Below are 71,271 nucleotides of genomic sequence, written 5' to 3'. Positions count from 1 at the left end.
CATTCCAATGATTTTTTTTTTATTTACAATAAAACAGAATTGTGGATCCACGAGGAAGAACAAAAACCATCCGGGACGTTCTGAGCAGACGTCTGTGGGCCGGCGGCAGAGTCCCTGTCAGAGCTGGTTTAGTGGTTGTTTCTCTCCGCCGGCTCTGGGAGTGCGTGTGTGGCGTTCGGGGCGTTAGATCTTCTCCTGGATGAAGGGGTGCTGCAGAGCCTGGTTGATGCTGATGCGTTTGGCCGGGTCCAGCATCAGGGTGGAGTCCAGCAGGTCCTTCAGCTGCATCACCTTCTTCCTCTGGTCCTCGGGCAGACGCTGGCCTCCGATCATGTCCGCCAGCAGGTCTTTGGTGGGGTTGATGGTGCTCATCACCGTCACCTTTTCCTGGTGGTGCCGAGAAATAAAACGAGATGATATAAATAAATAAATACTGAACATCTTAGATACGTAATTGTCAGATTTAAAGTTTTGTTTTGTAGAAGTGAGTGTGAACACTTACCCTTTCTGTTACTTTGTCGACTTCAATGTACAGGAAGTTCAAGTTCTGGTCGAAGTGCTGGTCTTTGAAAACACCTTTACGGATCATCTGAGGAGACAAAACCACATCATTGCATCAGTCATCACTTCTTAGACCAACATCTAAAAAGGAACTGAAATGATGAAATATCCACCTTGTTGGGCATCTTGCCCTTCAGGTCCATCGCCAGTTTGATCATGTGATTGTTGGAAGATCCAGGAAACAGGATTTTGCCGCTGTAGAGCTCGGTCAATGTGCAGCCGACAGACCACATGTCAATGGCGTAGTCGTAGGGCTTCCCGATGACTGTAACAGAAACAAACTGTGAGGCAGGTTCAGGCTTTAAAATCGTGAGATCAGTGATTCATAGAAATAATGAAACCTACTGATCTCTGGCGCTCGGTAGAACCTGCTGACCAGGTACGGTGTGATGTCGTTGTCTGCGACGTGGGACGCAGAACCGAAGTCACAGAGCTTCAGGATGGTCTTTGACTCATTCACCTTGTAAAAACAGACAAACATCAGTAAAGATTAGGAAAATGAACAATTAGTTCAATTAGCTGGGATCCTGGTTAAATTCTGCAAAGTTCAGACCGGTTGAAGCGTCTAAATTTTAAGTTCCATTTAATCAAAAAGGAGATAAGTCGATAGGAAAATCCCCCGTTCATCATTTGAGAATCTATCTTGATAATTTAAAATCCTACCAGGATGTTGTCCGGCTTGATGTCAGCGTGGAGGATGTTGCATCGTTTGAGCAGCTTGAGCGCCAAGAAGAGCTGCTGGCTGTAGGAGCGCACAGCCTTGATATGGAGCCCCACATCTTTGCCATATTTCTTCAGCACCTCTCGTAAATTCATACTGTGGAACACAGAATTCAGAAGGTCGTTATCCAGCAGGGGCATTGTGTGAATGTTCCACATGATGCACAGACTGAGAGGAGGGAGGTTGTGTTTCCTCTTTCAGTACCTGAGAGGCTCGAACACCAGACACAGATGCTGCTTGTGGTAGAAGTGTCTGAAGAGACGGAGGCAGTGGAACTTGTCGTCTGGATCTGCGTCGTTCAGCCTCTTGAGGAATTCTAACTCCTTCAAACCCGTCTTCTGCCTGTTCACGAAAAAACATCACACATGTTGTTCATCAATGCAAATCCAGTCAAAGAAAAGAGCTGCATTTCTAAGCACCTCCACCGGGTTTAGTTTGACATTCGTGTGCTTGGTTCACTCACATGAGCTCGTTGTTTCGTATGATCTTGACTGCCACCTCCTGGCCGCCCCTTGCCGTGTCCCTGGCCCTGATCACGTTGCTGAACACGCCCTGGCCCGTGTACCCGTACACGTCATAGCGCTTGTCCAGTGTCTCCCCGATGTTCACCCCTGAATAACAGAGGAAAAGTCAACTCAGAATAATCATTATATTGAAAAGTCTAGACAGAAGACACGACTAGGTTGTATTTGTACTTTGCCACAACATCAAACAAGCATTCAAGGATGTTCCCCCTGATTCAGTCGTAGAATTCAAGAGGCCTAACTTACGGTAGTAACCCTCAGCATCTGTCCAGTTGTCCCTGAGGTTGGGGTTCTCCTTGAAGTCCTTCCCTACGCCGGCTGCTCTCATCCTGGCATTCTGCAGAAACAAACATCAAGTCAGCATGTCCTTTTATTTGTGTTTCTTCTAAACCTCGAGACCAGGCCAGTAAATTAGATGATAAAATGCAGAGGAACAAGTTATAATACTCACATCAAAGTCCGCAGCAAACATGTCGTCTGACTCTGTGAACATGTCGGGGGCTGAGGGCTTCTTTGGATTGGCTCCTGGAACAAAGGAAACCAGTAAAACACCACATGATGGGTTTGCTCGTTGCTCACGCTGTTGTAAAACTGAATATCTGGAACATGTGTTTGATTCACATACTCTGCAGAGATCAAAACATGCTGCAGGTGCTGCAGAGACACCCAGGCTTTGGATTACAAGCCAGCAACTGAATGAACACATGACAGAAAGAAAGAAAATTAAAAACCCCTGCATCACACAACTCTGTGGTTCCTACACAAATCACACCACTTCATTTTTGTTGTTGTTTGTTTTCTACACTGGTATCTTTGGACCAGTTTGTATCACAATCACAAAAGTGCCAGATTTTACTCAACTGCAGGGAGGAACCAGTATTGCTGCACGTTTATGGGTCAAGAGAATACTACCAGTGGATGTTCACGTTTGTAAACTTCTTCGGCCGTTTCTGCTGAACTCGTTGTGATGGAACTGGAGAAAACTTGATGTAAGAGCATTGAGAAATTGCGATTCCAAATATCAAAGAGGGATCATTTTGGTCACATAAGGCCTCAAGCCTTCACAAATATCACCATTACAAGTGTCAGCTGCGGTTTAACTACAGAGCACAGGTGTAATGGTGCGGTTCATTCAGTTGGCCTTGTACGCCAACACACGTGCCAATTCTGAGCAGGACATTTACCGTCTTTCTCCTGGGCGATGAGGTTGTGCTTGGCTTTGATGTTGTCCTCGAAGGTGTCAAGATTCTCCAGTTCATACTCCTTCACGTCTGCAGCGACCCGCTCCAGGATGTCGTCGGGCGAGGGCGAGCGGCTGCGTGTGCTGCTCTGGGGGCTGCTGGGCTCCGACACCATGTTGCTGTCATCGTTCCCCACTTTGTATTTCTGTAAAATGTCACGGACAAAGAGACGATAAGATTTCACTACTTTACTGGATGGCATTTACCAAACCGTTGGATCTAGTTCAGAAGAACAGTGCACAGACCTGGACGATGGCCAGGCGCTGCTGGCGACGCTGCTCGATCAGAGCTTCTTCATCGACTTCTTCCCCGTCAAAGTCTTCCAGGCTGAAAACACAAAGTTTGTACTGAAACATGAATCCATCAAAGAATCTGAACATTTAGCATGAACAAACTCAATCCACTTTGAGTGTGGTGGGAAGCAGCAGGTCAATAAATGGACAAATATAAAGATTCTTAGTTTCCTTCACATGTAAACTCAGATATCTTCTTCTACTCACACTTCTTCCCCGGAGGACTCCTTGTCGACCTTCATCCCCTCGGACAGACTCCCCTTGAACTTGTCTTCATCTCTGCTGCGCCGCCTCCTTCGATCCCGATCGCGAGACATCGAGCGTCGGTACTGTCTGGGCCGACCGTACCGGTCTCTGTCTCCAGCCCTGTGGGGACGAGACGTCAGGGAGAGAAAGTTCATTATCTCATAGAAGTCACATTACAACTGGAAAACTGAAAGTTAGGTTAAAGATGTTAAACACTAATTTGAAGTAAAACAAAAACATGAGTAGCCTGACAGCCTTATATAACAAACATAAGATAAACTACATTGTGAAACGGGCCGTCACCTGTATGCCAGTGGAGACCTGCTCCGTCGGCGAGGGGAAGAGCGGTCTCGTCTTCGTGGTGACAGGGATCTTCGTCTCAGAGGCGAGCGACTCATCCTGCGGCGAGCGGGCGCTCGAGGGCTGTTCTCTCGTGACCGGTCCCGACCCGGCCCGACATCTGGCCGCACGCGTTTCCTGCACAAACATAAGAGATGTGGATCGATGGGTTGAATTGGACATTCTTCACTTAAACCAAACATTTGTGATGCAGATGAATTACAACAGATTTACAATGAGACATCTTTTGTTTTTAGTACTTAATCGATGTCTTTATTAAATTTGATATTTCATAAAACCCTGTATAACAACGACTTAAGTCAGCCCTGGTCACCAACCTTAATGGTGACTCCTGCCTGTCGATGTCCCTCCTCCTCAGATCTGGTGAACGACTGCGGCCTCTCCTGGGGGGGGACCTTACTCTGGATGGAGAGCTGCTCTGTTTGGACGTCCTGTCCACGGCACTCGCAGAGGGCTGGCGGGCGTCTCTCTGGCGAGGGGAAGGACTGCGTTTCCTCGCGGGGCTCTGAGGTCCTCGTCTGTAAGGTGAGCGGTTCTCTTTCCCCGATGAAGCGTCCTTGGATGGAGACTTGGCCGGCCGCTTGTCCCGGTCGGCATCGGGGCGACCCGGCCGCTCTCGTCCAGGTGACCTGGACCGTCGGGTTGGTCTTTCCGGGTTCAATCTGTCTTCCCGCTGAGGAGAGGAACGTTTATCAGTGCGGCCGCCTCTCTCCTCTCCTCTCCACGTCGAGGGGGAGTTGGACTTCTTTCTCTCCTTGGACCTATCGGCGCTGTCTGAACGCTTTCTGTCTTTAGACCTGCTTCTGCCACGGCCTCTGTCCTTTCCCCCTGTGTCCTTGGTGCTTTTGGTCACCTTGTCCTGCTTGGACTCCTTAGCAGGCCTGTCCACTGACCTACTGCGACGCTTGGTGCTGGACTTACTGCCCTCGATTGAGTCCCGTCTCGATTTCCCCCCTTTTCCTCCTCTGGGAGATATGGGTTTGCCTGTACTGCCCCTTTGACGCTGCTCTCCATTTCTTACCCTGGCTTCTCCGTCCTCCTCTGATCCAGAGTTATACCCCTGAAGGATCAAGCCCATACCGGACTGAACCTTGCCCTCCATCAACTGGCTGTCAAGCTCAGCTTTGATCATCGCTCTCTGCTTCTCCAAATCCTCCAGCAAGGCTCTGTCGTCTAGACTCGGATTTCCAGAGGAGGGAGAGGATTCAACTATTTTATGGCTGGAGGAGGCAGATAAGAGAACAGCAGCCGAGGGAGAGGCGCCCTCTTTGCGCTTGTGTTTCCTGTGTTTATGACGATGTCTGCGTTTGCGGTCCTTGTCCTCGTCAAAGGTGTGTTTGTGCTTTTTGTGCTTGCTACGATGCTTGTGTTTCTTCTTCTTGTGTTTACCGCTGCTGCTGCTGTGATGTTTGGGCCCCTCCACTGTCTTCTCGCCGTTAGTTTCTGCTTCTCCCTACGATGAGATAATATATCAGCTTGTCAGTTGATTCAGGGGTCAGATCATCACAATATTCAACATTTTAGATATGTTTTCTTCAGGTTTATGAGGTTGTACTCATCCAGATTGTATGTAGAAAATAGTAGATCACGGTATAAGTGAAGATGATGAAACAAGAACATTTTGAATTATGGAGTTTAACTTTTTCACATTCCATCTTTATATTCCCAGAGAAAAACTTGGAAAATCAAATTAACAAAATGTTTTGTTGACTTGAATTTAAAATTAAAGTCTTCAAGTCACAATCATGACGTCTGCTGTTATTCATCCTTACCTCTTCCCCCTCTTCTTCTTCTTCTCCTTCTTCTTCCTCAGACATCTCTCCACTGTCCTCATTTCCACTTTTTTCCTGGCTTTCCAGATCCGGCTTCCTGTTTGACGGTGAACAGTCCTCAATGTTGGTGCTGAAACAACAAGACACTCAAGTTAATTATAACCAATCGACCGTAATATAAAAAAAGATCAAACACGTTGAATTGAGAAAACTTCAGAAGTATTAATCTGTGTGAATTGAACGTGAAAGTTTTGGGTGAGAGAACATCTAAACTTCTCAGCGCAGACTGTGGGAAACAGGGATGATCAGTAATCACTGGTGATTTACACGGATGTCTTTAGCTTGTCAACATACTGAGGACATGACGCCTGGAGGCTGCTTCATCCTTGTTGTGCCTCCTCATCACCAGTAACAAACAGCAACCAGGGCACCGGGGAGATTTGGTTGTAGGGGAAACCGCCATTTATCAAACAGAGTAGGGGACAGAACACATATCTGTGGATTCTTATGTTTAAGCATGACATCTCCTATGCAACAGTGATTCTCCTCGTGCTAATGCTAATATAGAGTGAAACCAATCTGTAGTAACCTGTAGTTCATCACGAAGCACAACTACCTAACGCTGAGTAAATAGTTGCTACGTAATTTGCTCGAAGTACCTAGAAAACTGCAGAATCGTGCATTCTAAGAACAATGGCCAGTGACGTGGTGGTGTTTATTAAAGTGTTAAAGTTGACCATGTGACCGCAGGTGCACTTCCCTCGTCCCCGTTCCCCTCTGAGATACACCGCCAACACGATCTCCACTCATTATCTCGGGTGCTAACCGCTCCTAGCCAACTGGGAGCTAACAGGCTACCCCCTCTTGCTAGCCATGCTAACCCGAGTCCCAGGGTCGCAGCTGCGGCGCCACAAAGTTCGACCACGTGTGGCCCGACAGGTGGAACGCGAAGGTAAACACACGACCCCCCACAGTTCACGTGTTCGTGCCCGCTGCGTGTTTAGCGACACCTGACGCGGTGTGAGCCACAGAGCGTTAGCAGGTTAGCTAGCAGCATTAGCCGCTGGTTGGTGTGTGATTCGGTTAGCTCCGGTAACAACGTGAAGCTGCGGCTCAGCCGCCGCGTTCCCGACCAACAAAACACTTCCTCCACACGCGAGGAGCGGACATGAGCTCGGGTCCCAATCTAACGGATGTTTCTTCTTGAATAAAGTCACTTACACGTGCTCGTTGCCATTATTCATTCTGCTGGACGCGATGTCCATTTCTACGTCGGCCATTTTCCTCAGCTGAGGGGAGCTCTTCTTTTCCCACTATTTTGAAAACAGACATGCAGCGATATGAAAACACAGATGCTCCCCCTGCCGGGCTGGAGGTGTACGGCAAGCTTTCAAAACTTGGTTTGTGTTTCTTCCTCCAGGGGGCGCGCTTGTGTTCATAATTCAAAGTGTTCACACCAGCACGTGAGGTGATCACGGTGTCAATGCCTTACTGCAGCGGGAGAAAGATAAGTCTTGTATATATGATAATAATTTGCACTTGAAGAAAAGACCACTGGGTAAACAGGTTATGTGCAACAGCAGAAGAATGGTTTCACTGGGGCTTGAACCCAGGATCTTCTGCGTGTAAAGCAGACGTGATAACCACTACACTATGAAACCATTGTGTTTTTCAGCTGTAGACAATGGCATTTTGGAGTTATAACAATATCTTATTCAACATATGGAATCTTCAACAAACAGTTGAAGTTTTGTCTGGAACAAATTGTCATGGCTCAAATTTATAGTATAATCTACTTTGTTGGGGACATATTATGGTTTCTGCTGAGCACAGGCGACCACGTGCAATACTGTATTTTGAACACTGGGTGGAGCATTAGCCGAGGTGATAAAGGTGTGTTTGCCTGAGTGTGTGTTTGTCAGTGTTATGTTGTGTTAAACTGAATTTGATTAGAACTATGGTCTGTTCTCTACCTGTGATAAGGTTAGTACACTCTTTAAAGGAATGTGTCACCGCACTCAAAGATATGCAGCACACTTGACATTGGTTTACATTGTTTACCCAGAACATAGGTCCAGACCAGTTCTCCCCATTAACCCCTCAGAGGCTCAGATGTATTTGGTTCACATATTTTTTAGTTGGATAACACATCATGTTGATATGTTGAAATCTGATATTCTAAAGATAGAATTCACTGTTTCCCTTTTCAGAAATAACCATGACAAGAAAAGCAAAACAGAGTATCTTGAGTTTTCCTCTGCTCTGCACAATAAGATGTGTGAGTAACTTTTCTGATGTGATAGCTTCTTATTCCATTGATACTCATCAGAGCTGCTATGGTGCCATCATGCAATAAACAAGTCGATTATCATTATCCTTCTTAGAAAGGAAAACAACAAAATGTGATCGTTTATTTGAAAGAGTGAAAACACCAAACACCACATCTGATTTACTTTATTGCTTCAAAACACTGAAAACCGATTTTCATGGTGAAAAGGATGCAAGAAAGAGTCAAACATAACAAGTGAGCAGCGGCTTCTTAACACAGCTCATCACTTCACATTCAGGGATGCCAGAGCAGTCAGGGGGAGGTCATTATCTGCACTTGACAGTTTTATACGAAGCAGTAAATCCTGGTGTTGTGAAGCACCTGTGATGGCGCCCTCACAGCAGTGTGAAAGTAATGGAGGCGTGTGTATATATATATATATAGCATCAGTAATTGTGACATCCTGGCAGATGGGACGGCAGATCTGGCAGATGACAGTTCTGCAGGTGTTAACATCATCAGTCTGTGTTTTATTAGATTTAAAACTAACTAAAAACTTAATTTGATTCAATTTCAGATTGTGGAACAAGTTTTGTGAATCTAAAAGTCTGATGGGACCCTGTGGTATAAATACACTGAGTACACAGATGATCCAGGGGCTGTAACTTATGTTGTGGGTCCCGCTGCTGTATACAGTGCATCTCAGATTTATACAATAGAGTCACAAGCCAGAGGTCCCACCAGATTAAAGTGTCACTTGTGGAGATATTAGATGTTGCATTAGTTGAGACCCGAGTCGCAGAGTGCAGAGTAAATCACAGAGCTGAGCAGAGCGAATGTGTGAAGTCTGCAGAAGAGTCTCTCTGTGTGTCGTACAGTTTATGATTAATAATGTTGTGTGACCCTTTTGCAAAAGATTTATCTAGGGCCCCAACTCATGTCTGACGTTTGGATTTCCATTATTCAACCTTTTTTTAACTGTATGAACTCAGCTGCCACAAGTTAATACATCAGCTTCATGGATTCGAACATAGTTTGAATAAGTCTGTTCTGCAACTTTTTCCTGCTAAGAACGGCAGACGTTTCACTTTTCCTATATTATATCTGTTAGTTAATATTCTGCATGATTTAGTATTGATATTTGAATCTCATGCTTTTATTTATTGTGTTTTCATGATTGTGTTGTCAATATCACCTGCTTTTAGTGTGAAAAGGACCGTTTTTATGGATTTATAACTTACTTTGATGCTGAAAAAAAAGATGTTTGTGTTTGGATCCAGGATATTATTGTTTCATTTCTGGATAGTGGAAGGAAATGGAGACACTTCATCCATCTATGATTTTTACACATAGCTACGTTTCATCGTTGGGTGACCTCTAGTGGCTGTAGAAATTATGACATGAGCAAAGAAGGAAGACGACGTAAGGTGAAGATCCGATGTGAAGGTCACATGCTGCCATAGTCAAGCCAGTTCAGAATATTGTCCTATTGGTCCTAGAGACAATATGATCTACGGTTGTCCAGGTTCAAGGACATGTTGGTTGTTGGTTCTTTGCAGTAAATACTGTGATAACGTTACTTCTGGATCAATGTTAACAGAAACCATCTGCACAGATTTCTAAATGCTTCGAGTCCTGACTGCTGCAGCTGTAACTTCCCCAGCGAGGGAGTAAAGTGATCTAACATTAAGCAAGGCCTCGTCTCTCAGAGCCTCCACTCTCCGAGCTTCACTGCAGACACAATAAGGACGGGGCCATAAACCATCCCGTCCACCAGATGCTCGGAGAAGACAACCACAGTCCATTACAGAGCCCGTTAAAACCTCTCACCAACCCACCGTCAGCCCGGCCCCTGCACTGCTCGATGGCTTTTGTCTTCTGCTTCGTACGAGGACAGAGTTATGGCTCCGGAGGACGTCCACCGAGTGAAGCTGTGCCACGGCTCACAATGCTGCTCAATAAAAAAAGAGAGACCGGCTGCCTCCATCAGCGCAGATGGTCTTTGTTCCCTGACAGTTGTGTTCATTTTTATGTTTTTTACTCAACAGCTTTGCTTTATGAGCCTCCGACGTTTGGTTTTGCCTCAAACATATGGAGTTGTCAGAGGGGGAAACTGAGTAAGTGGGATGTGGGTAAAGTGAGTTTGAATCTGAAGATGATTTCACTGAATTCATCACAGGGGATTTGAATCCACAGCACGTCCATCGCTGCAGGTTCAGGGTGTGTCCGTGTCAGGGAGGGGGAGACAGATTAGAAGACAGGAGCTGTGCAAGGCCTCATCTTCCTCCTCGTAGCTGTAAATGTTCACGTGGGTGATAATCAAGCCTCCAAATGTTAGAGTGGAAAGCTTTGCTGTAGGTCCACCTCCGTGTTTACAAGATAAACAACGTAAATAAGATAGAACCCTGAGTACTGAAGCTTGTTTTTAAATGTCATTTTATAGGATATCTTAACTTCCCCTGTTAGTAAACCATGGTGTTATCAAAACAGGCTGCAGTACTCAATCATCCTCCCTGAAGAAATAATGACTTTCTTCATCTTTTCATCTTAATCACGCCCCATATTCATGAATTATAAGTTAACCACTAGCAGCGGTTATGGTAATTATGATGTAAGCAAATGAGGAAGTCAGGTGATGTTGTACAAAGAGCAAACAACTTTAAAGTTCAGTGACATATCTCTCAAAATGTCAAACTTGGGGTCTGAGATGTTCTCAATTAGAATCCCTCACCCTATAACTCTCAAATTAGTTGTGTGCAGTTCTTTATCCGGAGCTAAACTTGAATTAATCCCATCCTCACCTATTTCAAATCCAAACTCTTATCTGAAGCCTAACCTGAGTTGCTGCTTCTCCTAGAAGAGACCAGATCCTTCCACACGTTTTCATCTGGAGGCACAAACTCTCCCTCCATCTGATTCCAGTCTTTTCTTTTACAAACCAACCATTACCATTTGCTCCTGCTCACTCATTTCCCCCCACAGAGTTCTGGCCTCTGCTGCTGTGAGAATGGGTTTTAAGGGTGAGTGGGCAAACGTCTATTTTTCCATTGAAAGTCGATTCTTTCGGAGGAGTTTCGCTGGAATGAGGCAGAATGTGCTGACTCTGTGAATGTGGTCAGGCCGCAGATTGAAGCCCTGCTCCAAACTTACAGATCCAATGACTACACAAGGGGAAGAAGGGATTCTCAATAACACTCTGCTGGTTTCTCCACAAGCGACAAACACTCTTCACCAGTTGTTGCTTTTAGAAATGTGCATTCAGCATCAAGTAAATGATCAGATCCATGGATCCATGTAGGTCAGCCCCCCCCCATAGATACGTGCCTGACCATGAAGCAGGTGGGACCTCGATGGGTTTTCAGGCTAAGCACTGTGTACAAATATTGTGTATTAATATCACTATGAGCTCTGTTGATGTGGAAATCGTATTGAGACGTGTAGAGAACGGATGAGACACAGGTTTGAAGAGCTGAGTCATTGGAGAGCTCAAACCACAGCAGCTGAACCAGCTCGCTCTTTCTTTGGTATTTGTGTAGTATGTTGTTTTGTGTTTATTGTGACTGTTTGACCACTAAATGTGTTATGTTCCTGCGCAGACAGTACACAGAAGAAATGATTCAACACAACGCAGGGTTGCTTTCCTGTCACCAACTCAAAGCCATATTTATATGTGTCTGCTTTTGTCTGAGTAGCTACGTCGCTTATTATTGGGATACGCTTCTTCGATTCCCCAGAGGTCGGTGGTGTGGTCCCAGTTTGGAGTTATACATTAACTCCAAACTGGTACCACACTCTCTGTCCAGTATTGTCTGGTTATTTTTGGCGAGTAAAGACAAGCTGATCATTCTTTTCCAGGGCAACTCCGCTCTGCGGCGGTAGAAGCTTCAGGTGACTCAGCATCTCACACCTGGACCACAGCATGACAGGACACAACATTCAGGGTTGACCCGAGCAGCTCGACACGACTGCTGTGTCATTTCTGCTTCTGTAATGACAGGCTGCGTATATAACGCTCGCTATCTGAAGGAGCTCATTTGTAACTTGATTCCATTGCTGCTGTAAACAACCACAGGGATGAGTGATCCTGTAATGCTCCAGAGCAGTTGTTATATTAATAGGATGTTTAATAGCACTGTCATTAAGTACAAGGGGAGGAATTAATGAATTTAGCTACAACAAAACTACAGTAAAAGTCTTTTTGAAACGTATATTTTGTTTCCTGCTATTAAAGTAACATTTAGTTTTTCTATTACACCCTAAGAAGAGGAGCATTCAGCCCGTAGACTGTAGTGCAGCTTCATCTGTGGTCGACAACGTGGAGCTTTGGAACCAAACAGCAGCATCTTCTCTGCAGCTCTTGGCAGCAAGGGAGCCACGACACAGCCGAATATAAAACTGTCAAACATCAGAGGACATCTCCTTGGACTGGTTCATGTGGTAAATTGGAACTTTATGTTTTCCTGACTGGCTGCATCCCCTCGGTCGGAGCTCTAACTTTTGCCAGAGCGAGACCGAAACACTCGCTGAGGCACAATTGCAAAAATGAAAAAGAGGCACGAAGGCCTAGTTTTAAAAGGACCATCTGCTGCGTCTCATAAAATGCAACATGGCCTTCAGAGCTCGATCCCTGCATAGCACATATAGGCTACATGCATGTGTGTGTGTGTTCAGTAACATGATATCTCCTTCCCTGTATTGATATGAATTGCTTTTACCAGAACAGATTGCAGACAGGCCCTTTCCCACAGAGCAGTAGTTAATCATCCCACAGCTGAATCGTCATTACTTGACTTGGCCACGACTTCCTGTAGAGCTCTGGTACGCTGCTCTCTCCACTCAGGGAAACATTAGTGAGCAGCTGAACGGAGCCACGATGGCAAATCGGCTCCTTGTTCCAGCCACAGTGGTTCACGTCTGACTGAAACAGTGAAAACGAGATATACACGAGGAGAGAAACCACAAATCCTGCACAGGGCAAATTGATTTTGATGGATTTCAGTCGTTGGGACGTTCAGCGGCCTCTTCTAAGAATTTTGTCCTGTGGTTATTTCCAAACATCTCATTTCAAGATTAAATGTGGCTCACTGGTTTGGAGATGTGGCCTAGAAATGCAAAGGAAAGGAAAATTCCAAATAAGATAACTTCTTTGTGCTGCCCCCTTTTCCTCCCAATCATAACTGAGCTCAATTTAAGTCTTCTCATCAATCAAGGTCTTGAAATGCTCCTATTTCCGTATCTTTTAAAATCAACTTCTGAGATTATTGGGATAAAATTAAGATCCAGAAGAAAAGCTCGACTCAATATCTGAAATGTGACTTAATGGTCAAATTAAAGTCTGTAAGAAAACTCAGAAGATCCAATGAGCAAAATAACTTCTGAGCAGGATCATGAGGATTCATGAAGCCTCTTCCATTTTATTTCTATTCCAGTCTATCTATCTATCTATCTATCTATCTATCTATCTATCTATCTATCTATCTATCTATATTTTTTCCTGAGAGGGAAGTTTAGGAGAGTCAAATTCAAATGTAGTAATCTTCATACAAAAACATGATTTATTATCCATGTGGCAAATAAAACCCAATTGTCAGCATCATTTTCTTAAGACTGGTTAACAGCTGGAAGTAAAACCGGGTGAAATCACCTTTTCTCCTCCTGATGATAAATCAAACGGTTTTGTTTTTGCAGCCTTTATGCAGAATAACAGCCTGTTGTCAAAGAGGGAGGAAGGAAGGAGGGAGGGAGGAGGACACTAAGGCTGGAAGGAACAGCAACATCCAGACAGTGAGGAGTGAAACGCAGTGAGGATCTGAGGAGCAGCACTTTCTCACACGGACCTTTTGTCCTCTAGATGCAGACAGAAAGTGTCCCACAGATCGATACACTGTTGCAGGGGCGTTATTATCTGTGAAGTGGGTTTGTTCCACATGATGCCACGTTGAGATGACGCCTGTGATGACCTGACGCACTGATCCTCTGCAGGGAGCGGACTCTGACTAACTTCTATCGTCTTTCACTCCACTTCTCCGGGTCCTCTCTTCCACTTCCCCGGGTGTTCTCTTCCACTTCTCCGGGTCCTCTCTCCACTTCTCCTCCCCTCCTCCCCGCCGTCCCCATGCCGCCGGCCCGCCGCAGCGCGCTGGACTGACGGCCGCCCCCGGAGGAATGGCATCGGCCGTGTTCGAAGGCACGTCGCTGGTCAACATGTTCGTGCGGGACTGCTGGGTCAACGGGATCCGGAGACTCATCATCAGCCAGCGGGGCGAGGAAGAGGAGTTCTTCGAGATCCGGACCGAGTGGTCGGACCGGAACATTCTATACTTGCACCGCAGCTACTCGGACCTGGGCCGGCTCTTCAGGAGACTGCTGGAGTCCTTCCCCGAGGACACACGGGACCTGTCCGAGAGTCCACTCATAGAAGGTATGAAGACAGAACGCACTCACTAAATAGCCATTTTAAATCATCACCAGGGGCAGAGCTACAACTTAGGGGGGCCAGGAGGTACTGGGGCCCCCCCTGCCAGCCCCCCCTGCCGGCCCCCCTTCAACTTTCAAATGTTTTCTCCATGACTGGAACTTAGTTACAATAACATGCTAAAGGGATAGTTCACCCAAAATTTAAATTCACAGATTTTCTATGTCATTCAGAGGTCCGGTTGTCCCGCCATTAAATTTTACTTTATCGCTAAAATCATTGTTTACTCTGTTGCAACATAAATGCTGGAGATGTTCTGATACCATCATCGAAACTGCAACAAAAACCTCAGAAAAATGTTGGTGTCAGGCATCGACGAGTTCGCAAATCTATGTACTAATCTAAAACCACTTCTGAAGTATTCTAGTTTCACAAAGATAAAACTGCAATTTTCTTAGCAGCTCCGAAACAGCAGTTCCGGTTTAGTTTTAGCCTGAGTTAAAATGTCAGTGATGGTAAGCGCTGGTATCGGCTCAATACTCGAAAAAGAATGGTATTAGAACATCTCTCGGTTGCAACAAAATGCAACCAATAATTTAAAACCCCCATTTGTTTTGACTCAGTGGGGTGTTATGGTTGTTCTTCTGTCACAAACAGTGGTGGATTCTGCAGAGGAAATCTTTATCTCTGCCCACACAGGAAAACCCCTGCAATTAGATTCCTGTTTACATCTTTCCTCAGATAGAACAACAACAGCTGCACACTTCACATTTTTGTGGATCACAGTCAGAACCCGGGATCACAACAGCTGTGTGGAGTAAAACTAAAAAAAAACATCTCTAAATGCCCAACTGAGGGCATTTCTTCTCTTCTACTGTAGCTTTGGATGCAATTAGTACAATCGCAATCATAATTTGAATTCTAAGTATTAAAATGATTTGGCTGAGGGTGATTACGGAGGCTGAATGAAAGTCAAACAGTCAATTGGATTTTGGGCCTGATCCAATCAATGAGGTTTATTTGCTTTTGTTTGGACCGTTTAATAATTAACAAAGTCCACGTTGGGATGTTACATTAGGAGACAGATCACATGACCAACCTGCTGACTGCACGTTTCTAAAGCGGGTCAATATTTAGGACCTTCGAGTCTGAGGGATCTGTAACTTCCGATTTTATAGGTCAGCTCTTTCATGGGGAAATATAAAAAAAGACCAACTCTGATTTCCATGTGGAAATTCTCTCTCGGCTTCATTGTGTTCTGGACCAGTGGAGGTTACTGGGCTGTTCGGGCTCTGGGGCCAGTGCATTGATCAAAGGCCACAGCAGGAACATTTATAATGACTAATGCAGGTGCTCAGTGTGTGAGGGACACAAACATACTTAACATACTTTTCATGGACAGGGCCAGGGCTCTGATATATACTGTAAACCCAGCTGTGAGGGGACAGTGTTTTTTTTGCCCCAGAGTCCGATTGGATCATGAACATTTAAGATTGCAGCGCTACGTTTCACTACCAAATTAAAAGATATCTCCTTTTTTCCTTTTTACATCTGAAACTGAAGAATTTATTTACTTTTATTTTAGGTTCAGATGCCATAGAAAATTGTACGGTATCATCCATGACTGAAATTAAACAAATTGGCTGTCAGATTAAAAGTTGCTGTGGAATCTAGTTGGACTCTTCAGCAGAGTTTGAAGCTGAGATTTGTATGTTGTCATAAGTTGAACCTTTGGCCCTGACAGTTTGGATCTGGCCCTGTGGTTCCCTGAGTTTGCCAGTTGCTTTGGCTGAGCTTCCTCTTTGTGCACGATTTCCCCACTCCGTCTCTTTGGCACTTCCCCTTCTCGTCTCAACGCACTGAGCCTATATGCATGTTTTGGAAACATCTCTTCAGTAGTGACTGGAAAGCTTTACTTCCTGTCCAGACACTTGACTGGTCTGTTGACAGCTCGCTGCCTCGACCGCTGCCAGAGCAGTGTGCAGTGCATTTTGGGAAGAGATATCAGATCTCGTGATTCACTTCACCTCGTACTTCACTGTGTTTCTCTGGCTCGTCATATGAAATATAGATGGAGCTGTGAATCGGTGCTGAGGCAGACGTCGAGCCGGTTTGACAGTTTCATTGATTGAAACAAAGTTAATAACATTCCCCTGATGGCATTTCCTTAACTCCTACCTCCGCTCAATATTTCATTTGCATCCCTTCTAATTGCCGCTCAGATTGAAAGTCCTGAGACGAATCGAAGCTCCGGCCTCTCTCTGTCCACTCTGCTCCGGTCTCCGGCTCATGTTTTCCTGTTTCTCCGGTGCACCCAGGCAACAGGGCCGGCGTGCAGAGCTTCAGACTTACGTCATGCTGAGGGGGGCGGGGGCGGGGGGGCGTGGGGCTTTCAGAACTTCCCATATTTAGTCGCTCCAGTCTGCAAAGGCCTCGTAACACTTACCGTCCATGTGACCTCACAGTGAACACAGACGGGAAGAGACTGCTCACATTCACTGTGACCTGGTTATTGTGAAGGAATGAAGATGCTGTGTCTGAAATCACTCACCTTATTATTCACTGCTGCATTTTTAAGAAACAGTTTATTAATCATCATATTGATAATTTCGACATTTGTTAAAGGAGAAGCATTAAAACGTGTTGATTCTAATCTTGCTCATTTCTTTAGCCGTTAAGTCAATTAAAGTAAAAAAATTTAACTTTGATCTAATTTGTTTTAGTTCAAATATGCTCAGAAATGTCTTGATGTAATTTGTACCGATTTGACAAACATGTTTAGAAGATTTATTGTTGTGTTCAGCTACTATGCTAAGCTAACTTGACGCTTGCCTTAGATTTAAGACTGCTATCAATCTACTTTTGGCAAAAGATTAAATACAGCATTTATATTTCCCAAAATGTTTAACTATTGCTTTAAACTCTACATTAAAGCGCATACGTCCACCAAGGCTGAACAATTCTACACATGATTTTGTTGATCTCATATTAAAAATAGGTCTAATGAACTGAATTAATACATTTTCATAAAGTTTCTAAAGGGTTCTTCCCAGGCCGGTAGTTTTTTTTGGGCTGAATCCTGCAACAAATATATGTTTGTATGTATGATATGTTTTTGTATATCGGTTATGTAATTAAAAAACTGTCATTAAGGAAACATGCTGCACTGAGACTTAATTAAAGTGCAGTAGGTGGATATTGACATCGTCCTCACTGACAGAGCTGGTGCTTGTCAACACAGTTCACAGAGGGTTCTTCTCCTCTGCTTGTTAACTGAGGCTCCCAGAAATAACCCGGTGACTAAACTGCGGTGAGTTCGTGGTGAGATGATGAACCGTTGTGCTGCCCACATGTGCTCATCAGAAGTTACATGTGAAATAGCTGCTTTTTACAACTGATCTGAGGACAGTTCTGATGTGACGGAGGACGAGCTGGACACACTGATGTGAATGTGAAACCACTCGACCTGTGTTATTCAGCTAATAGAGTAAATAGAGGGGCTTGTCATCACGGCACGCTGACGGAGAACTTTGTAATTTTAGTGTGGAATTACACAAAAGTGTTAGATTTAACCGGCTTGTTGCATTAGGTTCAGACAATTTAACCGATAACCGAGCGTGACAACTATTAGGAAATAACTAAGATTAAAGATAAGTCCAAGTCTCTGGAGGATGACTCTATGTGAAACCAAACTAATGAATAATCACAGAGAGAGGACAAACATTTTTTATTGTTTTATTATTTGTAACACAAGGACCACTGTCCTCTAGTAGGCATGCAGGAAATTCTCTTTCACAGGAAAATGGAGGAAGTAGAGACTGGTGAGAAAAAAATGGTTCGTTTTTAATGTCAGTTTCTATAAAGACATTTTCCAGGGAACCAGCTTGTCATTTAAACAAACACAATAAATTAGAGATACTACACACAGATGACTTTGATGTGCATGGCTCAGTGAGAACATTCTAACAACGTACAGTGTTTTTTTTTAACGTCCTCGCCTGAGTCTGTGTCTGTTTGTGTTTCGCTGATTCACAATGTGCCACATAGGTGCAGTTGGAGTGACACTGTTAAACCACTGCAGCACGGACTTCACACAAAAGTCACACAAAGTCACCAGTGCACACACAGACGAGTTCAGGGCTATTTCCACAACCAATTAGTGAACTTGTGTAAATCTCACATCTCTTTTATTCCAGGTTCTCAGCATCTTTCCTCTGCGATGACTTTAATATAAGAAAAACATTTCAGCTGATTAAAAACATTTTGTGTCTTTCTGTTGAGTATGCAGCCTCTTATTAGAAATGTGTGCGTTGAGAAACTGTGACAGCACAAACCATATCTTCTGTGGTCAATGCGATTAAATCTTGTGCAACCTGCACCGAGCTATTGCAAAAAGAACGACTCGTACTTCCCCTTTGCTTGTTGGTATATTTTGTAATTTTTCAGACATGCCGCCAAATAAACATTAGTAATACAACTGCTTTCACAGACACATTTTAAATGCAAACTAGGTAGTTACTTACACAAGTAAAATAAGAGTCTGGATAATTTTATTACGAATACAATTTTGACCTAAGCTTATTATCTGGATTGGTTTCAGTCTCATTTTCCTCGTGAAGATGATCCAGAGGAAGTTTGAGGTTCAGACGAGGTGGGAGTGTCACTGGGTTCCTAGTGATGATGTAACTGCCCGATCACTCCTAACATCCCCCCCCCCCCCCTGGGTATGATGTCATCAGCGTGGGCCATTATTAATGGATGAGCTTGTGACTGTGCATACTGCTGCTGCTGCCCTCGGCTCTCACTCAGTGCTTCCGTGCAACACTGTGCGACCTAACCCTAAACCGTACACGAGGCAGATCCTTGTCAGTGCTGCGTCAGTCGTCATCGTTGTTATTCCTCCTCACCACATCCCTTTTGTCAGAGTAAATGTTGCTCTGCCGGCTGCCTCCCACTGAGAGTACAGATTCTCCACTTCCACCACCTCCTCATTACATTCCTAGCTCGATGCTGGATTAACATGTTGTGAGCACAGACCCTGTTATTACTTTCCTCTGCAGATTGACAGTATCACTTTTCTCCGAGCTCTGTGTTCTCGTCCTGCAGACAATGATACGTCTATTTCACCTCCCGGTACTTGGGGTAAATATCAGGGCTCATTGTTAATAAAAGGTTACTGGATAAAACCATGTTTTCTCCTGCATTCACAAACCTGTCTGTCCTCGTTTGTGTCCTGACCTATGGAAGGATAATAGTCTGATGGCAGTAAAGGTCACAGCAGCTGCCCTTTCCTTATCAAACTTTCTATTTGATTTCAGTGTTGCTCTGCGTCTGGGGGGAACGGAGGTCACATCATAAAAATAAACACATTTCAGGGTTTCGTAGTCCAAAATATTATCTTACCATTACACGTGTGACACGATAACATCACAGCCTGAATATTATGAGCTTCACAAAGACGACATTAATTGCTGGGCTGTTAAAACATAGTTTGACACTTGTCCAAACAAAGCCCTGTACTGTGTTTGTTGGTTTGTTTCAGGGCTGGTAAAGATCAAGGAGGCACGTGACATCGAAGAGAAGCTGAATGAGGTGGAGCGATTACTGAAGAACGCCATCAACATGCCATGCAAGGTGGGTCCTCAACTGTTACCCTTCAAATAAAGAGTCTATCTGTACTTTATCAGCTTGTGTGCATTGACGATTGCTGTTTTCTGGGGGTGAGGAGGGAGATGTTTGGAAACTTCTCCGCCACGTGGACTAAATATCTAAAAAAACAAATCCCCTCTCCTCAGTATTCCAGGTCAGAGGTGATGTTGACGTTCTTCGAGCGCTCACCACTGGACCAAGTGTTGAGGAACGACAAGGTCCACAGAATCCAGCCGTGCTTTCAGAGTCCCATCAAGATATCAGGTACGAGCTGGGGGACGTTAGGGATCATCGTGACATGACGTCGCCTTAATGTCATAACGACTTAATGAGTGATGTAATGCTGCACTTTCAGAAATCATGAGGTCGAATGGATTCTGTCTGGCCAACACAGAAACCATCGTATTTGATCACAGTATCCCCGAGGAGAAGGAGAGGCCTTCGTCCACCGACTCTGTGGAGCACACGTACGTATTAAGGTCACTCCCTAACACCTGATATTAACAAATTAAAAAATCATAACATGAGCCACACACCCGGGGGGGTTAAACGAATTGCAGCATAACATAAATTCCTTGCTTGTCTTCCGCATATGTAAGGATTTCCTTGTCTGCTGCTGAGTGTACAGTAAGTGCTTTGTTGAGTGAAGAAGCCCTTGAATGTGAAACAACCCCAGGACCACCCACCCCCCCCTCCCCTTAATGCAGCACAGGAAGTGTGTCTGTGCACCGTTTCCTTCCCTGGGTGTGTGTAGGAACTAAATGAGGAACACATTCCTCCTGGTGATTGTCACAAAACAACATTTTGCATCACTCTTGAATAGCTGAAATGGTTGTTGCAGAGTTACCACAGGGTTCTAGCTCAAAGGGGTCAAACTCTCTGATTCCTAGGTCAGACTCCATGCTGTCCCCGGAGTCATGTGTCTGTCGTTGTGTTGCCAGGTACGAGGACGGATCCGAGTTTTTGCCAATGGAATCAGACGTGTGTGATGAGGATTCAGAAGCGTATGTCACCAACCTCTCCTACTACCATCTGGTCCCGTTCGAGACCGACATCCTGGAATGAGGATGTTACACGACAGACAATGGACGGTGGATGTTGACATTGAGGAATTCATACTCTTAAATGGATCCAAGCAATGCAGTGCTGCACATAGCTGCTCCATTTAATGCTGCTTCAAGTTTTATCGCCCATTGCGGAGTCGAGCAGGTGTCCAACATGCACCGAGACATTGAGATAATGAGATGTCACCAGTGTGCCTCGTCCACAGCCTCGTCCATCGCCTTACCTGAGTGTTAAACCAGATCCAAATAAGATGGAAATACAAGACTTCAGACTATGGGAGGTGTTCATCATGTGATGGAACCTGTGGAGGCCAAAGTTTATGTCCTCAGGTCCCATGACCACTTTAAAAGAACTGAATTTGTATACACCAGTGACCACTCCAAATCAAATTCTCCTTATCGGACCATCGACTCTTACTTTTCTGAATTTACCAGCTCTCCTCCTGTTTCTACATCTTCCATAATCGGATATAGTATTTACGAGGAGATCTGCAAAGCATCTGGTTCCTCTCCTTCCAACTGCTCTGCACAGTGTTGCCACTCTGCCGTTTGATTTGCTGTGGGAAGACAGGAAGCTGTCATGAAGCTCTGTGTATCATCTTTATTTATGTTCCACCAGCATTTAGGACGTTTTTTTAATGTACCAGCTTAAAACTCTTCTTCCTTTGTTGCCGTAATATGCAGTAGATTGTTTGACATGAGAGTTTCCCTAGATCCAGGTGAAACAAGGCAAAAATAGCTACCTCTAAGATCAATAGATATCCTTTATGGCAATTTAGTATTCTAGATTTAATATAAAACTAATTTTAATGACTTTAATCTGAAAAAATGAAATGTATAGCTTGAATTATAGATTTTTCAGGATTCTTCAAGAACATTCGGTAAGAGGACGCAATTACTATTGATGGGAACAAGGGCTTAGTGTTGCCAAAAGCCAGAGTGTGGTGCTAGAGATCAGACATCACCTTAAGATGGACACCAGCTGAACGTTATGGGTCTGACATGTGGAGAAGGCCCAACAGGAAGCGCAGGACAGGCCCAGAGAGAAGCAGATCTTCTTCTGACCCTCAAGGGACGAAGAGGACTTAATAATGATAATAATAATAAGATATAATAGTAGGTTTTTCATAGCTATATTTGCTTGCCTCTGTTTCACTCGGTTCTTTGGTTGGTGTGAAGTTAAAGAACATGAAATAAATATGAAGTGCCATTATTATTTTCTTACAATACACTCTTTCCAAAGTGAGAAGTTGATTCTGCCTTTTTGGAAGTTGGCGAGAGTTTTTAGAGAAGTTTTCTCAGAATAATAAAATATAAATATTTGTTCACAGTGTCGCATGTAACGTTGCTTATTTTGTTGTTTATGGTCCAATATTTTCATGTATCGGAGAATGTGTCTTGCCTTTAGCTGGACAACTGAATCAGCTCTGTTGCCGTCTGGTGAAGTGGGGCAAAGAGTGCTTTGTTTTGTGGGTCAGTCGAGGTCGTATGTGACCCGCTCTGCAGGATGACGTGAGTGGGTTCCAGCAGACATCTGACTGTGGGAGTCTGCAGCTCGTTCTGCAAGACAAGTCCTCCCTTTTTCTAAAGAAAAACAACCTTGCTGCACTTTCTACAGGAAAAGAGAGACTTGATTAAAATTCACGCCTTTTCTGTGTTTTATGGCTCCTCGCGCAATAAGAAGAGTGTTTTCACTGGTGTAACTGAAACTGTGGAGCCCAGTGGAGCATTACATGGGGATTTGATGGCAGCTGAAATGTACAAATTACATTTTTGTGTCGTGTAAAGTGTACGGAAGCCCATCGACATTCATTGTGTTGTCGGTGCAGAAGTCATTGTGGCCGTACAATACAGGCTCACAGCTTGAGTCCAGTTTTCCACCCTTCTAAACACAAAGGCATTCAGGCCTCACACTCTTGGCACACAGGACACACAGGACGGTCCTCGGCGTGAGTCTGTTTTGTAACACAGTCATGATCACGACTCGCCCCGTGAGAAAGTCCAGCTCTTTCTCAGGGTGTGAAAATGCTCTTTTTTTGTTTCTCAAAGGAAGACATCTTGAATTAATAGATATTCTTAAAAAGAATAAAGGTTTCCTCTTACACAAAGTATTGATGAAGATGATTTAGTAACAAGAAACTGTATTTGTTTAGATTTTCATACCAAGGTCACAGTTTCTCTGCTGATTGATGTTTCCTGTGAAGATCCGAGAGTATTAACACTCCTCCCTCTGTGGTCAGATTAATATAAATATTCTGCCACAGTTTCCATGAAGTTATGATAAAATGGTACCCAGCTGCCAGGAATGAGGACCAGGATGCTCCGGTCTCAGCAGTTATAGTGAATATTTTTTAAAACATTTATTTTCTAAACTCCAGCCACACTCTGAAGCCGTGTCTTATGGTTTTGTGTTTGACGAGAGATGTTCTGATGTGTCAATGTTTCAAAAAGACTGATTGAAGATAATGTTTATTGTAAGATGAAGTAGCCACTTGTATAACTTAAGATTTTTATCAAGACAGTATTAGATACAGATTATTATTCTCAAAGCTTCTCGGAAAAATGAATATGTTTTCAATAAATTGTGAAAAGCATGATGGGAGTTTGTATTTTATAATTCTTTGCATTTCTCTTAATTTCAAAGGGAAGCATTTCATATTATAATATAATATATCTCATTTACATTACAGTGATACACATTAAAATACTAAACGAGAAGTACAACAGCCTCTTGGCAAAAATGTCAATATTTTGCAGTCGTTTTATACATCCAAATATTGTCCCTGTTACTTCTGAAGGTAAAACTGTATTAATTTGTCAACAGGTAGAGGAGGGTTTGGCCTGTGGGTTAAATCCATTGATGTTGAGTGCACCCTTGTGGTGAGTATCTGTAGTCACCGTTAGTATCTCTATATTAATTCAGTCAGTTAAATACAACTTATTGTTTGAAAAATAAACATGATTAGAAATTAAAAAATGACAATTATTACATATTTAGGTTCACTTATATGTTTATTTACTCACTGTGTGGTAATCTATGTGGCTCCAGAGCAATGTTGACACACAGTGTATATATAAATATTGTAGAAAATGTTTAAATACTGGAATATATTTATGGATATGTTTATTTTGGAAAATGTTATGCAGAACGAATATAAGTATACAGTTTTTTATGTATCTAAAAAAATGATGCCACTCAAAACTCAGTAACCATATATGTTCCAGTTACAGGCTCTGGTGAGGTCAATGACACATATTCACACATTTAATCAGTAAAAACACCAAATAAAAAAACAAACACTTATTTTATTAAATTATCAAAGTTAACTTAATTGTCAATTCCTGCCATATGTGCAGGACAAAGACAGGTTGAAATACTGGTTTTATCTGATCCATGCGTAAACATACAAGTAGACAGAACAAACTTTACAAGTACACAACATATTAAGTATTCAAAGCATAGTACACAGTACAACATAGTATACTGTCATATGGCATAGGGGGAGAGTATAGGATGGGAGTACTTTCCCAAATGACTTAATGGAAAGTAATGTAATGTAGAAAATAGCAGTTGTTATAGTATGATAGAAGTATTTACAGTAAAAGAAAAGTGAAAGTACTACAAACAGGTGCTTGTTTGCATTGAAAAGATTCGCTAACTTATTTACCAATTAAATGGATGAAACAAACAAATATACATATATACATATATTTTCCCCAGTTTACATCAATACACAAATAACTCAAATAAACTACTTAAACAAAAATAAATCTAGTATTAATCCCTATCCACCCCCACGTTAATTCACTTTGCTGCGTGTGTTTTAAAAGAATAAACCTAATTTATCTTATGGATTTAAAAGTGAAATGAAAACTCGTGCAGCTGTTCTGTGGGCGCTGGAGGCTGCGTGACCCCCTCCCTCTCCCCTCTTTGCGCATGCGCAGCCCCAGCACTTCCTGCTCTGTGTTTGCAGACGGAGCGATGGCAGCAGGGAGAGTTTCTCTGGCGTGTGGAGGTACGTTCACTTTCCCTCTTCTTTCCTCCATCTTTATCTTCCGAGGGTCGTTGTTGTTCGCGTGTGTTGAAACGTCCATTAAAGGCGGCTGCTGGTGGACACTGTGCGGGGGTTTGAGGGGGGAGGAGCGGCCACGGGCTCCGTCAGTTACCCGGAGACCTCGCAGCGTTTAGCCGGTGATGCTCCCCGGTCATGGGGCGTCAGGCTCCGCGGGAAGAAACCCCCCACCCCCCTCAAAACAAATCAAAATGTCCGGTTCACATCCCGGAGCTCACGGTGTTTGTCCCTCTTCCTGTTTCCGTATCTCTCTCTCTCTCTCTCTCCTCACGTCACAGTCGCTGCGGCCCTGCTCTGCTCGGCGGTGCTGGCGTTCGTGGAGGATCTGGATGATACGTAAGTGACGTATTCTTCAATGTAGCTGCTCCAGTTTATTGTTAAGCTCCCTGCAGAATGATGATGATGATGATGATGAAGATTTAAATCCAGCTGTTTCTACTACAGGAAAGAACCACATGTGTTTTATAAATGATAAAAACCATGTGATGATATGACAGGACGTGATATCGTGGCACTTTGGAAGCAAAGGACCAAGAAGCAACTAATACTCTATAAAGAACACGTCCCTTTATTTATCAGAAGAGATTAAGGTTGAGACATGAACCTTCCTGATCCATCATGGTGGATCATCATCATCATCATCATGGTGGATCATCATCATCATGGTGGCAGCTGGTCCTGGACTATGAATACAACAAGACACTTAACACATCTACATACTCTACCATTTCTCACAATACCTCCTCAATTCATTTGTCATTGCGGCTCCCTTCTTCTCTATCGGACATTTACTTCTGTACAAACACTTTAAACATCGTCACAAACTGCTTCTTCTTAATCAACATATTGTAAATACTCTTATTTTGTCTATGTGTTAAGTTACACATGTCATCTAATGCAGTTCTCTCCGTCCTACGTTGTTTTATTCCCCTCGTAATCATTTTCGTTGGTAGTTTTTCCTCCCTCTTGTTGAAGGATAAGAACAGAGGATGTTATCCTTTGTTAAAGAGACAGCTCACCCCAGAAATGATTATCATTATCTCCTCACCACTATAATTGAGAGGCAGGTGAAGTGTTTGAGTCAACAAAAAAACTCAGGGGGGGGGGGGGGGGGGGTAAACGGTGTTACAGCCAAATCCAATACAATTCAAGTAAATGGTGACCACTTCCATCAAAAGTGAAAATACAGAAAACGTAAGTAAAATGCCTCCGTACTGCTCCTGTGGTTTCATCCTAATGTCCACAAGCCCTGACATTACATGATATATTCAATGGCAGTATAGAGGCATTTTATTTCTGTTGCTTTGAGATTAATTTAGTGCAGTGACATGTACATTGTGCCTGACATAACTTTGAAGTAATGGCCGCCCAAAGAAGCCAAACGTGAACATTTTCTGACTCATACTGCAGTATTTGAGTAAATGTACGACTTTAAAAAGAAGGAGCCGGTAGTTTGGATTTCAGCTCAGGTTTCCTAAAGCACTGTGGCCTTTAATTAGATATCTGTGCTGGGAGGTCTCTGAAGGTTATGTCTCTTGTGTATATTTGTGTTTGTGGGAACTTCTGATTTGTATTTACTAATCACTAATGAGCTGAACCTATTTTTATCATCAAATAGTCCTTTTAGTTCTTTAAGTTCCTGAACTTTACGCATGCAGAATGATCGATGTCCAGTTTGACACCAGAAGAAGTTTCTCTGAGCTTTTGAAATATAAACGTCTTTGAGAATCTAAACTCTTTCTTTTAAGAGTTTAAAAGTTATTTTTGTTATCTGTACTAAAATATGATTCAGGGGGATTTTTCAATAAACATTCTGAAAACATTGTCACCATGGATTCAGATAAATGGAATTTTATTGACAAAACAATTACTTGATTGAATAACGAGCAGAATAAGCAATAATGGTGTTTTACAGGCACAAAGCGGAAACAGTAATTGCGACATAATTATTTTTTGAAGTAGCAGGCATCTGTATAAATCACACGATTAACTTTGTCTAGTAAAAGATCAAAACTGTCATTTAATCCTTTTTTTTTCTTCTTCTTTTGAACAGATTTAAAGAGACTAGAGTGGACGACATCTGGCTGGTCACTGTAAGTCGGGTACACACACACACACACACACACACACAAACCCTCAAACTCACAGACATAGGGAAAAACACTCCCGTCTGGGTCTATTCAGCTGTGCTTTACTTCAAGCCCAGTGCACCACTGTCCAGATCATCCCTTGCGGAAATGGCAGCAGTCGGGCGGGGGCGGCGGAGGGTGTGCAGACTGCGCTCTGTGTTTGTGATTAGTGGATGAGAAGTCATGCGTGCCGGGCAGAGCCAGGGGGCTCGGGCGGGTTTATAACAGTGTGATGTCTGGGCCCTTATTTGCAAATCTATGGCTGAATCCACTACCAGAGGAATTCAGAATCAAATCCTACACCGAGCAGGTTTATTATTTATATCGCCACTTATGAGTAACTTCACCACTTCAAATGTTTAAAGCTCAAGTAAATATTTTAAACATTCCTCTAAAAGGGGTAATTTTCCGTGCTCATCAGCAAACTCTGCAACTGTTTTGTAGGATTGTGTGATTTTTAAAACGTTCTACACAACCTAAAGAGTGTTTTCTTCCCCCGCTCTGTTTCAGTTCTATGCCCCGTGGTGTGGTTACTGTAAGAAACTAGAGCCAGTATGGAACGACGTGGGAATGGAGCTGAAAAGCTCTGGGTCGCCGGTGCACGTGGGAAAGATGGATGCCACTGCGTACTCTGGTTAGTAAACAATAAGGAACTTTAACGTTGTTTATGATTTTCTGTATGTAAAGGCCTAGTGCTGGTACAACTATAATAATCATGCATTGATTTACCTTAGTTATATTCCACTTTACTTTTAAAGGAATAGCTCAATGTTTAAGTGAATCTATGTAGTTACTCTCTTCAGCTTAATATTTTCTACAGTGACATGAGAATCTATCAATTGGAAAGAAACATTTCAAAAGTGTTTGTCACTTTTCCTTCGGGCTGATGTATTTCTTGTCTGCATTTCAGGGATGGCGTCAGAGTTTGGAGTCCGTGGTTACCCCACGATAAAACTGTGAGTGTCACTTTTTAAAGTTTGGTACAAATGATTTCTATCAGTCTACTTTGTTTGAAGTGGAATTTTTGCAACACGGTGATTAGTTTGACTGTTGATTTAATAATATATATATTTTTTAAACTTTTTGTTTCAAGTCCCTGACAAACTTATCTTATCTTTTAAGAAAGCACACAGACACTTTAAAGAGTTTCAAACAGAGTAAAAATAAGCAATTAACTAGAAATCGAAAATACACATCAAATCGCACACTAAAAGCAGTTCTGACTTATGAGTCACTTTCGAGGTTGTACGTTTTTATACATCACATTATATTGTATTGTGTTTTACTGCAGCTCTTACTCTGCCCCCTCTGCTCGTTTCCCCTCAAGTGTCTTTACTTAACTCTGTATTGTGTTATTACGGAGATCCTTCTCCCCTCGGCCTTTGTATTGTTTCCCCCGAGGTTCGACCTGTTGAGATGCTCCTCAGTGACTTGATTCACGAGGGATTCAGGTGTTGTTGCTGTTTCCTGAAGTCACACCTGAGTGACTCGCTGCGTTTGCACCTCATGAACTTTAATTTATTAAGCTCTGTCACTCTCAGATGCTGCAATCGATGCATGTCTGTGGTGATAAACTGTTTTAAATATCAGCTTAAGCAAATTAAACATACATTCTCCTGATGCTCAGGTTTGACTTTTCACAGTCGTGTCTCACCTTCATTTATCTTGTGATTCATGGATCATCAATTGAAGTCTGTGTGATTTCTTTCTCCAACTGTGAACTCTCTCAGTTAATCCTCCTCCTGTAACTTATTACAAATTGTGTCTTGAGGCGCGAGTGACGTTGCTTCTTGTGAAATTAATGAATTTAGGTGGATGCCATCTGCTCGACAGCGAAGCTCGTGTTGACTTTAGAGAAATGATCATTTCACTATACACACACAGAGCTGGCTCCATATATCTGAAGCACAATCATTTGTCTTCACGCTGCCATAATGGGCTCCCCCCCCCCGTTTGGTTTCATCATGTTCATTTGGGAAACTGCCACAGGATCACGGCAGGGTTCATAACATTAAACCAAGCAAGTGATGAAACATCCATCGGAGAGAGTGTGATGCCTCCCCCGGTGAGAGAGGGGGACTTGATTTAGAGTTCTGTTTCCCCTGAGTTCATAAAACCCTGTGGGCTGATGCAACCTTAGAAACATTAATGCACTCTGCTTGTTGTAGAGGAGCTCGACTGCGGCACTTTGCTCAGCTGGATCTCATTTAGAGAAAGTCTTTCGTTTTTCTGTTTTTGTTTTCATTCATTTGAGCTGTAACTTGTTAGATGAAGTTGAAGACAACTTTTTCTTTATGGATTTACTGAAATTTGGCTGCAGTTAGTGATTATTCACATTATTGATTCATCTGTCAATTACATTTGTTATCTACAAATGTTTAAAATGTCTCTAACATGAAGAGCCGACTTATAAAAGTGTTTTGGTGGAAGATACCGAAGATGAAGTTGAAATAAGGAATTAAAGCTATTTTTATATATAGCATAACATTGTTTATTTGTTAAAATAAGTTTTCATATTGGCAAAACAGACACGCATACAGCAATATGTCTGAAAGGCCGACTGACGTATTGATCAATATGTGCTAACAAGTTTTGTGTCATATTTCATTTCATTTCATTTTGTAATGATAAATCCAGAGGCCACTTAAATAAACTTGAAAACTAAATTTCTGCTGCAGCTTGCAGATCCTATTAATCCTCAGACCCAACCTGCCTGATGCCTTTCAGGCTGGTGTTGGGGTGGGGAACGTTTGCTTAGCGTGCCCAAAGCCTCTTAATACCGGCTGAACAAGGTTTAAATGCCATAGCCTGTGAGACCACATCTGCAGGGCACCGTTGGGATGTGGTGGAACTAGAAACTCACCGCATGAATGTGCAGCTGACAAATGAGCGAGAGTCTCTAAGGAACGAGTCCAGCATCTCGTTAAATCCAAGCTACGAATAATTCAGGTTGTTCTGGTGGAAATGGGATCCTACCCAGAGAGTGGAACTAGGAAAGTGGCCACTTGGTTGTATATAAATCAGTAAAATGTTCGTCTTTGAGAAGCATGAAGCTTCAAGTGTTTAAACGATTAAACGATTAATCAAATGATAAATCCATCATCAATCTGCAGGATATAGCTGCAGAGAAAAGTAAAGGGTACCGGATGATTTTACTGTGAAATCATCGGCCTCTCTCTCTCTTGTATTCTTCCCGTCTCAGGTTAAAGGGAGATCTCGCCTACAACTACAAGGGACCAAGGACAAAAGATGACATTGTGGAGTTTGCGAACAGGGTGTCTGGGTAAGTCACACTTCAGCTCAGCCTCCACTACAAACAGAAAGGACACGACACGCGCCAAATTAGTGGAACTTCCCCAATTTCCCAGGAAGACGTCTCTTTGAGACACGTCCAAGTGCGCTGTATTGATGCCGGCCATATTTGTTTCATAGCTAAGTGGATTTCTGCCTCTGATGCTCCAGTTTAAGCCACTGTATCAACTGAGCCCGACAGATTTCCTCCTCCTTGAGGGAAATCAAGCTCGATCCGTGACAGAGGGGTTGTTCAAAAGCTTGGCTCTGAGCACAGGCTCCAAGTCCAGGGATGCAAGGTTGCGGAATCCCCACTGGGGGGCGCCAGCAGCACACAAATGGACTTCACACACTAGTTTTGACATAACTTTAAACTTGTGTGCTGTCTTTATTTAAAATTTGAAAAGTCATTTAAGATAAACTAACCTTTTGTGGATTTACTTCCTCCAGGCCGGCCGTCCGACCACTTCCCAGCAAGCAGATGTTTGAGCACATGATGAAACGCCATGATGTGCTCTTCCTGTACGTCGGCGGGGAGTCCCCCCTCAAAGTGAGCAGCACTTCCACCACGCAGACACCTTTCATTACGGCTCTTTTATCCTAAACACCCAGTCGTTTTCAAAGCACCTGAATGTCTTCAGAGCACCCTCACTTATAAAACTGTGTATTGATTGAGGAATAAAAGCACTGCTCTTGTGACGTATTTCAAAAGAAAGAGTGTCTCACGTCCTCGCAGTGACTCGACTGTTGCGACAGTGATTTATTGGAAGTCGTTGTGTAAATGCTGAACGACCTGTTTGCCCTTGCAGGAGAAGTACAACGATGTCGCCTCTGAGCTCATTGTCTACACTTATTTCTTCTCCGCCTCAGAGGAAGTCCTGCCGGAGGTAAAACTGCTTCCTCTTTGAAAAGATGTTGAAATCATTTGTGGAGAGTTGCATGTTTTTGTCATTTGTAATCTGTTGAATTAAATTATATCATACACTTGAAAAAACATTCAGTTACACTGATTCATGGTATTTGGTTTTAAATGGTTATTTTTTATTTTTCTCACCAGTCGGTAAAATTGCCAGAACTTCCTACTGTTGTGGTCTTTAAGGACGGAGCCCACTTCACCTATGATGGTGAGTATTGTGCCGAGCTGTTCCTATAACATTCTACAGATAACGATTCTGATACCTGGACGTGGTGTCAGGCCTGATACACTGTTATATGTTACCAGCCCTGTATGGAAGTGATGATTGCTGTCATTGCGTCACACTAGTGTTGCAATTTGCCACATGTGCGACCCCTCCTTCTACCTGTGTGACTTTCTAGTGTGAGATGTTGCCAAAGATAAAATGTCAGTAATCACTTCTTCTTCTTCCTCACTCTAAAAACCCAACTTGCCAGTGGCTTGACAGAGCAACTGCTGGGAAAAGAGAATTGCAGTTTTATCTGGGTAGTGTTCATTTCTGAGGCTTGTATTGAAACATCTTTTAATATTGTGTGCTGCTATTTTCTAGGTGTTTTTCTCCAATTATTCTGGCATCAAGGTTAGTTTCTGTGGCCAGCAGGGTGCAATACCATCCACTGTTTCCTCCGTCTCTTCTCTTCTCCTGTAACTGGAGCTGTGTTACTTCACTTTTCCCATCCCCGCTGCTCGTCTTTCATCTTCCTCACCACACCGAGTTGTGGTGTGCCTGGCCCATCATAAAGCACACAGGGCTCTGCCCACTATTGTGTGTGCGGTGAGTCCAGGGATGTTGTGGTGGTTTGTCTTTGGGCGGACTCACATAGCAACCCAGGGTGGATGGACTGGCCAAGCGTGGGCGTGATAGACCGCAGTTAAGTCCAGAGAAACCAGCGTAGAGCCGGAGCTGTTTATAGAGCCAGACAAAGCCAAGAAATGAATCCCTGAAGCAGCCGTCAACCATTATCCAAAAAATCACTTTTGACACATGAGGTTTAGAGGAGCAACTTCTCCTCTGTTGTGCAATTCAAAGCTCCTCACCGCAACAACGTGAGTTCACCACATTGCTCCATGAGGTCTTGTATGTTGCTCCAGCTGTGGGCCTGAGACGGGAGGCGGAAGCGGAAGTGAAGAGCGTCGAGGCACAGTGCCAACACAAATGGCCCCCAGTAATGGCTGTTGTGTAGGTTTGGAGCACGTTGTAGAACCTGGAGGACAAAATGAATCTCCCCCGCCGCCTCCCAGTTCACCTCTGTCTGGTCCACCTGGCCATTACGGAAGGCGGGCTTCCTGTGCCAGAACTGCAGCAGGCGAGGCTCTCCACAGTAGACCTTAATGACAAAAACTCCGCTCTCTGCAGAGTCCTCCAGGACCCTGACACGGAGGATGTGGTAAATGTCTTGCATTGCCATGGTGACAGCGTATTAAGCCTGTCAAGGACTGAGGAGAGGAGCAGCACGGTGAAATGACACGGCTGTGCCCTTCCTCACATGCTGGATTTCTCCTTTCCCTTTCAAGCCCCTAGAAATCGGAGAAGGCAAAGCACTTATGTGGAATTGTAGGCAAAATAATAATCGGACTGGAGCTCATTAAGCTCCTACCTCCAATGATGGGATAAGACATGTCTCCACTCTGCGTCAGAGAAAGTAGTTTGACTTCCTTTCACACCATCTGTGGTCTGCAGCCTCTGGCTTTTGTCCAGCTGTGCTGTGGCTCGTTTGACAGATGACTGGTCTCAGTGAAAATCCACTGTCTGGATGTTGGATTAGGAAATGAGTGAAGCTTAGGCACCTTATGTGGTGTTTTTCATTACACTCCCTTTGCATGATGTTCTATCTTAGAAACCTTTTATCGACTGTTCGTTGGCTGAACGCCTGAACGCATTTGCATCTGTGCTCAGTGACACAGTATTATGATGTTTTATACTTCATATACATATAACGTTAATATTGTTTTCATCTACCAGCGTCTGATGCGGGCAGTTCCCAGAATATAAGCAACTTTTATCCCCTACCCCAGTGTGTTAGTTATTTATTTTGAGAAGATGCAAATTCAAAATACTACATATTTCTTGTATTTTGCTGAATATATGTTTATATATTCCTCATGTTCAGATGTGTCTTGTTGTGTATATCAAAGACTTCCTGCCACCGATCAAAGCCCCACTGTCCAAATCCGGCCTCCTCACTTTGTGTAAAATGATATTTGACATATTGTTGTTCAGCTTTGATTGGTTTAGTGCACATCACAAACACAGGCATTCCTTCTGAAGAGTGCAGTTAAAATATGGTAGAGAGCACAGACTCATACATATTTAATTCTCAAATCCTCAGTTTCATATATTGCTACACAGGTCTGCACTGTTATTGTGCTTCCAGAGCAAAGATCTTTTTGATCACTGTGTGTGCGGCGAATGCTACTGAGCCACGTGTTTGTGCTGCAAGAAAAACAGAAAAATGATTAGGGTGAAAGTCAGAGTACACAATATGCTTCTTGCAAATGCTCCACTCGCCAGCAGAGTTACCTTCAAACATGTTTCCGGGTGTAAAAACACAGAAGTTAAAAGAGACCCTCATGAGGTGGTTGTGTTTCGGTGGTTCCTGGTTTGGCCTTGACTCTCCTTGTATGGAAACACATTGCAGGCAGCTGTGAGGCAGCACTGTTTTGCATCGGTGAATTGGGAGCCGTTAAGTGACGGGCCAATAAACAGGCCACGTTTGTGATGACAAGAGGAGATCACACTTTAGGAAGGTGATGACATTTAGTGACAGTATACTCGGTGTTCACGGTTATCTGAATCGGCAAAGAAGACGAGGTCAGCGTGACACAAGGGGATGAAAAACAGGAACTAGTCACAAGTGTTAGTTGCGCTGAGTTGACTCTGCTTATGTGAATAAACCTTTCATACGGGTCAGGTCGACTTTCATCAGCAGTGGCAGAAACTAAACCTCTTTCTTCGATGCAGTAATTGAAGGGACATGAGATCGTGTCTCCTTTTCTGAGCTTTCCATTTCTGTTTAATACATCGATCTATCTGTGGGGACTTGCAATGTTTGAGTTAACTTTGATGAAGGCGCCCCCCCCCCCCCCCCCCCCCCGTCCCTCTCTCTCTCCTGCGTTTCGCCCTCTTTTCTTTGTTTCTTCTCTGTTTCTCATCTTCTCCGAGGTCTCCTGTGCCATTAACCTTCATCCGTGAAACGTGTCGGAGCTGCCTCCTCTCTCCCGCTCAAAACTCTTGACACTGGATCATCCGCAGTCCGCCTACTGTCTGTTTGTTCTCCCCCCTCCTCCTGCCCTTCATCCTTCTCCCTCGCCTCCTGCTGCGTGAACTCAGGGCTGACAGGCTCCTGTTGGGCTGCGTGGAGTTTGCGCCCAGGAAGAGAGCAGCTCTAATTTGTTTCAAGGTGAAGCAGGATCAGTCGGTTGCAGAGGTTCATCAGGCTGTAGCATCCCAGTATGGGGCCTTCAGCTCTCTCTCGCCTGCTTCTGGGGGGAAGCGTGTCGGGGCAGCTGCACGCTGTCTATAAAGCAAGAACATCTGTGGAAAGAATGCTCTGGAATGTCTAGCAGTTTTACTGAGTCAGCAGCTTTAACAACTCCACTGCTTTGCCTCACTCAGCAGCAGCAGCCTAGAGAAATAGATTGCATTGCATTAAGGTCATTTTGATTTTAATACTACTATAAGCTTACGACCTTGGGGTTTTAAATGTGTGTTCCAGGTTGTCATGTTTGGTGTAATGCTCTCGGCTCCTCCTTGTCCCTAAGAACCATGTAAAAGTCATCATTGTTCTTGTAATTACTGTAATAGTAGCAGAAAGGTCATGATAACTTATTAACATGTCATAATGAGGTCTCGGCTACATTTGACATCAATTATGATCCTCCTGTAGCCTCTCTCAGCCGGAGAAGCACAGAGTTGTTTCAGCAGCTTCTCCACACCCTGTTTATCTCCCTCCGGGGACCGACTCCGGTTCCCGTTTGTATTCTGCCTCCAGATGTTAGGGGAGCAACAACATGTGGTTCACATTCAGGAAACAATCCGTTATTTTACTAGGGCTTTATTTTTTATTTATTTCACGCACGTTGTTTTGTGTTTTAGTTTTTTTCTCTTCCTGATGCGTCTGTTGAATTATGCATTCACTCTAAATGTGCAAAAAATCTGCCAAAACTTTGCCCTGAAAGTGAATGTACGTCCTCGCGGAGAGTAATTTACAAACCATAATGCACCTTTTTGAAGACTGGTGCATTTTGGTACCAGAAAACACATCAACTACTGTGTATGGAACTTACTTTATTTAGTTTTTTAACATTCTTGACAACCAGCTACTTGATAAATAACCTCCCTGGTTGCTTACTGCAGAAGCATCCTAAAATAAGCTGACCTCTGTTTGTGGATGCTCAGCTTGTGTCCCACTCTTTTTTTCCCCTGAGAACATACAGGTGCTAACCGCTGTGATAGTTTTACACTCCATCAATACACTGCTGTGCGTTGCTTTTAACATAGACGGGCTGTGTGCTGAATGTCGATTGCCATTGGTTTTGTGCTCCTCCTGAAAGAATCCTTCTCTTCCCGTGTTGCAGAGTACGAGGACGGTAGTTTGTCATCGTGGGTGAACAAGGAGCGCTTCCAAGGGTACCTGCAGATCGATGGCTTCACGCTCTATGAGCTTGGAGAAACAGGTGGCGTATGCATCATATTTGTCATCCATGATGTGTTCTTTTCTGCCGAACTTGCATTTTCCTTTTTGGGGTTATTTCTTTGGGTTTTTCATTGTGATAGGTTCATCCAGCCCATTCCCATCATTTTTCTTTCATAATGCATTCCCTTATATTGACCCTCCCAGTCCCAAATATCCTGTCTAACTCATTGTGACTTCATAATAACGACCAAATATTTTACCTTATGGGCCTCTTCGCTGAGCACTTCCCTTCATAACACCTAACAACTTTACATTCCTATCTAATACTTCCTGTGTTTCCTACTGAGCAGATCACCACAGTATTTACTTCAAGGTCTCTTACTGTAGAGAAGCTTTAGTATTGTACGTCCATCAAATGAGTAAATGTAAATGTGCATTGGGGCTTTGATAGAAAAGCCTTTTCATTCCCCCGTAGACTTGCCGTGTTACTCGACTGGCTCAGATGAACGTGCACTTTTCCTCCCACAGGAAATTTAAGCTCAAGACTGAAATACAAACTGTCTCTTAAACAGCAGTAAATTGATGCAGTGTGCACAGAAAGCTGCTCTTTCTAATGCTGGCTCCAGTGTTTTACCTCTTTATGAGCAGTTTGGTGAGATCACTGATGCTCGACGGTTGGATATTGCTTACATTCTTTGCTGCTTACATTCAGTTTTAACCCATTTATGCCAAATTCACTAAAGAGTGTGGGTAGTTGTGAATATAAAATAGTCGGTAAAGCATCTTAATTGAGTCTGACTGATTAAAGACGACAGAGTCTGAGGCCTCGGTCTGTCAAAACGACTTGGGAGAGTTTCGATCAAAGTGACTTTGTGAAAACAGTGTTAGACTCGTCTCTACGGGCTTTTCAATCAAGTATCAGATTTCATTCACTTGGAGACGTTAATGCGTTAAAAGCCCCATCACACACATTTCAAGTCTTTCTACCCATGTTTATGTATATGGAGATAATTAGTGAAGGATTTGCCGCAAATTGAAAGAGAGACGTATAAAAAGTTTTGTTTACATTCTTTTCCGTAGGGAGAGAGTGTGTTTTTTTAAGTCTGATAGTCACAACATTAACAACCTCTGGGTCAAGACACATAAATAAATAGTCATCCAACAAATTCAGCTGGATAAACAGTTTATGATAAGAATATGAGACCTTTTTATGAATATGATTGAGCAGATTTCAGTAAATATATTATGTGCAGGTTGTTAGATGGACAATAATGAGGATAAAGGAGAAATGTGTAAATGTCAATCAAAGCATGTATGATGGTTTTTCTGAAACTCAAACATTCCTTAAATGATAGAAGAAGCAGGGTTATCAAGGAAGAGTGGAATTAAATCTATATCCTTAACATTGTCGGGGCCATTGATGAGAATCACGCTCTTATTTGGATATAACTAATGGAAATTAGCAGACTACCGTGTTTTTATGCCAGTTAGACTTTCCTTTATGGTGAACAGCTGATTAGGGCTTTTCAGACTTTACCTTGGAAATATCTGCATCATTAACATAGAATAGAAGTCGTTGTATTCCTATAACCTATTTACTAAGCATAAAAAACAATTGGTCCCAAAATTGAGCCCTGAGGCACATCGATACAAAAACATTGGCAGTAAGAAGTAGAACCACTTTAAGACGGATAAACCAACTCAGTCTTGACATGTACTGAGGTTGTAACAAAGGCTGCAGACAGGTCTAATCGCATGAAGTCTTTATTGCTCTCGCTCTTTTAAAATTCTGTGTCTAGGCCAGTTTTTTTAAATCATCAGGGACACCAGCGGAGGATAGTGACAGTTTAATTACAGTGAGAAACCAGAGGGCGATGCTATCTAATACGCTTGGGATGAATTTAGGAGGTTTAATATCTGCAGATGATCGTTCGAGGTGAGACATAATGTCTATAAATGTGATTTGGGAGAGTTATGATTGGGACAAGGGGCATAAGGTGAAGAAGTGGAACCTTGAATCTTTGATAAAATCACCCCTTTACTTTCTAAATTAAAAAGTTTAAAATCTTAGTCAATAGAGGATCCACACTGATTTAAATATGACAGGGTTTATAAGATGATCAATAGAATGAAAAATGCCTGAGGTGCTGTGCCTTTTAGACTTCAGAGGAAAACGAATAATAAATGGTTCTTGCATTTTTAACCTCGGTCATTGTCGGAGGTTGTCAGGTCCTTCGATGGCTGATTAAGCAACTGGACCTTGTGTCTCTCTCCTCCCATAGTCTACTTTCCCTGCATCCTTGTAAAGTGTATTACATCTCTTCACAAAAGCTAATAGCTCCTACTTTAAGCTATTACCAGAAGAAGTTGAGCTTCAAGGCTTACAGGCATAAAGCCCGGGAGCACTCAGTGATTCAGAAAAGTGTCCTCGAGGTTAAACCAAGGTGCAAGATCTTCAGTCTGATCCTAGTCCAAGACCGGGAGTGAGTCCTGAACATCTTCTTTTTTTAAATGAGTTTTGCTAGGCATGTTTATGCATTTATTTGACAGCAGTAGTGAAGACAGGAAACTAAGGAAATTAATTTCAGTAGTTTATTGGTATTTATAACATCATTTTTACAATAGCAAAAAGATAAGAAATGGGCAAATTAAATTTAATACTATAAATATTTTTTTTTGACTTCATTCCCATTAACCACAGCAGTATGCAACCATGTTGAGGAACATATTGCCCATCCTAGAAGTTCTAATCCTTTCAAGGATTAACTGCATCTTCCTTTTCCACTCTTGCCCTTTAAATTAATTTAAAACATTTTCCCTTCATGATGCCAAGCTGTTGTCTGTCTTCACCTAACATTAACCCTTCTATATAACCACCATGAGTGACCACCAGGGGGCAGACTGGCCCTCCTAACCAAGCAACAAGGGGTTTCTTGCCTCCAATCATGCAAGTCTGAACAACAGACCTTTTAAGTTGTGCAAGTTTTTTTTGTTTTTATTTAAGTGGCCCTATTTGTCATGTCGTGGCTGTGGGCTTTGTGTGGCACCGAAATAGCTCCTCTACCAGAAAGTGACCACTTGTTCCTGTTCAGCCAAGTTGAAAAGCCGAAGCGAGTTCAATGTTTGAGTGATGAAAGAATAAAGAGCTCTCTGTGCCTACCTCCTTCCCCCCCTCCCCTCCGTGGAGAGGTGCTGCGTCTCCTCCGGATTCTCTTATCTGCCTCCTATTGTCGTCTCGCCCTCTTTTTGTGCGTGTGATTGTGATTTGTAATCCCTGTCTGCTCACCCCAGGCAAATTGGTGGCGATCGCGGTCATCGATGAGAAGGACCCCACAGAGGAGAGTGGCAGGTACAAAGAGCACTGAAATTAAAAGGCCTGGCTCCTTGTAGATTACTCCCATACACTCCCACACTCGCCACAATAGTTGTACTTAAGTGCACGGCCTTCAGATAAAGATAAGACGCGCCGTCATTGTTTGGATCTTCCCACAAATTGCACCCCCCGGCTAAAAAAAGGTTTGACTCCGACTCATGTGGTATTTCACTGTCTTCTCATTTGCTTTCAGATTAAAGAGCTTGATTCAGAGGGTGGCGAAGGAGTACAGAGAGCATTTTAACAGGTAAGGCATGGGTACGTGATGAGGTCAAAGATGAATATCCAATTTATACATTTATTCCGGGATGGTGCGCCCGCTGGGGAGCACTGCCTGTCTGTTCTCAAGCAGGTTTCATGCCTTTGTCAGAGCACGTCTGTTTTTGTTGAGGTTCAGTTGAAAGGTAATTATGCAGAATGTCAGCTTCCAAATATAGGTGTTCCTTTCAGCTGTCAGTCAAAAAGTCAGCCCGGCTTGTATTAATGCATAATTTTTCTGTTTTCTACCGCTTCAGTCGTGCAATAACAATCGGAGATGAGATGTTTATGTTGTGTAGCGTCTTGTTCGACCTGCTCTCTTGCGGGAGAGGACCTGATTTGACAAGGCGCCAAGTGGAAATGCATTTAGATTCTTTTCAGAAATATGGCGCTGTTATTTTCGCTACCGGCTGACATTCAAGGGGCAAAGAGATGATGCGAGTGGTCCCGGTGATTTAGTGAACACAGTCCTTCAGAGAGAGATTCCAGAGTAAAGCAAACGTGTGCTCTGCTGATGTGGCTTGAATTCAAATCGAAGGTGACCCACATCCCTGATCACCCCCAAGGAGTTCGACACACAACAAGAGGCTTCCCCCCCCATAAACATTCATACAAAAGAAATTGTCACATTCTCCTCATTGCATTGAGCTTAAATTCCTCGCTGTTCCCCGTCAGTGACCATTTTGGTTCATCTGATAAATTTCTGTGTCTCAAACTGTGATGATCAAAGCGTTTTCTTCATCTGCAGGCGTCCCCATTAGGACTGATTGAATCACACAGATCCCTATCATCAATTAGGCGACTCTCCGTCACACTACACCCGTCCTGTTTTCCTTACTTTCTTCTTTTTTTGGGGGGGGGAAGACGTTTGAGTTTGAGATCCCTGCTGAGATCAGAGCCGCCTGCAGTTTTCCGACACACCTAAACGGTACTTAAAATTACAAGTCCCCGACTCGGCTGTCGCCCCCGGTGGTGGGCGGAGGCAGCGCAGGCGAACAGATTACAGGTGGTGACTGACATTTGAACGAGCAGACGCCGTTTTGATGCAGTAATAAATGTCGTGGTATTTAGCTCACCCACCACCTGTAGCGTTTCTGACAAAGAGGTGAATGCAAATCTTGTGCGTGTATGTGTGAGAGTCTGATTTTTCAGTTGGTGGGTGTGAACTAGTCATTACCTCACATACGTGTGAACACCCAGACGGCTGGTACAAGACTGGACATGAATCTTTATCGAACTGAAACCTTTGGACTCACAACTTTTTCTGCCCTTGAGTATTTCCTGACTCGAAGCAGCGAGTACAGGAGCAGCATTTTGTAACGATTCAAACATCGTAAAGCTGCAGTAATGAATAGTTTTATATCAGCGATAGATAAAATGACTGTAGACATTTCCAGACATCAACCCTGTAAGGTTCATGCAGGGAGATGACAGCAAATTGAAACCAGTGCCCACCCTCCTCCCCTAAAGCGTTGTCTTACCAGCTTCACATCGTCTGTGGCATCTTCTACGTGTGTGGCACCAATTTTTCATAATTTCCCCTGATCTCGACAGAGAGTCAGCTTATTGTTTTGATCCTATGGCCCTACACTAACTTTGATCAGTGTTTAATTTGCTCAGCAACACATGACAAATTTAGAGAACAGCTGCAGAACATAGAGAAGCAGGAGGACCAGATATTTCTCCTTTGCTGTTGTTGGATCAAAATACAGCAGAGTAAAGAGTTTAGATAAACTGAATACGTTTAGTGAAGGGTTAAATGAATTGGGCACCTACTCATTTCCAGGAGGAACATTTTAATGCCTTGATAAAATCGGCTCTTATTGCAAAATCTGCGAGTAACTGACAGAAAAATGTGGTGCACATTCTTTCCGTCAGTTTCTACTGTTGTTGTCCAACTGAGCCGAGCCGCCAAGGAAGTGGGAGGATGGATTTATGGGGGAAGTTGTAGAATGGGCAAAGTATTAATATTAAAGTAAAATGGAATTTGTTCTCATCATAGTTGGTTTGCCTCAGTCGCATAACCCCCTCCATCACTTTTGTCATGTTTGATAATTTTCCAACTAATTCTGATCCATAACTCACAGCGCTGCCATCTTCACAGGGAAAGTTACAAACTGACTTCTTGATGAACTTCATTCCCAGTCTGCGCCTCTGTTGTCTGCATTCATAAAGCAATCCTCTAGTCTACCGCCGACAACGTTGATATCTCATGACAGTGAATTATTACAGATTTATAATATAGTTCAGACTCGTCATTGAAATGAGCACCGGCTCTGCTCTTTAGCACCCGGGGGACAGATGCTGCTCTGATTCAATATGATATGTTCTGTATGTACAGGCCCCTGTAATCAGTTATTCAGAGGAAGTCACTGACTTCACTGAACTTGTGTAACCCCCTCCTCCTCGTCAGTCTTTCCCTACAGTGCACTTCTCTCAGACACAGTGAAGTACAATGAGATATATATATATATAAATTGAATTCCTCCTGCTGCCTTATCGTTTAGATAAATCACCTGAGTCTTCCGTCTGTGCTGGAAAAGATGAGGAGAAGCCGGAGAGACGGAATGTGATGGAGCTTTGGGGGATAGACAAACGTGATCCCAGGCTTTCCCACGGCGAGCACACATGATTCCCATTCAGCGCGGTTTCATATTTGTGTCCTATTGTGCCGAGTTTTTTTTTGTGCCCCAGTTTGTTCTAGGTTATGCAGTCCACAGGAACGGGGACGGGGGGGTGCTCATTTTACTGTGTTGTTTTTTTGATGCACCGTTTCTCCTTCTCATGCCACTGATTTGTCTCGCACCTCCAGAGACTTCCAGTTTGGCCACATGGACGGGAATGACTACATTAACAGCCTCATTATGGGGTAAGTGTCTCATATCCAGCCTCTCCTCTCTCTCTCTCTCTCTCTCTCCTCATGTCATACTCCTGCCTCACGTTACCTTCTGTCTGCGCTGACTTGTAACGCCTGCCTCCGCCATTAAAGAGGCTCTCTTTTTGAGAAGTCAATTAGCCGGGCCGACTGTCATTTCTCCTTTAGTGCTCTTGGCATCACACACACACACACACACACACACACACACACACAGACACTCATTTGATGAAAAAAACAAAAACATCTTGCAAATCTGCTCGTGTGAGGGGAGGGATAGAGAGGAATGTAGGGGGAGTTTGCAGATAAGGCTGTGCATGGATTGAATCTACATCGTGTGTTTTTAATAGCTTTTTCCAAAGAGCAGCACTAATGATTCAAGCAAGACTCCGCTGCAGTAGCCTCACGCCCAGGCTGAGGCTGACTGTTGGGGTGTCGTACTCGGAGGGGCCCTGCTCCCGACATTCCACATTCCTTAATTAGACAGAACCCCGCTAGTGTTACAGGCCAGCAGGGCTGTGGCAGTCGGCATGTCTGCTTTGTGTCTACCGACGCACAATGTGTAATTACACGTCTTTTGTATAATGTTGTGTTTGTGTTGGTGTGACAATCTGGGAGGGTAATAGACCGCCGAAGGAGGTTGTTTTAATTTGAGCATGTTATTGTTTGCGTGAGGGAGATATAGCAGACATGGCCTCCTAAGTTCTGGTGTAATTAAAAGCGAGTGAGAACAGTGGAAGTCTCATCCTGGAAAACTGCATTGGACGGACGAACTCCCGGTGCACGGCTGAAACGAGACAGGCAGTGTTTATATGTAAGGTTGAAAGGGATGATGAGCCTTCCTAATTTTGTATGAGTACATACAATATGTATCTCGCCGGGTTGTACAGGAATGAGTTTGGCCGCTGCAGCACAGGATTAATTGCCCTCCTTTGAGGAATGAAATCCTGGCCTGTCAATGTCCACTAATCCTTTCCCTTAGGACGACCATGGAAAGAAATCTGATGGCTTGTTATCCCTCTTTCTGTCATCACAGCGATTACTGTGTTCTGGCAGCGGTCTGTCTGGCGTAAGGCTGCCCCTGCTTACACCAGAGGCACATAGACACACACAGACACACACACAAACACACAAACAACATGAGCACCACTCTTAAGTCCAAGGCTGCCTCCTGTTTAAGCGTAGGATTAGAGCTAACCCCTCATAGAGATCCATTGTGCGCTGTGAGAAAGTAAAAGTAATGTGAGGTGACTGGAAAGTCTGTGTGCGGAGGAAGACCTGAGTCACGGAAGGTGAACGACCACAAACATTAATGCCAAAACTAGCTAATTTCATTTATTCACTGGCTTTCGTGGAAGCTCTACTGATTTTACTGTGGAAATCATTTTCACTACACAACAAATGCCAGTTTCAAAGTCGATTGTTTTTGTTGTGTTTTAGAAAAAAATAACCAGTGTCTAACCCTATTACTTGGAAAGCTTTACGTGCTTTAATTTACAAACTCGCAAAGCTTGGGTGTCTTGATTGCCCCCTGGTGGCTGGCTGCAGTATAGACCATTAACCCCACCTCCTTCATGCTAGTGACATTAGTTTTTTAATATTCCTTAAAATGTGGTTTTAATGAGTTACTTGATGTTATTAAACGGGGTCAAACATCATGATTCACAGCTGAGACCATACTTTGGCTCCAGTCCCTAATCACTACTGACACTGGCTTCTAATATGCAAAATAGCAGGTTCCTATCCAGGGTTTTTCTTGGCTTCATTTCTGGATAGTGTGAGCAAGTGGAGACGCATGGTCCAATCTTTATATACAGTTTATGATCCAGCCACATTCGTGTCTGTATGGCAGCTGTTTCCATCTAGGTTATGAAATGTGAGCCTTCTGCCAGCTGTAACTCTATAGACTTCTGTATATGACCCTTCATTACGGCCGGCAAACCCGCAGCAGTCTCCACTCACAGAGTTGAACAGGCTAATCCATATTTACTTCAAATGGATGCCATCTGTTCGGAGTAGACTGAATGTCGGATGGACGCAGGCATTCATAAAGTGTGTCTAAATGCATGCATGTGTGTGTGTGTGTGCTTTTATACACTGTACGTTATTGCAACTCTCAGCTGGGCCGAGCAGCGAGGTGCAGTGTGGTTGAACTCCTGGTCTCAGCTGGGTGGCGGATCGGGACGGTGATGGATACGTGTGCGTGCGTGTGCAATTTGTCGCCGGGCTGAGCAGCACGGCGGGGATGTGAGGGCGCAGCGCGGTGATGGAGTGTCTGTGTGCCCGTGTGTGTATCAAAGCACCGGGATACTTTATCTAAGCCACGCTCCGGTGTTGAGCACGACATGTGAAAGAGGGATTGCTTGTTTATATGACCTTGTTTGTTATCTCGCTGAGGCTTGTCATTCCTCGGCTGATTTGTGGAAATTAGCGCGCTGCAGAGAGCTCACTGGATCACCGGGCCTCGCTGTGTGTGTTTTGTAGGTGTCTCAGCATGGATGCTGAATAGCTTTCCTCCGGACTCCTTGGGTATTCACTTGTCAGCTGTAATTTGTAAAGGTCTCTTTAACCGTGACCGGCACAGACCCATAAAGCCCCTGAGTTGCACACTGTTTGCATAAAAGATAGAAGAAACGCCACTCTGAAACAGGCCAGGCGGCATCGCCTTCTCCTTTCTCCTCCTGGAAAAAACTGAAATCCTCTCTTTGAAAGAATGCCCATGGGAAAAGTTAGGTTGCTCTGAGCACAAAGGGTTTGTTTATCTCATTGTTGTATTCTCTGTGTAACAATTTGTTCTTTAAGAAACCACCGTTTGTTAGCATCTAATGACGCTCTTTGATAATGTGCAAGGTGAAAGGAGGTTCAAAAGATTTAAAGCTCTGTTTCCTGTTGTTGTTCTTTTCCCAGCGAGGTGACGGTGCCCTCCGTTATAATCCTCAACACATCCAACGAGCAGTACTTCCTGCCCAGTGAGCCGATTGAGACCATGGAGCAGCTGGTCCAGTTCATCAGCAGCGTTCTGAACGGCTCTGCACAGGTCGAAATCCTCTCCTCTCACATCCTCCCTGCTTTCTGTGCACATATTCAGCCCCCCCCCATCCCCTGGCGTTGTTCCATTGTAATCGCACCAGCGGTCTCCATTAATCAAGCATGTTGCATTACATTTTAAGTCCCCTGTTGAAGATGTTTTCACCACATGAGGTATTTTTCCAATCTCCCTTTACATAGATTTTATATTACTGTCCCCTCCAAACAGATTATCTGCAATAATTCTGTCCTCTAAATCAAACACTGAGATTACTACATGACTCGGTATTATAGTGAGTGTGTAGACTAATCTGGAAAAGAGATGCCTTAGCTTCTCCGTGCACTGCACCAGATGTATGAACCCATAAGCCAAACAGCCAGAGGTCCTGTCCTTGTTTTCCAGGAAAGGTCCGGGCTATTTTTCGCTCGGCAAAACAAACCTCCCACCGAATAAACAGCCACCAAAACCACCGTGCTCCTGAACTTCCACTCCGGGCCAAAGTCTGGACAGTCTCACCTTCTTCACATCATTCTGCTCGTGTGTGGCGAGAGGTGTCTCGAGGCTGCCTGTTGCTCCACAGAGATGCACAGAATAAAGTGGGATAAATGCATCGGGTTGAATTCAAAGTACTGCAGATGGTGCAAAAAACGTTAAAGGTGCTGTCGGGTTCTTTTTCTTGTTCTTTTCTTAAGGAATGCTAGGAGCTGAAGTTTCCCCCACACATTTTTGAGTTTTTCCCATATCGGACAGAAAAAGCAGGTAGAGAGATGACGTGTTTAGCCACGCATGAACCAGCCAGAGGAGGAAGGAGTTGACAGGCTGTGGCATTTCTCTAGCAGGTTTTTAAGGAGTAGATATTTAAAAAAAAGATATATATTCTAACTGTCTGCTCTTGTGGCACAAATGTCATCTTTTTTTAAGTCCTTAGCTCTTTTGCAATTCCCCCCCCCCCAAAAAAAAGACTTAAGCAGCATGCTATAAAAAACACGTCTGAATCTACTTATGCAGTCCAAGCACAGCCTCGGTCCGTGCAACAGCTGCTTCCACAAAACTCATCTCATGCTCTGCACCTGCAGCTCCTTCACCGATGTCCTGCTTGGACAGAGCTCACTAATTGGCCATGCTGATGAATTAGCATCATGGCAGATCACTCATCGGCTGTCCAGGTTTTGCCACAAAATGAGCTCAGACTGAGCAGAACTGAAAACACCAGGTACTTCTGTTCAGGGAAGCGGTTAATGAAATAATATTAAAAATGTCTTGGATGCACTGAACACATGACTGGACACCTGAGACTGAAATTACTTTATTGACATGTTGACAGTTGTTTAGCTGTTTAGGAATTGTCCCCAACTAATTGTGGATGTCAAACAGAAGAATGGATGTTACCCCTGAATGTACACTACATAGGTGGTGAATATAAAATTGGGGTCGACTTGAAATAGCAGCTCCTGTGTCTCCTTTAAACGATCTGTCTCCCTGCAGGCAAATGGAGGTGACGGCTTCATTCAGAGGATCAAGCGTGTGGCCTTCGATGCCAGATCCACTATTATGGTAAGTCAATGAGAAATTCACGGTTCACGAGGGCAATCTACATGAAGTTAGAGTCACCAGTAGATCATATATATGTGTATATAAATATTTAGTGCACGTCAACAAAAACATAAATACAGAAATCAATCTGAATCTTATGTTATTATATACAAGCTGATATGGTTCTGTTGCTGCTCAGGAGCAACACACTAAGCTGTAAACACAACACTTGTATATAGAAGCGGATGTGGGACTACACCTGGATTCTCACAGTACTTAAAGCTATGTTTTGTTCTCCACCACCTCCTTCGGGGAATATCTGGCTTTTTAGCTGCTAAACACTGTTAACTTTGCATCGGTCTCAATGTATAGTGGATTTAGCTTAGAAACATGGAACCACATGGGAATGTGCAGCCTGTAAAACGGAAACGAGACCAATGAGACCAACAACACATGCATGGTTTGCAGAGGTGAGAGAGAAACTGTTCAGTTTGCTGATGATTCTCTGTCATCGCTGACCTACTACAGAGCCGCGATGAAATACACGTCTCTCTTAACCTCCTGTAATAAAACCATTTGTTATTACGACACTGCTGAACCACCTCGCCATGCCTCACCTTGACTGTGTTTGCAATTTAGGGTAAATACTATACGTGTGCAACCTGCTCCCAGCAGAACAAATGCCTGAGCGCCCTGCACGTCCCCCCCGGGAGACAAACAGCATCCGGAGAGAGTGGACTTGGTGTGCGAGTGAGAATATGCAGTGCAGGCAGTAAACACAGTGTGAGGGCAGAGAGTCGGGCGTCGGGGCAGGAGACGGTGGAGCGATGAGGGTGGAGGAGAGGGGGTCAGGAGGCTGATGCTGCTTTTCCTCCCACTTTTACTCTAAGTAGCTGGTTCTTTTGGAAGAACTGGTGTTTACTTTACCACGGGTGTGCTAGGAATGTAAATACAGCTGAGTTGTAATGCAGCTCAGTTGGCACAGATGCACTGTAACCACCGGGTGTAGCTCCACCCTGCCCTTAACAATGTCCTTTATAGAGACGCTGAGAACTCCTGAAGGAGAATTATAGATTTTACAGAGACATGGAAGGTGTAGTGAAATCTGGTACTTCACCCCGAAATACTTTTGTTGAAGTTTAAATAATTTTTTCTGTCAGATCAGGTTTGACAGTAGAAGAATAGCACTTGTGTGTGAATATATAGGATTTTTATGAATTTCCCATTTCCATCCATGTGACTGTCTTGTACCTGTAAGAGAAAGCAGATGCTATTCTCTCTAAATTTAGCGAGCTGAGAGCATCGCCACTGTGACACGAGACAGAGCAGAGAGGCAGCAGCCATCACCTCGCCCCCGGAGAGCCCAATCTAAATGCACATCTGACAGGCGCATGACGGAGCAGCCACATTAGGCGCAATGGCTCATAGCCAGCTGTGTTAGCATAGCATCCCCATCTCCACCTCATCTAGCTTCGCAGAGCACCAGCAATTACCATCCCTCTTGCAGTGGCAATGACTGGAGGCAGCATGAATATTTCCTCCTCTTCAGCTCAGTGGCTGACAGAAGTTGCGGTCGAGTACTCCCTTCTAGGTACATTGTCTCTGATGTATCCTGCTATATTAAGGCCAGATGACTCATTCTTCACCGAGATCATTTAAAGGAGAACTTGCAAAGTTGTCCTTCAGTGGCTCGGCTGTTGTTTTGCCCACAGGAGATGAGAGACGGTGGGGTTTTTTTTGCCGCAGCATTAAAATGTTCAATTTTCTATGCAGGTTCATGACATGGATGTGAATGAGAGGTGCTTTCAATCACGACCAGGCGACAGATCAGCTCCTGAACAACCTGTTGGCTCTGTGCATTTACTGTATTTCACATCCTGACACTTCCATTTACTACGTGCGGACCCTCAGGGCGTCTCAGCTGACGACAGAGCCAGTTAAATTTACAATACACGTGTAGTAAATAACAAGGTGGTTGTGATTTACTCTCAACACATTCACAGTATAGTTGTATTAGATATTAACAGTCATGGCCAAACGCTTCACAACAACAATAAACCTTTCTGGAACACTCAGACGAGGGGGGGGGCCTCTGGGTAGAGCATGAAGGAGGAAGGTTATAAAGTAGAAATTCCACTGTAGAAAGCACGCGTGTTTGTTTACAGCATATCAACATCAGTCTTGACATCTTTGAAGATGTCTTCTAAACATGGATCCTCTTTTTAGTCCTGAGATACTCTTCTTACATGGCTCCCTCAGAAGTAATACTAGGGGAATGGTGGAAACCAATCCAGAAAATGTCCAGTGTAACTCAGAAATGTGAGTTCTCACTCATGAAAGATTTCAGGACATTATCAGGAGTTCAGTGCATGAATGAAACCAGCTTGTGTGTGTGCACGCTACCATTGCACAAATGTCGGTCCAGTTTGTGATCTAGCATGTGGTCAAGGTTGCAGAGGCCCATGAAAGGAAGATAAGGTGCACGCAGAAAATACTGTCTGCCCGACTTGTGAATAAATCTGAACCTTGCGGAGGGAAAGTAAAGCAGATAAAAGGTTAAAACTCAGGAGAGCACAAGCGAGAACACAAACAGTACAACATAATACCCACTTTCCTGGAATTATATGACGTAGATTTAATTAATACTAAAGTATTACTGCCTGTCCGTGTTCCTGCAAATGATTTGCGACCTGCCTTCTGAACACACTGGCTTTAATGCAAGTTTAATGGCGTAATGCAAATGAATGAATAAATGAATGATTAAAACGCAGCATCTCTAATGGAAACATAAAAGCTTTTCTGCGTGGTTTTTTCCTCGCCACAAATATTTTTCGATCTGGATTTTCTGGGGCTCTCTACTTTTGGCTGTTGAGCGAAATGTAAGTTGTTTATTAAATAGTCATATCATCGCTCCGCTGTGCTGAACGGGCTGAGAGGAATAACAGATACTGAGATAAAGTTTGTATTGTTGTTGTTAAATGTGTGAACTTAAGAAAGAAGGTCAGAGCTGGAATGACTCATGAGAAATGTGGGCCCCTGTTGACCCCCCCGCTACCTCACGGTGGACACAGTGTATGCATTCTGTTTCCTGTAGGTGCTCATTATTTACTGTGCACATGGGAGGCTGCACATGGCAACTTCATTATGTTTTGCCCAGGGCACCAGACATGCACCTGGGCTCCATCGATTCAACAATGACAATGTATCCCAGCAGCTGATTGTTGTTTTTATTATTATTTTAAACTGTGACCTTAGTAAAGAGGCAAACCTTCGCAGCTCATTGGAAGGCGATCAGGTGTGCTCATGTCTCTAAGCTGAATTATCTAGATTTCAACATCCGTCCGTACATTACACTTATCCTCTGAGGGTTGCAGTGGAGCCGGAGCCAATCCCAGGTGACATTGGGCGAGAGGCGGCGTTCACCCTGGATAGGTCGCCGGCGTATTTCAGGCCTGTCATACAAAGACAAACAATTCACACTCACACCTACGGGCGGTTTACAGTCTCCAATTAACTGTGTGTGTGGACGGTGGGAGGAAGCAGGAGTAGAGGGAGAAAACCCACAGAGACCAGGGGAGAACATACAAACTCCACACAGAAAGATAATCTCCCTCTCCTCGGGTGGATCCCCTTATTGCAGCGATTTTATTGCAACAGATCGATTTTGCCGTTTGAAAAACTGGTTTGTCCAAACCTTTATCTGGACTCACGCACCTCTGATGGGCCAGTGGTTTTTATGACTTGCTGGCGAGACGTGTGGACCACAAAGCAGAATATCAATGATATAATACAGATAAGTAATACGTGTCATTACAGCTCTAACAGAGCACACTGCAGCCTGCTGTTGGGTCATTATTTAAGTTTAGCTGTAAGGGTCTACAAAACAAATTTGCAGTAAATTTTAAATAAGCACGTAGTGGATCCAGTGCTGGGCAACAGCCAGCTCTACCTGGAAAGTCATCCCGAATGGAATGAGACAAGATTTTGAGTGATTTCAATGTTTGTTGATGAAATTATTTTCAATTGCATGTGTGTTTATTTACACCAGAGATCGTGCAGTCTTGCATTTCGTCTGCTAACGACTGAATTGTGATAGAAGCTCAAATATTGTCTTTTTCCCATCATTTTAATTGTTAAACTTGACTTGCACCACTTTACTCTCCCAACCTGACTCGCGTTGTCCTCTTCTTTGTCTCCTCTCCATCACCAGTCGGTGTTTCGCAGCTCTCCGCTGCTCGGCTGCTTCCTCTTCGGCCTTCCTCTGGGCGTAATCAGCCTGATGTGCTACGGCATCTGCACAGCGGAGTCGGACGATGGTACGGATGACATAGATGCTCTCAAGAGGGAGGGCCTGACTGATGAAGAAGAGGAAGACGAGGAGGAGGAGGACGAGGAAAGGCAACGCGCCGCTGAACTGGAAGGTCCAGAAGAAGAAGAGAACGAGGAAGAAGAGGAGGAGGAGGAGGATTTGGGAGAGAAGGATCCTGAAGAGAAGAAAACCGATTAACACAGGGGCTCCTGCCGGATAGAGGATGATGGGCCTGGTCAAATGCAGTGAAATGAAACTCAGAGACATATCTATGTGTTACTGCTCTGCTTCTTTGTGTTTCATCTCACTTCCCATCAAAGCCCCTCTAGCACGGACTGCTCTGTGAATTCTGCGTGTCGGTGTGTGTGAGGTCGGCCGCTCAGCGAAGCCTTCGAAACTCACGGCAATTTTTAAGATCGGAGCCTAAACGCCGAATTATATCTTTATCTCTACGGAACCTTTTCAAAAACAAAAGTTACAGAGTGCTTCACTGGAGCACTGGAATACTGAAGGATAAATAAAGCATAGAAGCATTAAAGTGGACAGGTTAAAGAGCTAAAGGCAGAAAATAGATTGGGATCATAAAGATGCTTGTGTGTTTCTTGAAGGGCCCGAGTTCCTCCGGCACCTTGACGGCAAACGCTCAGTCACCACTTGTCACGATAATGTCAAGAGACGATTGGGACGGCTGTGATTTAAACGCACCACTTAATCAGTGGCGTGCCCCATGTGACACGTGACCCTCTCCCCGCCATCGTTTTGAAACCACATATTCTATCCTCAGTTTATTCTCATATCCCGATCTCTCTCTTTTTTCTTTCTAATTCAATAGATCTTTCTGTAGTAGAAACTAAATTTTGCCTTCAAACTAAATTGTATAAATACACGTTTTATACCTCGTCAACCCCCCCACACCCCTCAGCCAAAGTGTAGGAGTATCTTGTGAAGTGATTGACGTGTGTAGAAAGCTTAGGAAGTGCCCAAGAAGGAAAATCTGCCATAAATTGAATTGTGCTTCCCCTCCCCCCCTCTCCCCCCAATTGTCTGTTACTACCTGGAAATATTTCCTCTTCTTGTTTTTCTAGAAAGGTGCAAAGTGCTGAGACAGTCACTCATTTCTACTCACTCCTCACGCCAGCCCCCCTGTCAGGCTCCATTGACCTGGAGGCTCTGTGGTAATTGGTATCAGTCCGTCTGATTCGGACCCATTTCAACTCCCTGACGTGAAAACCTTAGTATAGAAATCACGTGCCTATAAAGCAGCGGACTTCCATAACATGCATCAGCAGCTCCTGTGGCTCTTGACCAATCATATTCCTCAGATGGACTCTGGCTCTGTCTGTTTCCATATTTCAATCGGTCCTCCATCACTGCTTTCTATATTGAATTTACCAGGCAGGTTGAAGTTTACATCCCAATGCACTGAGACTTAGATTTAAGCTCTCAAAACACGAGGACTGTCTTCCTACTACTGAGTTTTTCCTCTTTTCATTTTTATTATTTTGTTGAAAATCTGCTATAGTCAGTTTGCTAAAGGCTTGTAAATCCTCGCCGCTCCTCTTTCAATACCCTTGTGGCTAAAGTTTATGTTAAAGCTAAAATCGAGTTGGGGTTATAGCTTTCTCCCGAATTCACCTGGCCGCCTGCTTTAAAGAGAACGTGTTCGTAATATCTTCTACACCGAGTCGGAAAGCGTTTTTATAAGAAATTCTCGGTGCACCTTGTTGGATTTGGGGTCCAGTGGTGCTTCGTTGGCTGTTCTGGTTAAAATAAAGCACCTGAAAACATGTTTCCTTACTTTTTATTCTTTATAAAGTTGAAGGTAACACAACTCTACAAAAACTCTAGATTTGATTTACAGCAGCATTTTCATGGCCACAAGTAAATACTTCACATTGCCTTTATTTTCCTTTACAGCCCGAACAAACCATTTACCCGAATGTTGAATTATTTCTCTAACGACGTATGTTCAGTACCCACGTTTATTATTTTCTCTTCATTTGTTCTGTCGGGTTTATTCAAAACGTTCATACATTATACAAAACGCACAAAGCTCCATGGATGTTTGAGTTTAGGACGGGGGTGAAATATTAAAGGAGGATTTCTTTTCAAGGGAACAATACGAATACGATGATGAATGAGCGTAAAGATTCATCCTTGACCTCAGGAACAGTAGCTGCATGGAGTAATTTCCCCTCGAGGACCGAGTACTTCCCACTATCAAGTCCACCTTGAGTTACAAGAATTGCAATGAATGTTCTGAGCTGTTTATCCTGTTGAGTAAAAGGTAATAGCTAATGCAGGGGTGGGGAACCTTTTCCCTATCGAGGACCGTTTAGTGTTTCTAAATCATCCTCTTCAAGCCACTTCCATGTCTGCTTGAGTGTTTTTTTTGTTATGTCTCTTGCCGTGACCTTGTGGTGGTGTTGCACAAGGTTGTGTCATAGTTCTTCCAGAAAGAGACACAAGTGCTCGCAGCTTCACAAAACGAGGCTCGCCAATTGAGCTGCTCGTTGGGCCCCCGAACTTTACCTTATCCGATCGCATTTGTCCTTGCAACTCTTGAAGTTTAGCTGTACAACCACCCATGATTGGCCTTTTCCCTCTTACTACCCCCCGCCCCCCTTCTTTTGGAAAGTACGACGTCTTTTCTACTTTTCTTTTCTTGACGTTGTAGTCTGCTACTCGTGTTTTTTTCTTCTATCTCAAAAAGAAAAAAGATTAATTGCTGCTGTGACTTATTCATGAAATGGCTCGCAGGCTAAATACAAACCACTTAGGCAGGAGTCTCCCCAGCCCTGCTCCAGGACTTAGCCCCGGTTGAACCTTTTTTTTTGCAAAGCTGAGAAACACGATGGCTTCAGGTTGAGTTTCTCGTTGTGGCTCATTCCATTGTGCTTCTGCAGCTCGGTAAATCTCGTAACTTGATCGACTTAGGCGCCTCCACCTGAGCACACCTGTTATATTTACCATACAGAGAGTTATCTGTGTCTTTACTGTGAATCTGCACTAAAGGAAAACCACGCCCTCGTCTTGCCTTTCTGGTCTTTGTAGTCGCCTGCCATTCTCTGCCAAACGTGGGTTTGAATCGAGAGTGTCACACTTTAATACAGGTTTGGAAGATTGAAATAAAGATTGTCCTCTTTTGTTCTTGTTGACTGGTACGTTTATTTTTTGGAAAGTTGATGTACACATGCATTTCTGTCTCTCTTCCATTTTAACATCCATTTCCTACCAGTATAATTGTAGGTAGCCGGTGTCTCTACCCAATTATGTCTGATTGAATCAATTCTGGGGAGATGTGCGTTTAACTGCGATTGCATCACTTGATGTGAAACTCATTTATTTCTGCCCTTTAGGGAATGGCAGCGCTCACAATTCAAACTCAGAGACGTGACTTCACATATTCACATATCGAAAATGCACAAACTGTGTTGAAACCTCACACAGTTTGAAAGATAAAATAATATATAGATTGATGTCGGGAAGTTTGGTTGTTTTCAGTCTTCAACAAACTCGTATGCTCGATTTCAATTGAAAGTGATTTTGGAGATAAATTATTCCATCACAAAAGGGCAGAGAATGTATCACTACATCAGAATCACTGTTATTGAGTGTGTGTGTGTGTGTGTGTGTGGGGTGGGGGGGCTGATGCAAAACAAGTAATTCATCGCTCAATTACCTCGCTGTAAAATCTGGGAACGAGTTTCCCTGCGTGTCAAACGAAGGCGGCCGGCTCGCACACGAGATAAGGTTAAAAACTGCTCTGAAGCCTGTCTCCTGTTGAAATGGCAAATTAAGGCGAGATGGTAATCATCTCATCTCCGACAATCGGGAGGTGTTTAATGGTTTAGGGTCGCGCACAGGGTCAAGTTAAAGAGACGGAGGGTTCTTCCAGCTAATGCTTCGAGGTTGTCCGTCAAGATTGTTGTGAGCTCTGTCCCGTCACTCAAGATGAGAAATGGCTGATTAGCTTTTTGAAATGTTTTGTTTTCATTCTGACTGATAGACGGCTGCAGCTGCTCAAGTCGATCTCTTTACTGTCACTTGGTAAAAAACAACCTCTTGCCTAATTACACAAACTGCTGGAACATTTTTCCTCTCGAGATGTAACATCAGTAAATGCCTCTTTTGTGTCTGTGAGAGTTCTTTTTTTGTTTTTTTTATGTTTCCATCATCGACAGTTAGATCATTTCTCCTCTGACTGTGTTCGGTGCTGCGACAGCTTCAGCGGGTTTAATAGCCGCTTGTCAACTCGTCAGTCGACGGCTTGCCGCTTGTTGCTGTTGTTTCTCCTCTGAACGACCTGACACTTAGGCAGAACTTTTCTTCAGGGTTGTGTGATGACGACTGCGCGGAGACGTCTGCCGCCCATGAGAGCTGCCACAACTTCGCCCTGCATCAAAAAAATCATCAAACGAGCAAACAACACAACAGAAGACGCTCCTGCAGAGAGTAGTATCAGTCAGTGGAGAAGAAGACACGGTAACGTTAGTCACAGATTCACCCTGGTTCAGTGAAATACTGTGGTAACAAAAAAAACAATGATTATCTAAACGCAGCAAAACACTGGGTTCATTTAATCTGCCACACAACAACACATAATTGCAGTTCTAATTGCTGTCTGTGTTGTGTAGCGCTGAACTCTACTGTGATTATACATCAAGGGTCAAACACAACACAATCTACTAATTGAAACAACTGGGTTTGTGACAAAATTATATTTTCTAGTTGTTGCTTCCATCAATCGCAATTATCAAGCATCCAATTCACTGATCCTAAAGTCTGCAATAATGATCGGGTAACATGGCTACGTTTTGTAATTAACATTGAAACAATTTGTCCTTGATTAGTTTCTCGAGCTGAAATATTTCAAATTATAATTCACAAACCTGTGAAAGGTTCTTGAATTTGCCTTTTTATGTATTGGTAGTATATTTCTTAGAAAAGCAAGATATTTACATTAGCATGATCATATTTTCCAGCTGGGAAACAATTGAGCTTTCAGGGCCAAACAAATTAGTATTTTAATTATGTTTATTTTTTAATAAAAGTCACACTACCCTTGATTTAGGACAGTTTCCATTCAAAGGGAAACTGTCCCAAATCTATAATAAATAGTGTTTTCTGTAGCTTGCCTGCTAACAGGTGTTCGTTAAGTGTCAGCTGAACTAACCAATCAAATGTTGATGTAGCTATAGTGGGTGTGGCCAAAAGTATCACTGAAGCCCTGCATTTCCTGAAGGTCAGAGCTAAGACACAGGGTTTCCCTTACCTCCTTCCAGGGGTTCAAGCATTTTTAGTCAGACATTACAGGTGCCATGGTGTTAGCATGGTGTTAGCATGGTATTAGCATGGTGTTAGCATGGTGGTCATAAACAAACTAACAGGTTCAATAACCTCATATTAAGCTCTGAACCAGCCTCCAAACAAAATTGAAATATAAAAGTTGTTTGATTTTAGTTTTTAAAGTTCCCTGTAACCGTACACATGCTTGTATCTTGGCCTTTGGAACAACTGATTTACACCATGTCTTCACAAGAGGTTGTAGTACCAGTAAGAACCAGCAAAGTTGTACTGGTTCTGCATTTGGAATTCTCTTGTAACAGACATATACCTGCTGATTAGTCAGTTCCTAAAACTTTTGCTCTTGTACGTTTTGGGGTTTTGAAAAGCTGAGAGAAGAGACCCCCCCCCCCCCCCTCCAAACTTTATATGCTGAGTTTCACTCTCACTAAATCCCCGCGTGGAGGAAGCTGAGCTACGACTGGACGACTGACGTCTCGGGGGGGATTTGTGAGCAGTCATTTAGAAACCGCAGAAACCTCATGACCATTGCAGCTCAGGGCCTCGTCCTCAGTCCACATCTTGTGTTTGTGACAAATCTTTATTTAGAGCTGAGGCGCACAAGTGATGCACAGACTAACAAGAACATGGCCGCTATTATCCCTGTCACCTCTAAGTGCACTGTCAGCACTTCCCAGTGAAGTGTGTCACTCTGCCGGGGAGACGCTGCCACACAGGAGCTGCCTAATGATGTTGCCTCGGTTGTGATCATGTACTGAAGGGACCTGTCCCCCCGGGGTGGTCGGCCCGACTTACACAACCTGAGACATTACGGTTTCCAGGAAGGTGAGGGAGCTCCAGCCTCTGAGATGATTATCCAACGAGCGTGAAGGAGAACAACAGGTACATCAACACGTGGATCAGTGTTTGTGTCACAGCCGTCGTAGCTCGTGGTTAATCTGATTCTTCGTCTCTTCACACAGATGTTCAGGGTTGTTAGTGCCCCGAGCTTACTGCCGTGCTACATTCACAACACTTTAATACACTCATTCTCCTACACACACACACACACACACACACACATGGATCCAAGTATATATTTTTTCCTGCTCAGGCGTCAAACTGCAGAATTGGGATGGCTTGTGGGAACTGACTGTGAATCCCTTTAACCCCTGAAACCTGGATATGTCAGGCAGCTCTACTGGGGCCTGAGCTAAGTGCAGCATTCTGTGGAGAAAGTAGGATTTATTTAAGTTGAGAGCTTTTGCACAATAATCCTTTCAGGGACCTGTCTGGAGCATTTTGAATGGATGGGGCCACAAGCTCAGAGGGGATGACTGTCTATATATATATACTTATTTGGACTTTTGAATATATCAAAGTTTTCAATCACTTCGATACAGCAGGCTCATAATCTCTTAGCAATTAAAGTGCTTTCATATTTTAGCTTTACTTGAAATACGACAGGATATGAAACTTAATTCAAAACATCCTCATTGTAAAATAATGCTCCTCCTCTTAGAGTTCATCTTCTAAAAGACAGTTTAGAAGTTACAGTTTGACGTTTTGGGGGAAATGCACTCGTTCGATTCTTTGCCAATGATTATAAAATAAGAATAAGATCTAATTCTCATATCTGCCAATAAGCCAGACACATGTTAGCTTAGCATAACGGCTAAAACCTGTCCAGAGGTCATGTTTACCTACCGGACTACTTTTAGAGATCAGTAACTTTCTTGAAGTTGCTGTCGTCACACTTCAATTTCCAAGATGGACGCAACAAACGAGCTGTGGCAGTTTATAGCTTCTTTAATTCCTGCAACTTGTCTAGAGTAGGTTACCCAGAGGAGCTGTGGAATCAATTGAACCAGACTTTAAACAGACTTTACTCTGCCAGCTTCCTACCATGAAGTCCCTGTGTAATGTCCCATCAAAACCCATGTGTGAAAAAAGCTGGTGATTGTCCAGAAAGAATCTGATTCAGACCATGAACAGAGTTTATTGGTGAATAAAAATGTGTTTACTAACTCCAGAAAGAATCAGAACAGGTGTTTGTGTTGAGGGTTAGATTTTCTCATCTCAACAAAGGCAGGAAGATGAAGTGGAAGAATTTAATGTGAAAAAACAGGTTTGCTCAGTTTGGTATCACAGGTAAACAGCTCGGCTCAAGTCTTGGCAAGAAAGCAAATAAACATAACTTCCTAAATATCAAACAAGTCATTTAGCAGCTGTAATTGGTTCACTTGGAAAAATTAGAAAGAAGGAATCTACTTCAAAGCTGCACGTGTCAGATTCAAAGAATTGTCAAAAATCAAAGAAAGGTAAATAATTACCTAAACTCCAGGAAAAGCTCAAACGGAGAATGTTGTTGTGATAAGAGCAACAACGATTATTTTGAGTGGCTGTAATTGAGGGGTTCCAGGGAGGGACAATCCCAGCCCTCCCAGTCACACACGCCCCATGCCTCCCCACATCACTGGAGAAGAAATAAAACAATTTACCATATCCCCTGGAGAGTCTGTGTGAACAATGACAAGTAGCGTGGACGGCTCCTGGCGTGCTCCACTTTGAATATAGCAGTGCAAAGTGCTTTTAGTGGTCATTACTGAGCCCACTTTAGCATCTGACACCACCGAGGAATAACAACACCGCGCCTGCAGAGAGCAATAACATCCGAGAGCCGGCGCGGCCACGCCTCGGCTCAGGCCAGTGGTTAAGTTTGCAATCAAATAGGACATTTTTTTTCTTCGCAGCTCCGTCTGATGGATTTTTAATTGCTTTCGGTGACACTGTCACATCCCTCCGTCAGTAACCAGGAGACCACATCGTGTTCGCCACGACATGGGAGCTCTGTAATGCAATCATGGAATAATCATAATTAGGGAAACATAATTGTGGGCAGTTATTTGGTTTGAAATGACCCCAGAGGTCCAAACTAATCTACGGAGATACGTCCTTGTTGACAGTTGACAGCCTGAGGACTGCTGTGGTTAGAAAGGACCACAACAACCAAGTGTAACAGACTGGTTATACTTAATTTGGTGTTATTGCATTAGGTTGAAATGTGTCTTTAATATTGTGCTGATTAAAAAAACATTAGAAACCATAGAATTAGAAGCCTTGTGTTATTTCTAGTGAACTGTTTCCTCTCACCACCAACCTCTTGTTTCTCAAAGGCCCTGACTTCAATTTGTGTTTTGTGAAATTTTAATGAAAGCAGACTTCACGGAGACATTCAGGGAGACAGCTAAATTGTATTTTTTTTTTCTTGCTTTCAACATCTGCTGTGTGTGTGTGTGTGTGTGTGTGTGTGTGTGTGCTCCCAACGCTAAAAACAGACACAGTTTCAGGCAGAAGTTTTACAGGGCTGGTCTGAAAGTGTGTTACAGCTGAAAGGGTCGTTCTTTTCAGACTCAACAGATTTTCTACATTGTGTCTGCCTCTAACCTCGTCTGACTCAACACACGTATTGTATTTTTAGATATGATAGAACAGATCATTACAAGGCTTTGTGTTTCATGAAGATGGATGACTTTTGCTTTTGGGAAGTTATTTGGAGCCGGAATCTCTCTTTTATAGCATCAAATAACATATTAAAACCAAACTAACCAGAAGCACTTGCACATATGTCAGGGGGATAAGAACAATCGACATTTCGCAGAACCAATCTTTGATGAAAATGTACCTTGACGTGTTCTTCTTGTTTTCTAGTATGGTACACGTCCCATCTGCTACGGAGACAAGCTTTATAACCTCTACTGCAGTCAGCCACCAGGGGGCAGTCAGGATGACCTGGCTTCACTTGTCGGGGGAGCTGTCATGTCGTCCATCTTTATCCACGGTCTAAGATTAGTGTGTAGCCATCGAATGTTGGATTATGCTTGAAGTGCATTTCCAAAAAATGTGAAGCAGCAGCTCGTGGGGATCCAAACAAACGTGCAGTGGCCTAGTGCAGCTCCGACAGACACAGGGAGAAAAAATAAGAACCTTGGCAAACCAATGTACCGATTCAAACTGTACTTCCTCCAAATTGTTTCCAAAATAAAGTGAATCCCAGATCAAAACAACCCTTGCGATGTCATTGTCAGACAGCGTTGCTTTTAAGGCAGTGACATGTGCTCTCTGCGGGGCCACAGCCCGGATGAGTGCTGCACCAGTTGTCAAGCATCCAGATAAATCTTCTCTGCTCAGACCACCCTGGAGGATCTCGCCTGGAGGTTCTTCAAGGACAGCCAGAGGCAGATCTGGAGCTGGCCCTCAGCCCTGCTTTTCCTTTTTTTTTCTTCTTCTTCTTCTGCAAAACTGGGTTGTCTGCTGCGGCTCCAGTTTAATACGCCCCCCCCCCCTCCCTCCCCTCCCGCTCTCTCCGTGTATGATGTGCGTGCCCATGTGTTGTAGCTACATATAGGGCAGAGATTGTCTGTCATGCATTTTCCGCCTTTCTGAATTCGGCTTAAACGGAGCAGAAAGGGAAAGTGCATCTCGGGCCCATGATGACAGAGGATGGGTGGTGGTGGTGGGGGGGGGGGAGGATGGGATGGCGCACCTGGAGTTAATGAAGAAGAATTGAACGCTCATTCGTAGCATGAAGGGTCCTGCAGGATCACAGCCTGCCACAGCCACTTAGAGGAGATATTTTTCAGCAGCGTGAGCAGGCGAGTCCTCTGCTGCTCCGGCTTGTGTCCATCAGCTCGTCCTGTCAGCAGCAGGAGACAGAGAGAGACACAGACGCCAACTTCCCTCGACCCTGTAGAACAAAAAGTGCACGTGCCATCAGGAGTCCTCAAAGACGGGGACAGTGTCTTTAAACGGATTTGTCTTACATGGACTCATTAGTAACCACAATTAGTTTACTGGCTCTAATCATGTTGTCATAGTCCGTCTCAGGCTTTGACAATTTCTAGATGCTGCGATAACCCCCCCCCCCCCCCCCCCCCCCCCACACAAATCGGTGGTATTTTTACAGGATGATAAAACAACGCTTTTAACACCACTTGTGTGTTCTTGGAATCTGCACTTTATTCTGATATTTTATTCATCCCATAGAAAAAAAAGACACAAAACAAACTGCAGCGTCTGGCTCCGCTGAGCAGCACATCTCTGAATTACGTGGAATAAAGCGTAATACAATTAAAAAAGGAGGATCCACAGAATGATGTATGCTGTTGCTCTTGCTCCATTGCTTTATTCATTTATCTTTTATTTTTATAAATGACATATTTTTTTGTTCTGATCTAACCCCCTCTCCATCAACTGGAACAGGGGACACAAGGCCTATTTGTTCTGCTCTGTGTTTTCTTTTTCCAAGTTGTGTTTTTGGTTGAGCTTTAAACCACACACCTACCGCTGCTGGAAATCAGCTGGCCCGATCCGGAGCAATGCATCATATTAATATGACAACGTGCTGATTAATGCCCTTTGAATAAACACTCTGAGTTGGTAGCGACCAGCTGGCCTGCGAGTAAAGATTTCACTCCGAAAGCACTTTCTTCTGTTTTAGGAGAAATAAAAAACAAAAGTTTGGGGACAAAACTTTAAAAAAACTTTGTTGGCTGAGCGCCCCCCCCCCACCCCCCCCTTCCACCTATCAAGCTGCAGCGCGGCAACACGCTGCAGGTTACCATGACAACAGGGATAGATCTACCACTCGAGAATTTGTAATAATTTGGGGGAACAATGGATGTTGTGTTTTGTTTTCCACACAGAGGCAAACAAGCAGCTCTTGTTAGAGTCGGTGAAAGGCACGGTGAATCACATCAGATGATGAAGCCACATTTTCTCCCATTGAACAAAATCAAAGCCAAAATATCCCAGATACAGCTGCTGTTGTGTTGTGCTTCATTTGTAATGATGGAGCCACAGTTCAACGCCCTGCTGATACGCATGTTCAACCAATCAGGAGCCATTTACAGCTGTCAATCATGATGTTTCACCCCATCAAGTAACCAATTAAAATCAATGGTATTTTAAACATTTAGATTCAGGTGAGAATGGCTGATCTCTGCTCATATGGAAAACATTTGGGGATATTGTTTGCTTCTATGCATTCTGTATATGAAGACTCATTTCCATTGTAGGCTCTTTGTGGGTATTTAGAGATGGGCCAATTTGAGAACAAGAAAAGTAAAATTCCCCAACACAAATAAAGGCAGGACTCCAATATTCTAGCTGTATCTTGGGGGCGGGACATCATTTGGAAAGATACATAACTGTAATATAGTTAAATTCTTATCCCCATAACCTGTATACGATCAGATAAACCTTGTGTTTCAACCCTTCCTCATATTTCCTCTCTGCACTTTTTGGCTCTAAAGCTAAAAACAGACAGGAGTATACAAACTCTTTAAATATGTAAAGTATTGACCTTCCCCCGTGCTCCTCTTCAGCAAGCGGAAAAAACATTTGTGGGTTTACTCCTGTGAGTTCTCCACTGTGGATGGAAAATGTGAGGACGCAGGGGTGAAACTTTCTGTCAGGTTCCAAATCTATAACCAATAAACACAATTTATGACGACCTAAAGCACAAAATTGTCCAATTTTCACGGTGAGTGCAGGAATCAGAGAGCACCGTGTCTTCCTCATCCACACGGGGACAAGGAACCTGAGCCACTGAGACGCCTCTTTGTGCTTCATGGTGGATGACATGTCTGACACAACCTTGTCTTCCTTAACTTCAAAAGTGCTTATCGGAAATTGTAGTTAAATTGGCCCGAGCTTACCCAGGATGCACATGAGCAGACACACACACACACACACACACACACACACACACACACACCTGCTCTGTGCCTTTTATAATTTATTCCCCCACGTCTGGCTTTTGCTTCTGTCAACACTGATATCAGCACTGATGTGAGTTTGAATCCTACTGAGCCATTAGCATGCGGGAGCGCCGCCGTCTTTTTTGCATGTGAATAAGCGGTTATTAAAATTTCGGGGGCTGAATCGCGAGAGCATCAAAGATTAAACGGTCACACTGAGTGACACTCGCTGATCCCGGTGTAAATGACTCAGTGTTTATTCTCACCTCCTGACGGGGAGCACGTCAGGTGACTTCCTGTACAGCGGTGACCTTGAGCTGGAAAACTGAAGAGACGCCAAACACACCGACTTCTCCCTTTTCACACTGTGTCTACGCCAGAGGTCACAGAGCTTCACAAATGGGTTTAGTCCAGTCATTGTAATTCCTCACGAATCAGTAAAACTCGAATGAAATACATACTAAAAATACACATTCTGTTTACCAGGTTATCACCTTCTAACTCAAGGAGAAACGAAAAGCCTCCTTATGAAAAACCCAAACCCTGAGCTGGAAGATACTAAAATGCTGAAGGCTGAGAGGAAGTGAAGACTCGGGCTGATATTCTCTGTGATTATTTGTTTGTCTGCAGGTTTACACAAAAACTAACTAGAAGGTTGAAGGACGGGACATGGGCGAGAATCTGGACTTTTTTTTTGACATTTTCACTAATTTCCCAGGGAATGATTCATCGATTTAGATTCCTGCACATACAGGGGACTGATATTTATGAGTGTTCTGGCTCCAGGTGCATTAAAACGTGGTTCCAGACGTGTGTCGGCTTCTTTCAGCTGCTGTATGGTAACACATGGTTCCACGGGCCTGGTACTACCACCGATGTGCAGCTGAGATGATTCGGATTCAGAGGAGAATCAACTGTTTTCATGCATCTTTGATAGTTTTACAACTACGTCAAAACAATCATTACGGATTCCGTTTGGTATTTAACGCGACTCTTTGGCCTTGGTGGAGTATCGTGCTAATTAATAATTAAATGTTCAATTTCATGAACTTATTTGGCTTTGAACTTAGTTTGAACTGAAGCTTCTTACATGCACTTACTTCAAGAAATTACAGTTTTTTAGAACGTCTTTGCACATCTCCACGAGCCGGGAAGCTTCTCCTCGTAACTCGGCTGTAGAGGAGACACAGCAGCTGAAGCTCTCGTCTGGTTTTGAGATGATGTCCTGTCCGACACTGAGGAAATATTGATGATGGAAAGACTCGAAGCAGCAGCCTGGGTAAAGTGCAACGCTTTGAATTCATACACAAAGCACAGAGAGATCGACTTTACTCTGTGTGTGTGTGTGTGTCTCTCTGTGTGTGTGTGTTGAATCCAGAGACTCACACATCAGTTTGCCTTCGAGGGATAAACCCGATGATGACGGCCTCCCGAGTGTCAAATCCTGAAATGTCCTGGCTGTTGTCTCAGCCGGTGATAATGAGGTGTTGTTGTCTCGGTTAATCAGTTCCCTCTACCCGCCCCGGCCCAGGATCACACAGCCTCCATGTTAGCTTGTTGTGTTAATAACGTGTCACTGGCAACACACGCGTGCCACGACACTCCTGTTATCATCGCAGGAATCGACGCACTCCCTCCGTAGCCGACTCACACACACACACACACACGACACTTTGTCGGCTCCACTAATGTCAGATTGTGTGTCTCAGCAGGATTTTTTATTGGCACCGCTGCAGACACTGTGGCGTTATTCACTGGACCAAATGAATCTATGAGCTGTGAAATCATTCAAGGGGTGTAATGATGAGCTATCACAGATCTGCCCGAGCTCTCGTAGCAATAAAACACACTGATAGAGTTAGGACTGCCAATGTGCTGACGCTCTAGAATATGAAAAGCCGCAATAGCCCGAGTTAGGATGCTCTGCATGTCCTCTTTTTCCTGCTCGTTCGTCTTAAAGCATATTTCCTGGGAGCCGGTGGACACTTTTATTAAATCCCCAAAGCACCGACAGGATGTCCCTGCTCAGCCTCTAATGAATAATGTACAGAGAGAAATTTTGCATTCATACATGACAACAACTGACGGCAGCGTGGATGCTAATGCTGCAGCTGTTCCTGTGCCTTGTGATGAGGAGCATCGACCCCCAGTGCATGAGCAGCCATGAAGGCTTGTGTACTTACGGTTCTTCACATCGTGGGAACATCATGAAACAGTGTTGTTTCCTTTCTTCGTATAGTTCAAGATCGATTTCAGAGCAAATGAAGAAAACTTTGCTTTTCAATCGCTTTTTAAAATTTGGTTTATCTGCTACTTTGGTGTAAATAGATTTAATTTAAAGTAGAATATTGAATCTTGACCTTATTTATTACTTTGTCTTTCTTTAGGTAAAAACCTCCGGATGATCCCTTCCCACCTGTAAGCAAACAATTCAATTTGTAACCTATATTAGATCAGTTGTTCTTATAGTTTCCATTCATAGCAATTGGAAACATGGTCATTTAGAAAAATCCTTGATAATCACCGTTTTGTTTTGTGACTCGAAACTACAAACTCTGAAAAATGTCCTTCTCTCACTCTTCTCTTACAGTTCAGTCGCCTCACGGTCAGACTTCTCTGCGGTTGCGTGGGAACTCAAGCACCCGTTGGATAAAGTTGAGTTAAGGATTCGCCGGCCTTGCCTCCTCTGGTTCTGGAGCAGTGGGATCCCTGACAGAAGCAGATTTACACCAGTGCACTTGGCAGCATCGGGTTCAGACTCGATTTGCATCAAACGACTGGTTAACTGGGGTCAAACTTGCAACTGGCACCAGTTGTGGAGTTGTCACGATCCGCCTCTCCTCTGGCAGGGCCTCTCATCCACAGCGTCTGACTGATGCCCCACAGTGAATCATCAACTGCCCAGCGCTCTATCTCCTACCGATCCCCCCCCCCCCCTGTCTGTGGGGGGGAGAGCGGCTGCCACACGGGTCCACTGGTATCTCAGCGCCCATCTGTCATAACCGGTCAGCCCCTGGTTCCACACCGTGTCCAGGGAACACGAGGCGTGGGCCGGCTGTCCCGCCGGGTGGCACCGGGACTTCAGGGCGGCTCACACTCACAGAGCTGCACACACAGAAATTGGATCTGTGTCAAGTCAAGCAGCAGCTTTTTAAACAGATATCAGCCGTAATCTTTGTGCGGCTGCTGATAGTTTACACAGCCTACAAGATGTGGTGAACACCGAGTGGGACGGCTGCGTGACAGGTCGACTCCTGTGCATTATATATACAGTTTAAGTTCTTTTGTTTAAATTGTCATAGCTTGTTTTTCGCAAAGGAAGCTGTAAATTATCATCAACATTTGTGAATGTTCAACTAATTATGAGCTTGGTGAATTTGCTGAATAGATTAAACTATTCACCCATCTGCCCATTATCTTTCCCAGCAGGCATTGGGGCGAGAGGGCGGAGTCTACGCCCTGGACAGGTCGCCTGTGAATCACAACTATTCAACAGTGTGGAAAATTAGCTTTGCCCCACCTGCTATGATGTTTAACTTCTGCTAATCCATGAATACCAATGCAACCCAATGGAAAACATCTAATAATAGACGTTACTAATTGTGCACAGAGATCGTTAATTGACATTTTTTACTTCTATCTGATGAGCCTTGGTGGTGAGTGTCACAATGAAACCATTCCCAGTTACATGCTGGTCAGAGCTGAAGAGAAGTAAACAGGAAGTGAAGTCCACAGATGAACACGCACCAGGTTCCCAAGCCTCTACTCTCCAGGCTCATTTGGATGGTTGATGTAGTTTAGAGGATTTGATTGGCTGTTGTCTGCGCTCATGTGTTTTTGTTACCGCTGCCAAGCAGGCTATATTCTCACACCTGTCTTTGTGTTGGTTGGTTTGTTTAATTTCAAACATGATTACACAAAAACGACCGAACAGACGGGTCAGACAAGAAGCCATCACGTTCTGGAGTGGATAAGGGGGCGGGGCCAGGATGAACTAAATCCAAAATGATTGGACACATATTGTAAAGACAGTTTACGGCAGGATCCCATTTTCCAACAACCACTGGTTTCAGCATTTTTAAATAACCCACATTGGCTTGGCTCTTTTCATTTTGTTTTTTAATCGTATTTATTTCACTGCCTCCATTACTGTCTCCATTTTGACTCTCTTTCTCTCTCCTTGTCTCGTTTGCTTCCCCTCTCTTAAGCTTTAGAGGTCACGCCAGTGAGGTGTAACCTGAAGCATGATGGGTAATCCTAATAAACGTGGCCTGTGCGATCCCGATGAGCTCTTATGACGGATCAGGAGCTGGAACTGTGTGACGTGTTCTCTCATACAGCTCCTGACACACATCAATCCCAGCATGCCTTCATGGTTTGATGGACTCGAACATGCACTCAAGTACACACGTGCACACAATCGCACATACACAGGAAACTGTCATGCTGAATTAATGCATGGGCCGGAGAATTGCAAATGCAACTTATTGCTTATTTTGGTTTGTAGAGAATGTGGCTGATGCATAAAACATAGAAATATTTATTTATATATAAGTCTATGAATACACTATAGATTGCTCTTGAGATTTTGTCCCCTTTCCCTTTCCCTATTATTCCATACTCACTGACGTTGGCATATTTCTCCATCTGTCTTTTTCCATTTCACCCTCTTTTCTATCTGTGAAAAATAAATTGGACTATTACCGTCGTGCAGTCAGGAAACGCAGCCCGGGGTCACAGATTGGAGAAATGCAAACAAGTGGGATCCGCTGATCCTAAATGTGAGTCACTAAGTCGAGAGTTTGGGGCCTTGAGATGTCTGACAGCTGAAATCACTCTGAAGAATGACTCAGAGAGAAACAGGGGACGAGGGAGACGGAGGGAGGAAGAGGGACGGCGAGGACGAGATAATGAGTTTTCACATAGCGGCCTATCTGTAGGGCCGCAAAGGCCACAGCAAATATGAACAGCATTTGAATTTAAGCTTGTCATCCGTGGCTCCGTGCCAAAATGACCACAGTTTGGCTCCGTGCCTTTTTCATGAGCGGCCTGTTGATAAAGATTCATAATCCTCATCTGCATCCTCTGATGACGAGTGTGCTGGAGCCACGGCGGGACACAGGCGCTGTTTCTGTGTGAAAACGATACTTGAAAGGAGAGATGAAATATTCACCAGAGAGAAATATGAGGAGATTGCGCATCGCCTTGAGCGAGCAGGGCTCCCGCTGCGAGGCGCAGGGAGAGGGAGGGATAGAGGAGGGAGGGATGGAGGGAGGGAGGAGGCTGGGGAGAAATTGGAACGATGGAAAGCGAGACGGAACGTAAAAATAAGATTCAGTGAAGAGCAGATAGTAAAGAGAGAAATGACCACTGGGCAATTAACACCTCCAAACCGTAAATCTAACTAATTACGTTTTACAGCGCCGGGAAAAGGTCACACTTGTTTGCAAGATTCTTACAAAGTTCAGGGAGGAGGACAACACATCTTTAAATCTCTTACACAATGTTCACATCTACATTCAGGCTTCTGCTGCATTGAAGCAGCATTTTCAAACCAAAACGATCTCTGTCCACACGAGGGTTTTGGCTCTGTATCAGTTTTAATTGATGTCCCAAAATTGATGGACCAAAATTATGAAGTATGTAGTTATTAGTTGCAGATTTGTCGCAGATTGCTCAAGTAGTAGATCGTCTCCTACACAATCCAGCAGCTGGTTCAGTGGTAAAAGCAGAATTTGCACAGCAGCTGTTAGCACTGACAACAGGATCAGCTTGTGACTGATCATCTGGTGTCTGAGGAGAATGCTGGTCCACGTCATCGTTGTGAAAAACCTCTCAGCTTCTGAACCGTCCAGACTGCAACGTGCCCCAAGGTTTTCAAACTGAAGCAGGAGCAGGTTCCAAACTTTTCCATTTTAGTTTCTCTAACACTCAGAAGCAGTGAGGGCACCAGACGTATCCGTCGTGTGGATGCATCCTTCGAGGTTCTTCAGCAAGGGCCAAAGCAACAAACCCCCCCCAGATGAGACAGAGAGTACAATCCAAAACAAATCCAATTCACCATCTGACATTTAGTTTCCCGTCTGCTCGAGTGTCAGAGACAGACACATCCTGGAGATCATTAGATCACCAGGGAAAAGAATGATGCATCGATTCAGGATATAAAAAATTCTAGGTCACCATTGATTAGCAGTAACAGGCTTTTTGCTTTCCTCTCTGTCATTGCTTGGGCCCTGGCTTTTTATTTTTAGGCGTGGGCCGATCGATGTGGAGGTTGCTTTGTGCGAGTCTCGGCGGCCTGGTGCCCCCCCCCCCCCCCCCCCCCCCGCGGAGCCTCGCGTAGGTCATACCAAAGCCCGACGAAAGGTTGAACCAATGATGGGAATCAATGGACGGGGAAATGTCAACTAAAATGTCTGTTTACGACACTGAGGGACAATTTTTAGATACACATTGTTTCATTTGAACTCGTGTCTGAATCCCTCCTAAACAAATAGTCTGAATAAGAGAGAGTTTATTATCACAGCTCCTATTTGCAATTACTGCTTTGGTTTCAGCAGATTTGTGCTAATTCCCTCTCAACCTTAACTACTCTGCACTAACATCACAATTATTTATTTTCACATTCATAGTTCTGAGGGACAATAATTGACACAGACGATGATGACGGCGATGATGGAGGTTTTTTGTGCCGTGCAGATAAATATGCTCCTCACGCACGAGCTCACAAGGCACAACAAACTGTGATGGACCTGATCTATAATGCAGGGAATAGATTTTTAGATAAATACCAGAGAATCTGCACAAAGAACAGACACTTTGCATAAATTAAGCAGATTCTCAGACGCCGTGTCCACAGGAGAACTCATGAATTATCCACCTCGTCCTGTTTTTCTCAGCTTTTCAGACGGTTGGAGGAAAATAATCAACATGAAAATGTGCTTTCAGTTTTTGATCATTGATTATCTTTGTTTTTTTTGAGTCATTGAATTACAAATCACGTTACACCCGTTAGATTTTGTTTTCAAACCAACATCCATTGATTTTCTTGGCCTGTAAGAGCTGCCTGTTGATACAGAGTAATACTTGTGGTTGTGGCAAATGTAAAACACACAATATTCCCTCTCCTTTAGCTCTGATAACCGACTCCCGAGGAGAATATCCGTCTCTCAGCTGCTACTCCCGGCTGCATGTTCACCAGCTAGTTACTAATTATGCCTGGTTTGATGGTGGGCAGGTAGCATGGTGGGTTTATTTAGATTTACTCTGTGCCCAAAAACAGCTGCCTGCTTTGACTGATGAGGATGAGAGCTGTTCGAGAGTCAATGAAAACAGAAAAGCTGGCACCTGCAAAACCCAAACACTGATCTAAAAGACACCAGCTGATAGTTCTCCAGTAGGTTTACACATCACACGGTAAGTTCAAGTATCAGTTATTATAAAAACAGGTAGATCCCCGGGCCCAGACCGCCTCTCCCCATCAAGTGAGGTGGAAATCTGTTTTTGTTTAGTTCCTGCAAACAAATAAACCAACAAACAAACAAAGTGGAGTGGCACTGGGAGAGAGCTCCAAGGTCAAACCTCCGCTCGCCATGTTGAAGAAAGTGCAAATGAAATCCTGGATCGGCCCATTTATTCGGATCTAATC

The 71,271-nt window shown here is 43.8% G+C and overlaps 3 protein-coding genes and 1 non-coding gene across 4 annotated transcripts in view; 2 read left to right on the top strand and 2 right to left on the bottom strand.

Annotated features, from left to right (window-relative positions):
• prpf4bb (pre-mRNA processing factor 4Bb) overlaps positions 1-7,065 on the bottom strand; it is a 7,889-nt gene extending 824 nt beyond the window's left edge. Inside the window, exons 1-16 of the mRNA XM_062379955.1 lie at positions 6,940-7,065; positions 5,719-5,848; positions 4,264-5,399; positions 3,890-4,063; positions 3,548-3,706; positions 3,293-3,374; positions 2,991-3,192; positions 2,258-2,331; positions 2,053-2,143; positions 1,746-1,893; positions 1,487-1,624; positions 1,225-1,378; positions 907-1,021; positions 675-826; positions 503-589; positions 1-387 (exon numbers count right to left, since the gene is read on the bottom strand). The exon at positions 1-387 is cut by the window's left edge and continues 824 nt beyond it. Coding sequence (XP_062235939.1) covers positions 184-387; positions 503-589; positions 675-826; positions 907-1,021; positions 1,225-1,378; positions 1,487-1,624; positions 1,746-1,893; positions 2,053-2,143; positions 2,258-2,331; positions 2,991-3,192; positions 3,293-3,374; positions 3,548-3,706; positions 3,890-4,063; positions 4,264-5,399; positions 5,719-5,848; positions 6,940-6,998 — 3,105 coding nt within the window. The 5' untranslated portion in view covers positions 6,999-7,065 and the 3' untranslated portion in view covers positions 1-183. The remainder of the gene's footprint in view (positions 388-502; positions 590-674; positions 827-906; positions 1,022-1,224; positions 1,379-1,486; positions 1,625-1,745; positions 1,894-2,052; positions 2,144-2,257; positions 2,332-2,990; positions 3,193-3,292; positions 3,375-3,547; positions 3,707-3,889; positions 4,064-4,263; positions 5,400-5,718; positions 5,849-6,939) is intronic.
• A 241-nt stretch (positions 7,066-7,306) lies between these two features.
• Positions 7,307-7,379, bottom strand: trnav-uac (transfer RNA valine (anticodon UAC)). The gene has a single exon. It is a non-coding gene; the product is annotated as a tRNA-Val (tRNA).
• Positions 7,380-13,785: 6,406 nt separating this feature from the next.
• On the top strand, positions 13,786-23,709 carry pxdc1b (PX domain containing 1b). Its single transcript, XM_062379954.1, has 5 exons — positions 13,786-14,408; positions 19,945-20,036; positions 20,198-20,315; positions 20,407-20,518; positions 20,993-23,709. Exons 1-5 carry the CDS (start codon positions 14,153-14,155, stop codon positions 21,114-21,116), a joined length of 702 nt encoding a protein of 233 aa, XP_062235938.1. The 5' UTR covers positions 13,786-14,152; the 3' UTR covers positions 21,117-23,709.
• Positions 23,710-24,929: 1,220 nt separating this feature from the next.
• LOC133932642 (protein disulfide-isomerase TMX3-like) lies at positions 24,930-54,726 on the top strand. Its single transcript, XM_062379414.1, has 16 exons — positions 24,930-25,131; positions 25,467-25,524; positions 27,242-27,281; positions 27,828-27,951; positions 28,228-28,273; positions 30,520-30,600; positions 31,059-31,158; positions 31,418-31,495; positions 31,666-31,732; positions 36,142-36,240; positions 39,492-39,549; positions 39,767-39,820; positions 42,644-42,700; positions 45,614-45,743; positions 47,220-47,288; positions 51,478-54,726. Exons 1-16 carry the CDS (start codon positions 25,053-25,055, stop codon positions 51,772-51,774), a joined length of 1,437 nt encoding a protein of 478 aa, XP_062235398.1. The 5' UTR covers positions 24,930-25,052; the 3' UTR covers positions 51,775-54,726.
• Positions 54,727-71,271: the final 16,545 nt, after the last annotated feature.

This window comes from Platichthys flesus, chromosome 21 (genome assembly GCF_949316205.1).
Source record: "Platichthys flesus chromosome 21, fPlaFle2.1, whole genome shotgun sequence".
Taxonomy (NCBI): Eukaryota; Metazoa; Chordata; class Actinopteri; order Pleuronectiformes; family Pleuronectidae; genus Platichthys; species Platichthys flesus.
The sequence above is the reverse complement of the archived record's forward strand: the minus strand, read 5'-3'. Positions and strand labels throughout refer to the sequence as shown.

Bases quoted from the DNA above. Each gene is read 5' to 3' on its own strand.
- LOC133932642 (XM_062379414.1), top strand. From the start codon at position 25,053: ATGCGCAGCCCCAGCACTTCCTGCTCTGTGTTTGCAGACGGAGCGATG. The intron at 27,952-28,227 runs GTTAGTAAACAA...TCTGCATTTCAG, and splicing joins GGATGCCACTGCGTACTCTG to GGATGGCGTCAGAGTTTGGA. The intron at 42,701-45,613 runs GTAAGTGTCTCA...TTCTTTTCCCAG, and splicing joins ATTAACAGCCTCATTATGGG to CGAGGTGACGGTGCCCTCCG.
- pxdc1b (XM_062379954.1), top strand. From the start codon at position 14,153: ATGGCATCGGCCGTGTTCGAAGGCACGTCGCTGGTCAACATGTTCGTG. The intron at 20,037-20,197 runs GTGGGTCCTCAA...CCCTCTCCTCAG, and splicing joins CCATCAACATGCCATGCAAG to TATTCCAGGTCAGAGGTGAT. The intron at 20,519-20,992 runs GTACGTATTAAG...TTGTGTTGCCAG, and splicing joins ACCGACTCTGTGGAGCACAC to GTACGAGGACGGATCCGAGT.